General features: G+C 47.7%; 2 protein-coding genes across 2 annotated transcripts; both read left to right on the top strand.

The window, feature by feature from the left end:
- The first annotated feature begins 18,293 nt into the window (after positions 1-18,293).
- LOC136581701 (solute carrier family 12 member 3-like) lies at positions 18,294-39,667 on the top strand. Its single transcript, XM_066582325.1, has 8 exons — positions 18,294-18,356; positions 18,433-18,516; positions 21,425-21,526; positions 23,579-23,690; positions 26,378-26,464; positions 28,560-28,695; positions 37,434-37,568; positions 39,593-39,667. Exons 1-8 carry the CDS (start codon positions 18,314-18,316, stop codon positions 39,665-39,667), a joined length of 774 nt encoding a protein of 257 aa, XP_066438422.1. The 5' UTR covers positions 18,294-18,313.
- A 25,040-nt stretch (positions 39,668-64,707) lies between these two features.
- On the top strand, positions 64,708-70,108 carry LOC136582629 (solute carrier family 12 member 3-like). Its single transcript, XM_066583799.1, has 4 exons — positions 64,708-64,770; positions 64,847-64,930; positions 67,836-67,937; positions 69,993-70,108. The coding sequence occupies exons 1-4, from the start codon at positions 64,728-64,730 to the stop codon at positions 70,106-70,108; spliced, it is 345 nt and encodes a 114-aa protein (XP_066439896.1). The 5' UTR covers positions 64,708-64,727.
- Positions 70,109-72,089: the final 1,981 nt, after the last annotated feature.

The following is a 72,089-nucleotide window of genomic DNA, read 5'->3' as shown; positions in this document are numbered from 1 at the left end:
TGCAGGGTGAGGGCGCTGTATAGCGGGGTGCAGGGTGGCGACGCTGTGTGATTGCGCCCCCCTTATCGTCAGAGGGAAGAATCATTTGCTGCTCCAGTGGATGAATGAGCGATCCTGGTTGTCAGGTCATGGTCACATGATCAGTACTTCCAGGATTACAGCCTTCATTCATTCAGAATTTTTGTTGCAGCAAATGGATAATGCTTGCATCATTGCAGCATCTCTCTGGAGAGCTGGGGGGCGCTGTGTGGCTGTGCGCAAGAGTGGGGATGTAGTGTGGCGAGGTGCAGGGTGAGGGCGCTGTGTGGCTGCGTGCAGGGTAAGGGCGGGTCATGGCGGGGTGCAGGGTGGCGACGCTGTGTGATTGCGCCCCCCTTATCGTCAGAGGGAAGAATTATTTGCTGCTCCAGTGGATGAATGAGCGATCCTGGTTGTCAGGTCATGGTCACATGATCAGTACTTCCAGGATTACAGCCTTCATTCATTCAGAATTTTTGTTGCAGCAAATGGATAATGCTTGCATCATTGCAGCATCTCTCTGGAGAGCTGGGGGGCGCTGTGTGCAAGAGTGGGGATGTAGTGTGGCGAGGTGCAGGGTGAGGGCGCTGTGTGGCTGCGTGCAGGGTAAGGGCGGTTCATGGCGGGGTGCAGGGTGGCGACGCTGTGTGATTGCGCCCCCCTTATCGTCAGAGGGAAGAATCATTTGCTGCTCCAGTGGATGAATGAGCGATCCTGGTTGTCAGGTCATGGTCACATGATCAGTACTTCCAGGATTACAGCCTTCATTCATTCAGAATTTTTGTTGCAGCAAATGGATAATGCTTGCTTCATTGCAGCATCTCTCTTTAGAGCTGGGGGGCGCTGTGTGGCTGGGCGCAGAGTGGGGGTGTTGTGTGGCGAGGTGCAGGGTGAGGGCGCTGTGTGGCTGCGTTCAGGGTGAGGGTGCTGTATGTCTGCGTGCAGGGTGAGGGCGCTGTATGTCTGCGTGCAGGGTGAGGGCGCTGTATGTCTGCGTGCAGGGTGAGGGCGCTGTATGTCTGCGTGCAGGGTGAGGGCGCTGTATAGCGGGGTGCAGGGTGGCGACGCTGTGTGATTGCGCCCCCCTTATCGTCAGAGGGAAGAATCATTTGCTGCTCCAGTGGATGAATGAGCGATCCTGGTTGTCAGGTCATGGTCACATGATCAGTACTTCCAGGATTACAGCCTTCATTCATTCAGAATTTTTGTTGCAGCAAATGGATAATGCTTGCATCATTGCAGCATCTCTCTGGAGAGCTGGGGGGCGCTGTGTGGCTGTGCGCAAGAGTGGGGATGTAGTGTGGCGAGGTGCAGGGTGAGGGCGCTGTGTGGCTGCGTGCAGGGTAAGGGCGGGTCATGGCGGGGTGCAGGGTGGCGACGCTGTGTGATTGCGCCCCCCTTATCGTCAGATGGAAGAATTATTTGCTGCTCCAGTGGATGAATGAGCGATCCTGGTTGTCAGGTCATGGTCACATGATCTGTACTTCCAGGATTACAGCCTTCATTCATTCAGAATTTTTGTTGCAGCAAATGGATAATGCTTGCATCATTGCAGCATCTCTCTGGAGAGCTGGGGGGCGCTGTGTGCAAGAGTGGGGATGTAGTGTGGCGAGGTGCAGGGTGAGGGCGCTGTGTGGCTGCGTGCAGGGTAAGGGCGGTTCATGGCGGGGTGCAGGGTGGCGACGCTGTGTGATTGTGCCCCCCTTATCGTCAGAGGGAAGAATCATTTGCTGCTCCAGTGGATGAATGAGCGATCCTGGTTGTCAGGTCATGGTCACATGATCAGTACTTCCAGGATTACAGCCTTCATTCATTCAGAATTTTTGTTGCAGCAAATGGATAATGCTTGCTTCATTGCAGCATCTCTCTTTAGAGCTGGGGGGCGCTGTGTGGCTGGGCGCAGAGTGGGGATTTTGTGTGGCGAGGTACAGGGTGAGGGCGCTGTGTGGCGAGGTGCAGGGTGAGGGCGCTGTGTGGCTGCGTGCAGGGTGAGGGCGCTGTGTGGCTGCGTGCAAGGTGAGGGCGCTGTGTGGCTGCGTGCAGGGTGAGGGCGCTGTATAGCGGGGTGCAGGGTGGCGACGCTGTGTGATTGCGCCCCCCTTATCGTCAGAGGGAAGAATCATTTGCTGCTCCAGTGGATGAATGAGCGATCCTGGTTGTCAGGTCATGGTCACATGATCAGTACTTCCAGGATTACAGCCTTCATTCATTCAGAATTTTTGTTGCAGCAAATGGATAATGCTTGCATCATTGCAGCATCTCTCTGGAGAGCTGGGGGGCGCTGTGTGGCTGTGCGCAAGAGTGGGGATGTAGTGTGGCGAGGTGCAGGGTGAGGGCGCTGTGTGGCTGCGTGCAGGGTAAGGGCGGTTCATGGCGGGGTGCAGGGTGGCGACGCTGTGTGATTGCGCCCCCCTTATCGTCAGAGGGAAGAATCATTTGCTGCTCCAGAGGATGAATGAGCGATCCTGGTTGTCAGGTCATGGTCACATGATCAGTACTTCCAGGATTACAGCCTTCATTCATTCAGAATTTTTGTTGCAGCAAATGGATAATGCTTGCTTCATTGCAGCATCTCTCTTTAGAGCTGGGGGGCGCTGTGTGGCTGGGTGCAGAGTGGGGGTGTTGTGTGGCGAGGTGCAGGGTGAGGGTGCTGTGTGGCTGCGTGCAGGGTGAGGGCGCTGTATGTCTGCGTGCAGGGTGAGGGCGCTGTATGTCTGCGTGCAGGGTGAGGGCGCTGTATGTCTGCGTGCAGGGTGAGGGCGCTGTATGTTTGCGTGCAGGGTGAGGGCGCTGTATGTCTTCGTGCAGGGTGAGGGCGCTGTATAGCGGGGTGCAGGGTGGCGACGCTGTGTGATTGCGCCCCCCTTATCGTCAGAGGAAAGAATCATTTGCTGCTCCAGTGGATGAATGAGCGATCCTGGTTGTCAGGTCATGGTCACATGATCAGTACTTCCAGGATTACAGCCTTCATTCATTCAGAATTTTTGTTGCAGCAAATGGATAATGCTTGCATCATTGCAGCATCTCTCTGGAGAGCTGGGGGGCTCTGTGTGGCTGTGCGCAAGAGTGGGGATGTAGTGTGGTGAGGTGCAGGGTGAGGGCGCTGTGTGGCTGCGTGCAGGGTAAGGGCGGTTCATGGCGGGGTGCAGGGTGGCGACGCTGTGTGATTGCGCCCCCCTTATCGTCAGAGGGAAGAATCATTTGCTGCTCCAGTGGATGAATGAGCGATCCTGGTTGTCAGGTCATGGTCACATGATCAGTACTTCCAGGATTACAGCCTTCATTCATTCAGAATTTTTGTTGCAGCAAATGGATAATGCTTGCTTCATTGCAGCATCTCTCTTTAGAGCTGGGGGGCGCTGTGTGGCTGGGCGCAGAGTGGGGGTGTTGTGTGGCGAGGTGCAGGGTGAGGGCGCTGTGTGGCTGCGTGCAGGGTGAGGGTGCTGTATGTCTGCGTGCAGGGTGAGGGCGCTGTATGTCTGCATGCAGGGTGAGGGCACTGTATGTCTGCGTGCAGGGTGAAGGCGCTGTATAGCGGGGTGCAGGGTGGCGACGCTGTGTGATTGCGCCCCCCTTATCGTCAGAGGGAAGAATCATTTGCTGCTCCAGTGGATGAATGAGCGATCCTGGTTGTCAGGTCATGGTCACATGATCAGTACTTCCAGGATTACAGCCTTCATTCATTCAGAATTTTTGTTGCAGCAAATGGATAATGCTTGCTTCATTGCAGCATCTCTCTTTAGAGCTGGGGGGCGCTGTGTGGCTGGGCGCAGAGTGGGGGTGTTGTGTGGCGAGGTGCAGGGTGAGGGCGCTGTGTGGCTGCGTGCAGGGTGAGGGTGCTGTATGTCTGCGTGCAGGGTGAGGGCGCTGTATGTCTGCGTGCAGGGTGAGGGCGCTGTATGTCTGCGTGCAGGGTGAGGGCGCTGTATAGCGGGGTGCAGGGTGGCGACGCTGTGTGATTGCGCCCCCCTTATCATCAGAGGGAAGAATCATTTGCTGCTCCAGTGGATGAATGAGCGATCCTGGTTGTCAGGTCATGGTCACATGATCAGTACTTTCAGAATTACAGCCTTCATTCATTCAGAATTTTTGTTGCAGCAAATGGATAATGCTTGCATCATTGCAGCATCTCTCTGTAGAGCTGGGGGGTGCTGTGTGGCTGGGCGCAGAGTGGGGATTTTGTGTGGCGAGGTACAGGGTGAGGGCGCTGTATGGCGAGGTGCAGGGTGAGGGCGCTGTGTGGCGAGGTGCAGGGTGAGGGCGCTGTGTGGCTGCGTGCAGGGTGAGGGCGCTGTGTGGCTGCGTGCAGAGTGAGGGCGCTTTATGGCGGGGTGCAGGGTGGCGACGCTGTGTGATTGCGCCCCCCTTATCGTCAGAGGGAAGAATCATTTGCTGCTCCAGTGGATGAATGAGCGATCCTGGTTGTCAGGTCATGGTCACATGATCAGTACTTCCAGGATTACAGCCTTCATTCATTCAGAATTTTTGTTGCAGCAAATGGATAATGCTTGCTTCATTGCAGCATCTCTCTGTAGAGCTGGGGGGCGCTGTGTGGCTGGTTGCAAAGTGGGGGTGCTGGGCATAGGGTGGGGGCAGGGTGGAGGCGCTTTTTGGCGGGGCGCTTTGACTGGATGCCATGAAGTCGGGTCTTGCTTACCGTCCGTCCAGGTTGGCCCGTTCCTTACGTGTATTGCCTGGTAGAGCGTCGTGTGTCCCGAGTGGATGTTCTTCACGTTGTCCTGAGCGGCTCCTGACTTGTGTCCCGAGTGGATGTCCTTCATGTTGTCCTTTGCGGCTCCTGACTTCATATCCTGTGACAAGTTAAGAAAATAGCAGTAGGTTATGTGTTACTAGTGTTCTAATATCACCATGGTTACCAATCCACGTGTTCTGTTGATGGATCCTCCTGTGTGCGGCTCTTGTTCTTCCTGGACTGATAAGTGACTACACTACAGCACATCCCATAATGATGCCCACAGTATTGTGATGTCACCGTGTGTCCGGGACACTAGATTACGTCACTACTTGATACAATGTATATATATTACTGCTAGATAATTGTGAACATCGCACGTCCAAATGTAGCTTAATATGTTCCTTCACAATATAGGGGGCGCAGGTCATTGTACAGCAGACTTAGCGAATACCTTGATGTATAACAGTATATCCCAGCAGAATGTACAATGCAGAGCGATAGCGGATATACAGACCAGACCCGATATACGGAAGGGATGTAGGAGAGTAGAAAAACCGTTTGCTTTTCTTTCCAGAAGCAGCGACACTTTGGCCCGGTTGCTGTGCCTGATATTCACTAATTTGGTGCTGAGCTGCAATACCACACACAACCTACAGACAAAAGTAGCGCTATTTCAGGGAGAAAAAAGCAGATCCGTTTTTCTCTCTGGTTTAAACCAAAGCAATTAAAATGGTTACATTAATACATTACAGAAAACGGGTATTTCAGGAACAATGGTACAACATCCAAGCATTTTAAGCACATTGCAGGATCCGCTGTATGTCAGCAGCTCTGCAACTCCCGGAAAGTGGTGGTGTTACCTGTGCTGCATCCTCTCTCTTCGTTCTCGCCTCGTGATCTGAGCTCCAGGCTTTGCGTGCTGCAGGGTTATGTTGGAATGCGGTGATGTCACAATGCGGTGATGTCACAATGCGGTGATGTCACAATGCGGTGATGTCACAATGTTAGAATTCTCTCATCCGATGATGTCACAATAAGTGCTCCACAGGCCGCCATCTTGTTATATCGCAAATGATGATCATGAAAGGGGTCGCATCACCACATGGAAAGTGGATGGGACCATAAAGGTTGCGTATAAATCACACACAGCATTAACCCCTTAATGCTCCATGACGTACTGGTAAGTCATGGAGGTTTGGGGTTTGTATGGAATAGGTTCGGGGTCCGATTCTACTCCATACAATGCTGTCTGGTATAGCTGACACCCGCCTGCAACATGTTAACCCTTTAAATGCTCCGATCGAAGTTTGCAGATCCCTAAGTACTCTTTTGCACGAGCGTATATCGACCCGCCGTTTTCACGGTCGGCAGATATATGCTGTCATCTGATGTGTTGGATTCCAATGCATCAGATAACATGGCCATATTTCCGCAATGTAAACGCGTTTGGCCAGCCAATATAGCGCCGGATGCTTTTATGTTGGGCCCAAAAGACAGTCCTGGAACTATCTTTTGGGCAAGAATATGTCGGCCGCTGCATGGGCTCATAGGGGAGCCAATAACAGCGGCTGGGGAAGGGAGGTGGGAGGGAGTGTAGCAGCGTGACTGCTAAACACCCTCCCTTTTTTCTCCTCCCCTCTGGTTGATTGTAATGGGAGGGGGCGGGGCAGAGCTAAGCGCCGCCCCTGTTGGCTTTCTCCCATTGCTGGCTGTCGACAAGGGGCGGGATGGGGCAGAGCTAAGCTACCACCCTCTCCCGCCCCCTTCCGTTGCAATCAGAGGTGATCCAGTGAGGGGGAGGGAAGAGGAAGGGGCGACGGCATGGCCGCCTCGGCGTATATGCGTCAGGGCCCATGCCGTCTGATCGGTCGCACAAACATTAAATTTGTGCGCCTATTCACGAGCTTTTACGCCCCAGATGGCAGCGTATATTGGCTGGCCGTGAAAACTGCGTCCGATATACGCTCGTGTGAATGAAGCCTCATGGTTACAATGGCAGCTGTAGGCCTTCTGCAGACTCTATTGCAGATTGCCTATGAAGCCATGCCTGTGATTTGTTCTCTGCCTGATCTTAAAAGGGGTTGTCCTTTCAAGTTTGCATTCATTATAATGTGTCCCCGTACCAGCGTCCGATATACGCTCGTGTGAATGAAGCCTCACGGTTACAATGGCAGCTGTAGGCCTTCTGCAGACTCCATTGCAGATTGCCTATGAAGCCATGCCTGTGATTTGTTCTCTGCCTGATCTTAAAAGGGGTTGTCCTTTCAAGTTTGCATTCATTATAATGTGTCCCCGTACCTACAGCATTGGTTTCCAATGTATTCATTACGTAAAAACGTTGCTCTGCAATTAATAGGTCATCGGTGACTGAAAACGGTGACGATTTTATACACAGCTGGAAAAGATAGGTCTTGCTGCTATGGGAGCTGCAAAAAAGGGAGGGGGAGAGAGTTTAGCAGCGTCCAGCACTGGGAAAAGCTTACAGCTGCCACTATTTAACTATTACAAGTCATTCCGAAGATTTATGCCGACCGAGGGATTTCCAGGCTGCAGCATATTTTTCCACTAATACATCGCACCCGGCCGTGTGAATGGATGAGAAAACAGTAATTTTGGCCGTGACTCGATCACAGTTTTTCTTTATTCACGCGATTTTACGGCGAATGTGGGCTACCTTGAAAAGTATACGCCCAAGGCGTCATTTTCACGGGCGTTTTCACGCCCGTCCGAAAAACACGACCATCTGAGGCATTGTAATAGTGACCCCGTCAGTAGTAATAATGACCCCCACAGTAGTTTGAGTAGTAATAGTGACCCCCACAGTGGTTTGAAAAGTAATAGTGATAACCACAGTGATCTCAATACTAATAGTGACCCCAATAGTACTCCAGCAGTTACAGTAACACACGCAGCAGCCCCAGTAGTAATAGTGACCCCCACAGCGGCCTCAGTAGTAATAGTGACCCCCACAGCAGCCCCAGCAGTAATAATGACCCCCACAGCAGCCACGGCAGTAATAGTGACTCTCACAGCAGCCCCAGCAGTAAAAGTGTCACTCATAGCAGACTCAGCACTAATTGTGTGCCTCACAGCAGACCCACCAGTAATAGTGACCCCCACAGTGGTTTGAGTAGTAATAGTGACACTCACAGTGGTCTCAGTACTAATAGTGACCCCCATAGTACTTCATCATTTATAGCGACCCCCCACCACATCTCCAGTAGTAATAGTGACTCCCACAGCAGCCCCAGCAGTAATAATGACCCCCACAGCAGCCACAACAGTAATAGTGACCCTCACAGTGGCCCCAGCAGTAATAGTTTCCCTGACAGCAGACCCAGCACTACCCTACAGTGGTTTGAGTAGTAATTGTGACACCCACAGTGATCTCAGTACTAATAGTGACCCCCATAGTACTCCAGCAGTTATAGTAACCCACACAGCAGCCTCAGTAGTAATAGTGACCCCCACAGCAGCCCCAGTAGTAAGTGACCCCCCACAGCAGCCCCAGCAGTAATAGGGACCCCCACAGCGGCCCCAGCAGTAATAGGGACCCCCACAGGAGCCCCAGCAGTAATAGGGACCCCCACAGGAGCCCCAGCAGTAATAGGGACCCCCACAGGAGCCCCAGTAATAATAGTGACCCCCACAGCAGCCACAGCAGTAATGGTGACCCTCACAGCGGTCCCAGCAGTAATAGTGTCCCTCACAGCAGAGCCTGCACTACCCCACAGTGGTTTGAGTAGTAATAGTGACACCCACAGTGGTCTCAGTGTTAATAGTGACCCCCATAGTACTTCATCAGTTATAGTGACCCCCACAGCAGCCACAACAGTAATAGTGACCCTCACAGTGGCCCCAGCAGTAATAGTGTCCCTCACAGCAGACCCAGCACTACCCTACAGTGGTTTGAGTAATAATTGTGACACCCACAGTGATTCCAGTACTAATAGTGACCCCCATAGTACTCCAGCAGTTATAGTAACCCACACAGCAGCCTCAGTAGTAATAGTGACCCCCACAGCGGCCCCAGTAGTAATAGTGACCCCCACAGTGGCACCAGTACTAATAGTGGCCCCCACAGTGGCCCCATTAGTAATAGTGACCCCCCACAGCGGCCCCAGTAGTAATAGTGACCCCCCACAGCAGCCCCAGCAGTAATATTGTCCCTCACAGCAGACCCAGCACTAATTGTGTGCCTCACCGCAGACCCACCAGTAATAGTGTCCCTTACAGCGACCCCAGTAATAATAGTGAACCCCACAGCGGTCCTAGCAGTAATCATATCCCTCAAAGCAGACCCAGCAGTAATAGTGTCCCTCACAGTGACCCCAGTAATAATAGTGAACCCAATAGCGCCCCCAGTAGTAATAGTGACCCACACAGCAGCCCAAGTAGTAATAGTAACCCCACTGTGGTCCCAGTAGTAATAATGCCCCCCACAGCAGCCCCAGCAGTAATCGTATCCCTCAAAGCAGACCCAGCAGTAATAGTGTCCCTCACAGCGACCCCAGTAATAATAGTGAACCCAATAGCGCCCCCAGTAGTAATAGTGACCCACACAGCAGCCCCAGTAGTAATAGTAACCCTACAGTGGTCCCAGTAGTAATAGTGTCCCCCACAGTGGCCCCAGCAGTAATAGTGTCCCCCCCAGTAGTACTAGTGACCTCCACAATAGCCCCAGTATAAATAGTGTCCCCCACAGCAGCCCTAGTAGTAATAGTCACATCCACAGTGCCAAGCAGTAATACTGTTACTACTGGGGCCGATATAGGGGACACTATTACTAATAGTATCCCCTATTTTAGCCCCCAATAATAATAGCACCCCCTGAGACCTATATACATACTTTCTTCTCCTCATAGAAGCGCTGCTGCTCCTCTTCCTGTTGCTGTTGTGGACGTCAGGGTGTGCGTCTCGACATCAACTCCCTCTGCTCTTGCAGAACCAAGGAGGAGATGTCAGGGGAGAAGGATCCCGGGAGCACACTGACGTCACAGTGTGCGCCAGGATCAGTGCCACTGAGTGAATACCGGCCGAGAAGTTGCGGCACCCCGGGTAGTATTCGCTACCGAGGTGAGCAGCAGCTGACAGCGTGCGTGCCAGCAGGGAGGGCTCTGTGTGCCACCTCTGGCACACGTGTCATAGGTTCGCCACCACTGCTATAGGACACTTTATTATGTTTGCACATAAGGATCGCAAATTTTTAAAAAATTACTCAGACGACACCTTTTAATGGACGCACGGAATTTCCTCTTCACTCTTGGTAATGAGGTTTTGCAGAATATTATAAAGAATATTCACCCCCTCCAGTAACAATATGAAGAATATTAGAAGTCCCCCCCCCCCTGAGTTGTGTGACTTGTTGATGGATCCTCCTGTGTGCCGCTCTTGTTCTTCCTGGACTGATAAGTGACTACACTACAGCACATCCCATAATGATGCCCACAGTATTGTGATGTCACCGTGTGTCCGGGACACTAGATTACGTCACTACTTGATACAATGTATATATATTACTGCTAGATAATTGTGAACATCGCACGTCCAAATGTAGCTTAATATGTTCCTTCACAATATAGGGGGCGCGGGTCATTGTACAGCAGACTTAGCGAATACCTTGATGTATAACAGTATATCCCAGCAGAATGTACAATGCAGAGCGATAGCGGATATACAGACCAGACCCGATATACGGAAGGGATGTAGGAGAGTAGAAAAAACGTTTGCTTTTCTTTCCAGAAGCAGCGACACTTTGGCCCGGTTGCTGTGCCTGATATTGACTCATTTGGTGCTGAGCTGCAATACCACACACAACCTACAGACAAAAGTAGCGCTATTTCAGGGGGAAAAAAGCAGATCCGTTTTTCTCTCTGGTTTAAACCAAAGCAATTAAAATGGTTACATTAATACATTACAGAAAACGGGTATTTCAGGAACAATGGTACAACATCCAAGCATTTTAAGCACATTGCAGGATCCGCTGTATGTCAGCAGCTCTGCAACTCCCGGAAAGTGGTGGTGTTACCTGTGCTGCATCCTCTCTCTTCGTTCTCGCCTCGTGATCTGTGCTCCAGGCTTTGCGTGCTGCAGGGTTATGTTGGAATGCGGTGATGTCACAATGCGGTGATGTCACAATGCGGTGATGTCACAATGTTAGAATTCTCTCATCCGATGATGTCACAATAAGTGCTCCACAGGCCGCCATCTTGTTATATCGCAAATGATGATCATGAAAGGGGTCGCATCACCACATGGAAAGTGCATGGGACCATAAAGGTTGCGTATAAATCACACACAGCATTAACCCCTTAATGCTCCATGACGTACTGGTAAGTCATGGAGGTTTGGTGTTTGTATGGAATAGGTTCGGGGTCCGATTCTACTCCATACAATGCTGTCTGGTATAGCTGACACCCGCCTGCAACATGTTAACCCTTTAAATGCTCCGATCGAAGTTTGCAGATCCCTAAGTACTCTTTTGCACGAGCGTATATCGACCCACCGTTTTCACGGTCGGCAGATATACGCTGTCATCTGATGTGTTGGATTCCAATGCATCAGATAACATGGCCGTATTTCCGCAATGTAAACGCGTTTGGCCAGCCAATATAGCGCCGGATGCTTTTATGTTGGGCCCAAAAGACAGTCCTGGAACTATCTTTTGGGCAAGAATATGTCGGCCGCTGCATGGGCTCATAGGGGAGCCAATAACAGCGGCTGGGGAAGGGAGGTGGGAGGGAGTGTAGCAGCGTGACTGCTAAACACCCTCCCTTTTTTCTCCTCCCCTCTAGTTGATTGTAATGGGAGGGGGCGGGGCAGAGCTAAGCGCCGCCCCTGTTGGCTTTCTCCCATTGCTGGCTGTGGACAAGGGGCGGGATGGGGCAGAGCTAAGCTACCACCCTCTCCCGCCCCCTTCCGTTGCAATCAGAGGTGATCCAGTGAGGAGGAGGGAAGAGGAAGGGGCGACGGCATGGCCGCCTCGGCGTATATGCGTCAGGGCCCATGCCGTCTGATCGGTCGCACAAACATTAAATTTGTGCGCCTATTCACAAGCTTTTACGCCCCAGATGGCAGCGTATATTGGCTGGCCGTGAAAACTGCGTCCGATATACGCTCGTGTGAATGAAGCCTCATGGTTACAATGGCAGCTGTAGGCCTTCTGCAGACTCTATTGCAGATTGCCTATGAAGCCATGCCTGTGATTTGTTCTCTGCCTGATCTTAAAAGGGGTTGTCCTTTCAAGTTTGCATTCATTATAATGTGTCCCCGTACCTACAGCATTGGTTTCCAATGTATTCATTACGTAAAAACGTTGCACTGGGATTAATAGGTCATCAGTGACTGAAAACTGTGACGATTTTATACACAGCTGGAAAAGATAGGTCTTGCTGCTATGGGAGCTGCAAAAAAGGGAGGGGGAGGGAGTTTAGCAGCGTCCAGCACTGGGAAAAGCTTACAGCTGCCACTATTTAACTATTACAAGTCATTCCGAAGATTTATGCCGACCGAGGGATTTCCAGGCTGCAGCATATTTTTCCACTAATACATCGCACCCGGCCGTGTGAATGGATGAGAAAACAGTAATTTTGTCCGTGACTCGATCACAGTTTTTCTTTATTCACGCGATTTTACGGCGAATGTGGGCTACCTTGAAAAGTATACGCCCAAGGCGTCATTTTCACGGGCGTTTTCACGCCCGTCCGAAAAACACGACCATCTGAGGCATTGTAATAGTGACCCCGTCAGTAGTAATAATGATCCCCACAGTAGTTTGAGTAGTAATAGTGACCCCCACAGTGGTTTGAATAGTAATAGTGATATCCACAGTGATCTCAATACTAATAGTGACCCCAATAGTACTCCAGCAGTTACAGTAACACACGCAGCAGCCCCAGTAGTAATAGTGACCCCCACAGCAGCCTCAGTAGTAATAGTGACCCCCACAGCAGCCCCAGCAGTAATAATGACCCCCACAGCAGCTACAGCAGTAATAGTGACTCTCACAGCAGCCCCAGCAGTAAAAGTGTCACTCATAGCAGACTCAGCACTAATTGTGTGCCTCACAGCAGACCCACCAGTAATAGTGACCCCCACAGTGGTTTGAGTAGTAATAGTGACACTCACAGTGGTCTCAGTACTAATAGTGACCCCCATAGTACTTCATCATTTATAGCGACCCCCCACCACGTCTCCAGTAGTAATAGTGACTCCCACAGCAGCCCCAGCAGTAATAATGACCCCCACAGCAGCCACAACAGTAATAGTGACCCTCACAGCGGCCCCAGCAGTAATAGTTTCCCTGACAGCAGACCCAGCACTACCCTACAGTGGTTTGAGTAGTAATTGTGACACCCACAGTGATCTCAGTACTAATAGTGACCCCCATAGTACTCCAGCAGTTATAGTAACCCACACAGCAGCCTCAGTAGTAATAGTGACCCCCACAGCAGCCCCAGTAGTAATAGTGACCCCCCACAGCGGCCCCAGCAGTAATAGGGACCCCCACAGCGGCCCCAGCAGTAATAGGAACCCCCCACAGGAGCCCCAGCAGTAATAGGGACCCCCACAGGAGCCCCAGCAGTAATAGGGACCCCCACAGGAGCCCCAGTAATAATAGTGACCCCCACAGCAGCCACAGCAGTAATGGTGACCCTCACAGCGGTCCCAGCAGTAACAGTGTCCCTCACAGCAGAGCCTGCACTACCCCACAGTGGTTTGAGTAGTAATAGTGACACCCACAGTGGTCTCAGTGTTAATAGTGACCCCCATAGTACTTCATCAGTTATAGTGACCCCCACAGCAGCCACAACAGTAATAGTGACCCTCACAGTGGCCCCAGCAGTAATAGTGTCCCTCACAGCAGACCCAGCACTACCCTACAGTGGTTTGAGTAATAATTGTGACACCCACAGTGATTCCAGTACTAATAGTGACCCCCATAGTACTCCAGCAGTTATAGTAACCCACACAGCAGCCTCAGTAGTAATAGTGACCCCCACAGCGGCCCCAGTAGTAATAGTGACCCCCACAGCGGCACCAGTACTAATAGTGGCCCCCACAGTGGCCCCATTAGTAATAGTGACCCCCCACAGCGGCCCCAGTAGTAATAGTGACCCCCCACAGCAGCCCCAGCAGTAATATTGTCCCTCACAGCAGACCCAGCACTAATTGTGTGCCTCACCGCAGACCCATCAGTAATAGTGTCCCTTACAGCGACCCCAGTAATAATAGTGAACCCCACAGCGGTCCTAGCAGTAATCATATCCCTCAAAGCAGACCCAGCAGTAATAGTGTCCCTCACAGCGACCCCAGTAATAATAGTGAACCCAATAGCGCCCCCAGTAGTAATAGTGACCCACACAGCAGCCCAAGTAGTAATAGTAACCCCACTGTGGTCCCAGTAGTAATAATGCCCCCCACAGCAGCCCCAGCAGTAATCGTATCCCTCAAAGCAGACCCAGCAGTAATAGTGTCCCTCACAGCGACCCCAGTAATAATAGTGAACCCAATAGCGCCCCCAGTAGTAATAGTGACCCACACAGCAGCCCCAGTAGTAATAGTAACCCTACAGTGGTCCCAGTAGTAATAGTGTCCCCCACAGTGGCCCCAGCAGTAATAGTGTCCCCCCCAGTAGTACTAGTGACCTCCACAATAGCCCCAGTATAAATAGTGTCCCCCACAGCAGCCCTAGTAGTAATAGTCACATCCACAGTGCCAAGCAGTAATACTGTTACTACTGGGGCCGATATAGGGGACACTATTACTAATAGTATCCCCTATTTTAGCCCCCAATAATAATAGCACCCCCTGAGACCTATATACATACTTTCTTCTCCTCATAGAAGCGCTGCTGCTCCTCTTCCTGTTGCTGTTGTGGACGTCAGGGTGTGCGTCTCGACATCAACTCCCTCTGCTCTTGCAGAACCAAGGAGGAGATGTCAGGGGAGAAGGATCCCGGGAGCACACTGACGTCACAGTGTGCGCCAGGATCAGTGCCACTGAGTGAATACCGGCCGAGAAGTTGCGGCACCCCGGGTAGTATTCGCTACCGAGGTGAGCAGCAGCTGACAGCATGCGTGCCAGCAGGGAGGGCTCTGTGTGCCACCTCTGGCACACGTGTCATAGGTTCGCCACCACTGCTATAGGACACTTTATTATGTTTGCACATAAGGATCGCAAATTTTTAAAAAATTACTCAGACGACACCTTTTAATGGACGCCCGGAATTTCCTCTTCACTCTTGGTAATGAGGTTTTGCAGAATATTATAAAGAATATTCACCCCCTCCAGTAACAATATGAAGAATATTAGAAGTCCCCCCCCCCCTGAGTTGTGTGACTTGTATAAAGATACAGTGTACAAGCCTCATGATTTTATAGACCCCTGTCACAGAAGCCTTGGTGACGTCTGATGTCCCCATACAGTGTTTGTGGGTGTGTGTGGGGGGGATGGGGGGGCACTATCCATATATTATGTACTCTTCACCTAAAACTATTCTGTCTCCTCTCTAACTTGTAGGCTTCTGGACTCGGTTCCATGAAACCCAATGTTCTGTTTTTAGGATATAAGAAGAACTGACAATCATCTCACCCAAGAAATATTGAAAGTTATGTGGCCATCCTGCAGTACGTATGAAGATCTGCCTTCTTCTATCGCGATTTGTTTTATTTTTCTGATGAAGATTTAAGCAAACAGATCTGGGGTTGTAATGGCTGCATTAAAAGGATTCATCAAAAATAGATAACTTAGGTTCTATTTGCATCAGTTTCTTATCTGTTTTTTAGGGCTCGTTCACATCGCTATTTTTTAGTTCAGGTTTGCATTTTTGTCAGAGGAGCTACAAAACAGAAAAACAGCGATTCTTTTTTAAGTCCCGTTGATTTCAGTGGGAGCTCTTGGACTTCAGTTATGCTCATTTCAATTCCAATCCATTTAATTTTCCTTCTTTTTTTTTGCGGAAGCAATAGCGCAAAAACGAAAATCAGACAGACCCATTTTTTAATGTTATAGGCAATGGGTGATGGAACTGAACGGAAAGGCTTTAGTTTGATTCCGTTTTCTGTCCATTTCATTGTACTATTTAATTGATTTGTCTACTGGATGCATTTAAGTTTTGTTTAAATTCTGTTTTGCTATCTGTTCTATTAAAAAATAATAATAATAATTTGCGCACCCGCCATTGGGGACGGCGGCAGCATTACAAGCTCTCCCATTGAAAGCAATGGGAGAAACTCTGTGATTTTCCTGCCGCGGCTGATAGCCGCAGCAGAGGATTGCTACTTCTCTGAAGTGATGTGAGGCTGTTTTGCCATGAAAACGCTTCGCATTCTCTGGGAATTCCCATGGTTCAGAGGATGTCATGGAGGCGGGATTCAGGGCGCTGTATCGCACTTGCCCGTGTGAAGTTTGCCTTAGGTCGGCATCACGCGGGCTTATTTGCATACTCCATACGCAAAGAACAGAGCCCATTGATTTCAATGGGTCCGTTCACATGTGCGTATTTTCCTGTGCTTTTTGGTTGCGCAAAAAAAAGCCCAGCATGCTCTATTTTCCAAAAATCTTCATTGAGGTCAATGAAGGTGCGCAAATGTTTGCAAAGTACGCCAGGAGATGCGTGAAACACTACGTAATTGTAAAAAAGAACACATCTGGAGCTTATTAGGCTAATAAACTATTTTGATCACTGAACACAAATGCACATCACCTGCGCATTGAAGAAGTACAGTACAATAAGCCGATGAATGTAAAAAAGTTCCACAAAAACGCTGCGCCCATGCACGCACAAATGCACATAAACCCGTGTGATGCCCGCCTTAGTTTAAGTCATGATTGAAAAAAAAAAATAATAAAATAAACGTAGTTTAGCATAACTCCAGTTGCAGGTATATGTGTCAATTCTTTCTAATCTGTTTAGAATATACTTGCAGCATTTCTTAATTACTATTTTATGCTAATGTTATGGTTTTCAATCCTTACAATAATATATTTATCCTATTGGACTCTTTGTTTTATAAACCTTATTTGCAATGTTTTTATACTCAAGCATAAACTTTAACAATAAAATGTACAGTACCAGCTCTGACCACTAGGTGGCAGATACTTCTCACTACAATGTACTCGACTTGCACTGAATGGCCACTCTAGTAGAGATCCCCATCTAGTACTGTGTTGAACTTCCTTTGGCCTTGAGATGTGCAGTCATTCTAGGTGTTCTGCAGTGATATTGGGCAGGAAGCTTCTTGTAGCTGCTGCAAATTAGATGAAGATGCAGAAATGCTCCCAACACTTGACAGGAAGGGTTTAGCGATTCATGCTGCTTCCTGACCCTCCATCAGCTCGGTGCAACAGAAATCTGGATCTAGTTGACCAGGTGATATTTTTCCATTGCTCAATTATCCAGGTTTTGCGCTCTTTTGCCCCCCTGGAGTCTCGCTTTTCTGTCACTCTTAGACAGCAATGGCGCTGGAACCCTTCTGTTAATAGCGCATCTGTGCTAAGGAACACTGGGGCACATGTTCGTCTTTATAGGCATTCACGGCAGCTCTGGGCGCTTTCAGAAGGCTGCCATGACATCCGGACAACGCATTGTGATCTCACGGTTAACAGCCACATTCGGAGTTATCTCCACCTGCGGCCGTTGTGGGCAGGTTTTAGCCCACTCCATATACAGTCATCCAATGTACATGTATGGTGCACGCCAGGAAGGGGTTAAGCAGCACTACATAAGAAAACTATATCAATGTGGTATTCCCATAATTGTATTGACCCGCAAAAAGATAACCTGTCAATTTTACTGCATTGTAAATGCTATAAAAGCAAAATATCCCTAAAAATTGCGCAGTTGCATTTTTTTTGTTTCACCCCACAAAAATTCTTCAAAGCTTTGTAATGTATTAAATGGTACAATAAAAAAGCACCCCCCCCCCCCCCCCCCCCCCCACACACACACACAAAAAGCAAACTCACATGTAGATATAAAAAAGTTATGACTTTTTTTTTAGGAGTAGGAAGGAAAAAATGAAGATGAAAAAAAATCAAAAAGAGCTGTAGTGGGAAGGGGTTAATAGTAATGATGATCATTAATAATGGCATTCATACTAAGTAGTTATATGTATTATGGGGACAGTTATCAATGTCTCCAGCATCTGCAGTCGATGGAGAACACCATAATAGCCTTTTCCAGTTGTCTCAACTACTCCTTAGTGATCTTGGTTCTGAAAGGGAACTGGTCACCAACTACGTTATGGGGCTCTAAGATGAGGTAATGGGGAGAGCGGGGAGCTGTGTCTGATACTTAGTGGGTGCTCCGTTCCTGCACAGTGTCCCCGTGAAGTTGGCACACGGCTGTCTGAAAAGTCATGCTTTTCTATAGAGATGAATGGGAGAGCACCTGCACAGAGACGGCTGAAAAGAGCCCTCCTGCATACGCATGCCAACTTCATGGGGACACAGCGCATTAATGGAGCACCGGTAAGTATTAAACACAGCTTCCTGGAGTCTCCATTCCCTTCCCTTTGGGGGGCTCAAAGGTGATGACTCGTTCCCTTTAAAACAATCTCTGAATAAGCAATCCACTGTGGATTGTGCCTGCTGAGGATGAAGGATGGTCTGAACATGTCCCGTGTCATGCAAGCTCATAGTAAGTGCAATCTCATATGTCTGCCTCTCTATAACATTAACCCGATGTAGTAACAAGCTCATATTGCTCCATGTAGTAAATCCCGTGTACCAACAAATGGAGGAACCACATCTGAAAACCAGCGCTGAAAACAGTGCAGACTGCTTGCCTCAAGGAACATGTAAGTGCCCAGTGTGCTTTAGAAGTACTGTTGTAGCAATGGGATGCCCATCAGTTGTAACAGACTGTGAATGTTATATGAAGGTTACAGTAAATACTATATGGACCATAGGCAAAGACAATAGAGTGTCATTAAACCACTCCTTCACAGTTACATATTAAACTAGTTATGACTGATCACATGATAGTGACATCCATCACAGGTCCTGTCAGCACACGAGGTGTCATTTATTGGAGTCTCCACACAGGTGTGCAGCTCTCTCACAACCAGCTACAAACTTCTAGACTGACTACTGCTGTATCCATAGCAACTGAGGCAGCAGGGGTTTGTGGGGGATGTAGGCCACCCATCATCCCTCATTCAGTGCAGAAGGATAAAGGACCTGTGATCACATCATGCGATCACAGGTGCTGTCAGCACAGGGCTGCTGTCAGGCTCTGCATGTAACTCACGCAGCATGCATGGACTCACAAACAAGTGGTCGTTAGCACTTTGATTAAAAGGGTTGTTCAGTTGTAAACTGTTGATTGCCTATCTTCAGAATAGGTCATCACCCAGGACCCTCACCAATCAGCAGTTCTTTGGACGAGTGTGTTTGTACACAGGGCGGATTTGTACAGGAAGTAGACAGCTCTGTTCCTAATACAGTGGCCAGCCTTGGTATTACAGGCAAAGTTTTCATTGAAGTGAATAGGAACTTGGCCTGCAATACCAATCACGGCCACTACAGTGGGAACTGAGCTGTCTAGTTCCTGAACAAATAAGCTCCATGCATGAGTGCAGTAGCCCAAAGAGCAACTGATTGGTGGGGGTCCTAGATGACGCATCCCTGCTTATCTACTATTGATAACCTATCCTGAGGAAAGTCAATCAAGAGTTTACAACTGAACCGCTTTAAGACCAGAGTGTTTCGTTCCTAAAGGACCAGACACTTTTTAAGCAATTTTTTATGCATGTGGTGGTTTCATGGCCCCACTTTTTTTTTCTTGGGCTGCCAAAATTCTCCGTACTTTGTTTTTTGGGACATACGAGGTTTTTTTAACATCTTTTTTTTTACTGATTTTTCTTTTGTTTTATTAGGGGTAATGTATACAAGAAGTAAAAAAAAAGAGGTTCTTTAAAATGCATAGTTTTTACTTATGCATATTTATGACAAAGTGAAAACACAACGTTAGAAATCTTTAAATTTTTTTTCCTGAAAAAATTACATATTGCATTGACATAAGTATTCAGACCCATTAAATTTAGTTCTGGGGGCTTCCCATTTCTCTTGATCATCTTTAAGAGGTTTCTACACCATGATTTGAGTCACCTGTGGTAAATTTAGTTGTTTGGACATCATTTTAAAAGACACACCCGTTTCTATATAAGGTCTCACCGCTCACAATGCATATCAGAGCCAAAATCAAGCCATGAGGAGGAAAGAACTGCCTGTAGAGCTCAGAAGCAGGATTGTGTGGAGGTAAAGATTTGGAGAAGCTACAACAAATTTCTGCTGCACTGAAAGTTCCCAAGAGCTCAGCGGTCTCCATAATTGGAAGAAGTTTGGAACAACCAGGACTCTTCCTACAGCTGCCGACCCACCAAACTAAGTAATTAGGGAAGAAGAGCCTTAGTAAGAGAGGAGATCCAAGAACCCAATGGTCACTCTGGCTGACCGTCAAAGATCCTGTGTGCAGATTGGAGAAACTTCCAGAAAGCCAACCATCACCGCAGCCTCCGCCAATCTGGGTATAATGGCAGAGTGACCAGAAAGAAGCCTCTCCTCAGTAAAAGAGACATGAAAGCCTGTCTGCAGTTTACCAGAAAGCACCTAAAGGACTCTCAGACTGTGAGAAACAAGATTCTCTGGTCTGATGAAACCAAGATTAAACTTTTTGGTCTCAATTCTAAGCATTATGTCTGGTGGAAACCAGGCGCCGCTCATAACCTGCCCAATACCATCCCTACAGTTAGGCCTGGTGGTGGAGCATCATGCTGGAGGAAAGGGAGACCGGTCAGGGTGGATGGAAAGCTGAATGGAGCAAAGTGCAGAGATATTCTTTATGAAAACCTGATGCAGAGTGCAGATGGAGCAGAAGGATCACCTTCCAACAAAAAAAAACACAGGAGCGGGGACAACTCTGTGAATGTCCTTGAGTGGCCCAACCAGGGTTCTGACTTGTACCCAATCCACCATCTCTAGAGAAACCTGAAAATGGCTCAACAGATGACAACCTGACAGAGCTTGAGAGGATCTGTAGGGAAGATTGGCATGGTAGCATCATACCCAAGAAGATTGGAGGCTGTAATCGCTGCCAAAGGTGCTTTAACTAAATACCGAGCGCATGATCTAAATACTTAAGTCAATGCAAAATATTAGTATTTCGTTTTTAAAAAGCGCATAAAATTTTTTAACATTCTGTTGTCACTTTGTCATTATGGGGTACCGACTGCAGAATGAGGGGGAAAACTGGATTTCTCTTTACATTTGCACAAGGCCACAACATAACAAAATGTAAAAAAATGAAAGGGTCGGAAGACGTTCTGAATGCATTGCAAGGTATTGTGGGGTCATAAGAGGGTTTCGGTTGGGTAATTTGTGGCATCACAACTTTCCTGTGACATGACAACTAGTGTCAGGTGAGCTAAGGGGCAGACATACCATTGTTATCGTATGCTGTACTTTCACAGGGGGCGCTGTTGTCGGCGCCCACCTCTGCACTCAGCCAAGCCTGCAATGTTTATAGGGTGGTCCGGACGATAGTTACTACTTGGGAACATCCCCATACTCCCTCGGTACACATCTCTGCAGCACTTTCTAGGCTGCCAGCCATCATAAGTGACACTAATCTTGGCAGATGACATCATTATCTTGTGGCAATAAGTAAGCACTATTATAATAACTTGTACGCTTTGTGACTTGCAGTGGATCCAGAAGCTGTTACCGTCGAGCAGCAGGCCAGCACTGTTTTCCAGATTAACCAAGGAAAGAAAACAATAGATATTTACTGGCTCTTTGATGATGGAGGTATATAGAGTATATAGGGCCAGTAAAAAGGCCTGTGATTATTACCTTATTAACCCCTTCCAGTACAAGAAAGTATACATATGTCCTGGGTTGGAAGGGATTCTCACAAAATGAATGACATACCATCCACAGCAGGAGCTTGCCTCTCGCTGAATCAATGAGAACACTGATCCCCACCATTAACCCCTTACATGCCATGATCAATGTTGATTGCAGCATGTATGGCCTTAATATAGCAAGGCAGCTCCCTTTGTGATGTCATTGGCTCTCTGCCATAAAATAGCGGAGGGTCAATGGGTTGCATGCGACTAACACAGTTCTCCAGGTTTGCCATTTCTTTTAATGTAGAAGAATAGCGATAATACACAGCAGTGCAGAAGTGCTGCAGTGTATCATCTGAGTGATCATAAGATCACAAGTTCAAGTTGAGTAAAGGGTCATAAAAAAGTGAAACAACATAAAAAGATTTACTCATACAATAAATTGAAAACACTTTTTATCCCACACAGCAAACACTTAAAAAAAAAAAGTTGGAAAAATCGAGACAAAAAACTGAAAATTGATCAAAAAATAATATGTACCCCAAAATGGTACCAATAAAAACAGCTTGTCACACAAAAAACAAACAAGCCCTCACACCTCTTCATCCATAGAAAAATTATGCGTCTTTGAATGCAGCAATGTAAAAATAAAATTTTTAAAAAATAAGGGTTCTATTGTAAAACAAAAGTGAAAAAAAAATCTCTATATATAATTTTGGTATCGTTGTAAGGGCTCAAACACACAATCATATGCGTAAAATGCTGCGTGAGTCTCTTCCTTTGGGTGCATTCAGACGACCGTATATCGGACCCCCTCTCCGCCCCTCTGCGCTACTTGCAATGAGAGCAGGTGGGACGGGGCGGGGCTAAGTTTCATGAATTTGCTCCGCCCCCGCCCCGCCTCTCCTCATTGAAAATAGTGCGGGGGGGGGGGTGGAGAGGAGGCAGAGAGGGGGCGGGAGCTCAGAGCACTGCTCCTGGCTCTTCCATCCTCCTCCCCCTGCAGAGAGAGACGCCGTATATCGGCCGGCGTGAATACCCGGCCGATATACGGTTGTCTGAATGCACCCTTAATCTGAGGATAAAGCAGTGCTTTAGCAGTTTGTGCTAGGGCCCATAAGCCAGCAGAGAGCCGGCTACCGCCGCGCCTGGCAGTGAGTATCTCACATTCATGGTCATGTGCAGCATATCTTGTTTCTTTCTTTTTTTACCAAAAAATCCCTGCTGTGTTTCATAGCGGGGTTGCGTATGTATTGTCACCCATAAGCGATGTATTGCGTATGGACAGCATTGCATACGCTGCCCATTCAAAAGTATCAGGCTCTCACTTCATAATGCGCAGTGAAATAGTGCACGCTGCTATCTTTTTCACATGGGTATCTCCAAGCAGTGTTTATACGCTAATGTGAATCGATCAATGAAAATCCACTTACTTTCATTGACTCCATTCACCGTGTATCACGCGACCATGCATCGTGCGCGTAATACGTGATGAAAACACAATCATGTAAATGAGCCCTTATTGTACTGACCCACAGAAAATGTTATCCTGTCAGTTATACCGTATAGTGAATGTTATTTTACAAATTGGCAGAATTGATGTTTTTTCACCCTGCCCTCCAAAATATCAAATATCAAAAGTTGTACAATGCATTATATATACCCCAAACTGGTACCAATAAAAACTACAGCTCGCTACATAGTGAGCTGTATGGTTATGTTGATGGGAAATGTGGCGATGAAAATCCTAAAATATTGTCACATCCTGGGGTCCACAGTAGGCCGCACCACTATGGGGTTAAAGGAAAAATTAAATATTCAAAATTAGTCTAAGTCCCGTTACTCTCCGTTATGGCTCTCCTCACCAACCCCTTTTCTATGGCTGGTGTGAACCCAGGGGGTCGCACAAGGCTGAGAGGACTGACCTAGAGGTTAGGCTGCCGCCCCTCCTACAAGGTATAGAGAATGGATAAGTGTAATACGTGGTTTAATAGCCTTCTCTTCCTGGCAGGACTGACTCTACTGATCCCTTACCTGCTGACTCGTAAAAAGAGATGGGAGAAAGTTAAAATCCGAGTTTTTGTGGGAGGACAGATCAACAGGATGGACGAAGAGCGCAAAGCGTGAGAATGTCATATACTGTTTGAGATACATAGCTTTCATATAATAAACTGGAATGGATCACATTCTGAGAAAATCTGCTTTTCAAGAAACTCTATATGCCTGTTGATAAATTGATATTGGAGTTGGAGACGCTGTCATCTGTCCTGACATCTCTGCTTTAGTCTAAGTAGCACCTTTATACTGCACTCTCTGAGGGCAGCATTATGTAGTCGCCGGCTCGCTGACTGCAGTGATCCGTCGTCTTTTGTATGGGTTAATTAGTTTGTCAGAAACTTGTATTTTATCAGTAGCAGCCACACATAGGGGAATACAGGAAGTAGTCCTCTATATTCATGAGCTGCAGGCTAGTCCCACCAACCTCACCCTCCAACCACAGGTTGACAGCTATCTGCATATTACTGTGCACAGGAAAGACAAATAGGAAAAACGAGGCGCTCAGACTGTGGAAATGGCATCAGGTGTATAATAAAGACATAGTGACAAGTCAGACTTACTTACACCAAAAGGGTGAAGACGCTACTTGCGCTAATCACCCTATAAAAATCCTAGCAGGCTCTCACCAAGACCACCAGAAGCTCCAAGGATCAATAAAAACAATTTATTATGCTAGCGCATTTAGGGGGTACATTAAAACATCCCCCTTTTTCAGAAGCAATAATGACATATAATTGAATAAACATAATAAACAGTATGACGCAGCTATAGATAAATCACTAATAGAAACCCACTCTTCCTTCCTTCTCATGTCCGAATCAGCATCGGAAGTGATGTAGTCAAGACCTCCTGGCCAAGTCCAATCAGCATGTCTTCCAACCTGGAACGCAATGCAATCAAACTCACAGGCGGGGCATGTGCCCTGCAACAACCATGAAAGCTGCTGGGAAGGAAGAGAATGCGGCTTGTGTTTCAGCTTCAGATGCATCGCCGCAATGTACAAATGTGGGAGCATGTGGACTATGGCTCATAAATAGGCCCAGTGGAGAAGGGGCACAATCTGCGTTGCCGAATTACATTACTGTGTATAGAGACAGCTATCAATCAGTGGCTGGAGTAGGGGTGGGCGGGGCTAGCCTGCAGCTCATGAATATTGAGGACTACTTCCTATAATCCTCTGTGTGTGTGCTTCTAATGATAAAATGTGAGCCTCACATATACATAAGTCAGACCATTTATTCAAATGAGTCAGTATGTGAACTTACTAGTAAGTTTGGAATCATCATATGTGTTACAGGCAATATGTGAAATGAGGCATTGTAGAGAATGCCTAAAATGGGACAACAAGTTATGAAATTATGAATTCTTCACATTTTCTAGACATTCTATACAATGCCAAAAGGCGGCGTATGAAATACTCCCACCAGCAGTGGACTGGGGGCCCACCTACTCCCAGGCACCCTATTTTTTCCCCTACACCAAAACATATGATTACACTTATTCACACTATCAACCCTCATCATCTTCTTCCAGTGGCCTCCACAATCCAACCCCCATCATCTTCCATTGTCCCCCACAGTACGACCACCATCATCTTCTGCCAATCTCCCACAATCCAACCCTCATCATCTTCTTCCAGTGTCCTCCACAATCCAACCCCCATCATCTTCCAGTGTCCGCCACAGTGCAACCACCATCATCTTCTTCCAATCTCCCACAATCCAACCCCCATCATCTTCTTCTAGTGTCCTCCACAATCCAACCCCCATCATCTTCCAGTGTCCTCCACAGTGCGACCAACATCATCTTCTGCCAATCTCCCACAATCCAACCCCCATCATCTTCTTCTAGTGTCCTCCACAATCCAACCCCAATCTTCTTCCAGTGTCCCCCACAATCCAACCCCATCATCCTCATCCAGTATCTCCCACAGTGCAACCACCATCATCTTCCTCCAATCTCCCACAATCCAACCCCCATCATCATTTTCTAATGTTTCGCAATTCAACCCCCATCATCTACTTCCAGTGTCTCCCACAATCCAACCTTCATCATAGTCTTCCGATTTCCCACAATCCAACCTTCATCATCTTGTTCTAGTGTCCAGCAATCCAACCCTGGGACTTATGTCTCCAGAGGTGTTGTATCTGCTCCCAGGGCATGTTATGACTAGAGTCATAACCCATCCAGCTCCTCAGCTGCCCCTGATGCCACCACTTAGAAAATCTGACTTAGTAAAAAAAAAGAGAGACGGAGAAGGACTCACTGACCGACGCCATGGGGCACCAAGGGACTTGTAGACGCAGGCGCTGCGTGCTGCCACTGGGTCAAAACTGAGGAGGGGGGGGGGGGGGGGGGAGGGGAGTAGTTTGTTGCTGTTTTTCAGTAAGAAGTCCGGTACTTTAGTTTTGTATTTCTTGCTACATTTTGTATACATCGTTTTTCAGTAAAGGCCTTTTCATGACTCTTTAGTACTTGTCATGCTATATAATGCCCAGCGAAAGCATAGATAGCTTCTGTAAATAAAACACACATTTCATACTTTACCGAAAAACCTCATTTATTCTATTGATTATCTAGGCATCCTAGACATTGCTTGCTTATTGCCTGTAACACATTTCATGCTTAACTGGCATTCACAGTACAGTGTATATGCATTAATACCATTAACTACGCTTTACTGACAGTTTTTAGCCAAGTGCTACTTTGTTATTTCTGTTGTTTCAGCCTGTTTCTCTTTAATGTCTTACAGGATGATCTCTTTGTTAAGTAAATTCAGAATTGGTTTCCATGAGGTGCATGTTCTACCAGACATCAACCAGAAACCAAGACCTGAACAGTAAGGACACTGCCAACCTGCACAATATTTGTGCCCAAAATGTACAAATAAGTCCGTCACCACAGATTCCACTAGGTGTTGGAATCATTCTGCAGTGACATTGGCTCATCCAGACAGGAAGCGTCTTGAAGCTAGCGTAAATTAGATGGTGATACTCCACCTCTGAAATCCATATCAAAATTGACATCTTTTTGACACGGGTTTTCGCGTGGCTCTGCATGCAGAATCTGCCCAATATCCATAGGTGGAATTCAAAGTGGAAAATCGCATTTCCACATCAAGAAGTGAGATGTCAGATGCGCGCAAAAATGTGCCAAAAAGATGCAGATTTGATATGGATTTCAAAGGCGTAATTCATGTGGAAATGTTCCATGGTGAATTCTGCTGTGTGATCATACCCTAACTCTAACCTGCGGGTCAACTGCAGAAATTCCGCAGCAAATCCGCAGCATTTCTGCAACGTGTGAACACTACCTAAGGCCGGCAGCACACGGCCGGATTTAAATTGCGGAATCCGCGATCGTCAGCCACGCGGACGATCCATGGCATTCCACGTCAATTAACAAAAATAGAAAATTTGCATGTCTGCTTACACAAGCGGACAGTGATTGCCATTTGCAGTCACGGAAAAAAATTAGCAGTATGTTCTATTTTTGCCTAGATTCTGCGAGGACGGTTTCCATTGAAGTCAGTGGAAGCCGTCCGACCCGCAGCCTTTCCAGAATGTCAATTCCAGAATTGCTGCGGGTACCCGCGTCATTGCCTAGCGACTGCATGGGAAAAGCAGTGATTCGAAAAAAATCTGTATTGCACATGTTCGATGGCGAGCTGTCTTGATCATCCGCAATACAGATAATTACAGGTACACAACGGCCGAGCACAAGGTCGGATTCCGCTGCGAGCTCCCGCATGCGGAATCCGACCCGTTCCTGTCCAGCCGGCCTCAGTCAGGCACTATGGAATGGTAGTGGTAATAGTGTGACAGTATTATTTTGGCCTCATATGGTAGTATTATTGGCAACCGCAGATGTTTATTGCCTTTTGTTCAGTTAAGGTCCTTTTACACGCAAATATATTCTTTCAAACGAATGAAAGATTGAAAGATTTAGGCTCAATGTCCACGGGCGTATTTGATTTGCAGAATCCGCGAGGGTGCAGATCTGCAGTTCCAGCCTCCATAGGGAAGTATGGGGCGTTTGCAGCTCAATTAACACATGCAGATTGGATTTGTGGATGCCATGTGTGGAATAGAAATCGCAGCATGCTCCATTTTACCATGGATGGGCTCCAATAATCTCTATGGAAGTGAGCGATCCACAATGCATCTGCAATTCAATTGTTGATGCATTGCAGATTTGTAGGCAAATACCTCTCTGGTTACTTGGAGACCAAGCTGGGAGGTGGGAAAAAGAGGGAAGACAATCACTTTGGCCTTGTGATTTTTAATTTTTTTTCTGCACGGACGATCCGCACTACATCTGCATACATCCGCACGGAAAAAAAACACATATGCCTTGGTGCTCGTCCCTGTGCTCACTTAAGACTCCAGCAACACCTTCTAAAACTTCTAAGCCCCATTTACACTTAACGATTATTGCTCAAAATTCCCTCAAACAATGTCTTTTTAGCGATAATCGTTGCGTGTAAATGCTACCTTCGTTTGCTTTTTGGCTGAACGATGACTTTTAGTTGAGTTTAAAATCCATCTTTGGATGGAAAGCTGATAGCAGGGACCACACGCTGTGGAGTGATTCTCCACGGAAGCGCTGATAACATTGTATTCAGCTGCAATCCAGCACCAGAACAAAGGGCTGTATAGCGATAACAGACCACCTGCTGTTATCTGCATACAGTGAAGGGAGCCTCATTTACATGCAAATGAAGCTAATAAGCTACTAATAGGCATTAGGCCCATTAGCAGCTTATGCAAAATGATCGCTCAAACTGTCATTCTCCCTACCTTTTGAACGAATTTTGAGCAATCATCTTTGCATGTAAATGGGCTTTAGTTTGCAGTATTTTCTCCACGCCTGTCTAAAACTTTTTCGCAGTCCTGTACGTAACACACAAGTGAACTATGACTATTTGCTGACAGTGTGAAGCGGTTTGAAGATCTCATTGCTCCGTATATGTTGAACGATGGCTTCAAGGATGAGCTCCTGGTAAATGAGATGAGACGCGACTGTCCGTGGAAGATATCGGATGAGGAACTCAAGAGAAACAGGGCCAAGGTATGAATCCACAGTGTGTGCGGGCAGCGCCATACAAAATGCCTCCTGCAGGATGTTCTTGTGGACATTTTAGGGAAAGGATTAAAGGTCGTGTCACACAAAGTATAAACACTGCTGGGGGCCGCAGCGGACCTGTGTGCAGAATACAGTAGTAGCAATATGAATAAGTCTTTGTCCACAAGCTGCAGAAAAGAATTTGTGCAAAATCTGCAAAAGTCGCCTGGTACAAAGTCCCAGTTGCATTTAAATGACTTGCAAACTAATTTGTACGGCGATCCCCTCTGTGAATGAGATCTCAGCAAACAACTAATGAACAATCATCGTAAAAGCAAACAAACGCCTGTCATTCGGGAGTTTCAGTATCTTTTTTTGAGCAATGATAGTTTCTTTGTGTTTAGGCTCCGTTTTGTTTGGAGGGGGGGGGGGGAGATTGGGGGGCAGGGGTTTTACCACATAGTATAAAACTGCCATCTGACAAACGTTTTTCTGCTCTTATTAGAACAATGCCCGTTGCCAGAAAAGGTAAATGTCCCAGCGCTCTACACATGGCCTGGCTGGACACCCTGTCACAGGACCTGAGACCACCAGTTCTACTAGTCAGAGGAAACCAGAAGAATGTCCTAACAATGTACTGCCAGTAAGAAGTGCTCCATTACCAAACACTATCAAAGCAGATCAAGGCTGCTGGAAGATGCGAGCTAACAGCAAACTTCTCACTGGCTACATCATCTAACGGCTTGTATAGTATTTGTCCCTGTGCCGGCACACTGCATTATTGGCATTCCCACAAGTTAATATTGTCTTTAGAAGGTTACATTGTGCATCCATGATGAGAAAATAAAAAGATATAAAATATACACTACCGTTCAAAAGTTTGGGGTCACCCAAACAATTTTGTGTTTTCCATGAAAAGTCACACTTATTCACCACCATGCGTTGTGAAATGAATAGAAAATAGAGTCAAGACATTGACAAGGTTAGAAATAATGATTTGTATTTGAAATGACATTGTTTTTACATCAAACTTTGCTTTCGTCAAAGAATCCTCCTTTTGCAGCAATTACAGCATTGCACACCTTTGACATTCTAGCTGTTAATTTGTTGAGGTAAGCTTGAGAAATTGCACCCCACGCTTCTAGAAGCATCTCCCACAAGTTGGATTGGTTGGATGGGCACTTCTGGCGTACCATACGGTCAAGCTGCTCCCACAACAGCTCAATGGGGTTCAGATCTGATGATTGCGCTGGCCACTCCATTACCGATAGAATACCAGCTGCCTGCTTCTGCTGTAAATAGTTCTTGCACAATTTGGAGGTGTGTTTAGGGTCATTGTCCTGTTGTAGGATGAAATTGGTTCCAATCAAGCGCTGTCCACTGGGTATGGCATGGCGTTGCAAAATGGAGTGATAGCCTTCCTTATTCAGAATCCCTTTTACCCTGTACAAATCTCCCACCTTACCAGCACCAAAGCAACCCCAGACCATCACATTACCTCCACCATGCTTAACAGATGGCGTCAGGCATTCTTCCAGCATCTTTTCATTTGTTCTGCGTCTCACAAACGTTCTTCTTTGTGATCCAAACACCTCAAACTTGGATTCATCCGTCCACAACACTTTTTTCCAGTCTTCCTCTGTCCAATGTCTGTGTTCTTTTGCCCATCTTAATCTTTTTCTTTTATTGGCCAGTCTCAGATATGGCTTTTTCTTTGCCACTCTGCCCTGAAGCCCAAAATCCCGCAGCCGCCTCTTCACTGTAGATGTTGACACTGGTGTTTTGCGGGTACTATTTAATGAAGATGCCAGTTGGGTACCTGTGAGGCGTCTGTTTCTCAAACTAGAGACTCTAATGTGCTTATCTTTTTGCTTAGTTGTGCAACGCGGCCTCCCACTTCTTTTTCTACTCTGGTTAGAGCCTGTTTGTGCTGTCCTCTGAAGGGAGTAGTACACACCGTTGTAGGAAATCTTCAATTTCTTAGCAATTTCTCGCATGGAATAGCCTTCATTTCTAAGAACAAGAATAGACTGTCGAGTTTCAGATGAAAGTTCTCTTTTTCTGGCCATTTTGAGCGTTTAATTGACCCCACAAATGTGATGCTCCAGAAACTCACTCTGCTCACAGGAAGGTCAGTTTTGTAGCTTCTGTAACGAGCTAGACTGTTTTCAGATGTGTGAACATGATTGCACAAGGGTTTTCTAATCATCAATTAGCCTTCTGAGCCAATGAGCAAACACATTGTACCATTAGAACACTGGAGTGATAGTTGCTGGAAATGGGCCTCTATACACCTTTGTAGATATTGCACAAAAAAACAGACATTTGCAGCTAGAATAGTCATTTACCACATTAGCAATGTATAGAGTGCATTTGTTTAAAGTTTGGACTAGTTTAAAGTTATCTTCATTGAAAAGTACAGTGCTTTTCCTTCAAAAATAAGGACATTTCAATGTGACCCCAAACTTTTGAACGGTAGTGTATACAGAATATAAAAAAGTATAAAGAAAACTAAATGATATATAGTAATATGTATATTACAAAATAAGTAATATATAACATAGTAATGATATGTATATTAAAAGAACACTAACCATAAAAAACTAATAAAACATGCAATAATAAATCCTCTTTTATCAAATCAATCTTCTTATACTAATGTCTATTAGTATTTACTAGTACATTCAGTATATTATACATGTATAGCATACTATTCTTAAAATGTTTCTCATTTTGCTGAACAAGCTGTCATGTGTGCACATGAGCAGTAACACTCTTTCTGGACAATTACATGACTTGAATATGACAATTTTGACCAGTTTTCACCTCTGCAGGCTTTATATTTAATGGGCAGATTTTCCTGAGGGTTCAGACTTGGCTGCTATGGAGTTTTCCCATACACCGCACACACAGAAATGATTAGATCCTGCTCACCTATCCCCTTTTCTGACACACACAGAAGCAGCAGAACATAGAGGACATTATACAGCAGTACCGAGCAGTGTAGATGTGAATTCAGTACTGGGGTAAGATAAAACACTGAAGGAATGTTCACATAGATTTTTTTTACATTAATTCCACCACTAAAACCAAGGCGTAAATCCACACACAGATTTAGATCTGTCAATGGGCAGAATTGAATCTGTGTAAAATTGAAGATTTTGTCTATTGATGGAACGAAATGGAACAGATGCAATTGCTGCATTTTTTTAACATCATTCACAGTGCAGCAAAAATTATGTTATCGTCATTCTGGGGCCAGTATGATTACGCTGATACCAAATTTATTTCTTTTTTCTATGTCATACTACTTAAAAAAAATAGCTTTCACTCGCCATCTTTTGACTCCCATAACTTTTTTATAATTTTTCTATTTATGCAGTTGTGTAAGGGGTTGTTTTTTCAAGGTGACCTGTAGTCTTTATTGGTACTATTTTGGGGTACATATGACTTTTTGATCGCTTTTCATTCAATTTTTTCCTGGAGATGGTGTGACCAAGCCAATCTGGTGTGCAAAACCACCTCCACAGGAATCGGCACATGCGCTGTGCACGGATGAAGCCAGTTCACTTAGCTTCACTGCATATGCGCCAAAACCACTTAAGGGTTCTATGATACTGTGAGTTCAGGTCAACATATTCTCACTTGGGCCAGGACACTTGTCTGTAACACAGGTGTAGGAACATATAATACACTCGTGTGAAAGCGGCCTTTCTCCAGACAATTCACTCAGTCCAAAAGCATTTTTTTAAAAGTTCAATGTCAGTGAGTTTAAATCAAACCTCATATCAGTGACTCGTCCTCCCAAAATCTGGATGATTATTATCAGGTGTGCTTTAAAGTGTGGTCTAATACTGAGCAGTGATGATCCCTGTTGTCTGTGGATATACCAAAAATAGTGTGCAAAAAGACTTGAGACACCTGGCCTTTAAAGATTCCCAGATCTTGCACAATTTGACCACCCAACTACCTACTGTACACGTTAGTCATTATTCCTTTTATATGCCTTTCAGGACTGTACTATGTACAAGCCACATCTAAGGCCAGGCTCACACAAGCTGGTCGGATTCCGCGTGCTGATATCTGCAGCGGGAGACCTGCAAATGATCACAGAAGCGAATTGCGTATGGTAACATAAGCGTGCAGTTTTCCGCGTGGGTATACTGCGTATGACAGCAGATTGTCTACTCAGAAGAATGAATGCACGCACGGAATAAAATCAGAAAACTTCCTAACCTCCTGGAAACGCCCTTTAATCACTCAGGCGACCACTTATACGACATTCTCTTGTGCTGTCATGGTAAGAGCTGCTCTGAGAGCCTTCAGAATGGGATACTGCCCTTTTGGCTTGGCTGGCTTATACTACTTTTTTTGGAAGTAGAATAAAACACTTTAAGAAAACAAGACCCTTATTCTTGTGGAGGAAGAGCCCAGAAGAATAAGCGGAGGTTGCAGACAGTCTGGATGCTGTGTTGCTCTCCAGATTCTGTCCTGCATTGTCTGCCCACAAATTCCTGCTTTCTTTATACGATTTGTTATCTGGTCTCCTATCAACATGCGTACGAATCCTCATACATATGCAATGGTAATTGCTTGTGTACTGCCGATCGACTGCATCCATAGAGATCTATGGAGCCTATAAGCACAGAATCCGCGGTAAACTACAGTTTGCTGGGATTTTTCTAATCCTCGTGGAATCCGCAATTCCTACCCGCAAGTGTGAAAAAAACTTCGACAGTCAATGCCTTTAAACGCCCATGTGTTACCACATATCATACGCATGAACGGCGATCGCGGAATCCGCAATTCAAATCCGCTTGTGTAAGACCGGCCTTACCTAGAGCGACCCTTCCCAATTTGTAATTTTCCCCATCTAACATATATTATTTCAGATTCTAGACATGAGATTTATAAGCTGTTACAATAAATATCCAGATTCGTATGTATGTTCAACTCTGATCAAATGTAATAGATATATGGATTAATAAAAAATATTAATGACGCATTATTTGGCGTTTTCTACTATGCAATACCCTGCATACAACTCAAAGGTATCTGGTAGTGTTTAACGGGAGCCTGTCATCTGCCTAGAACACCATAAACTAACTTATGGTGCTGGTAGGACAGGTGACAGGAAGCTAGGGGATGTATTTTTCATACACACCCACTTCCTGGTTCCCATGCTGTCTGTCCATAAAGTCTGCTCACTGGATGAAAATCTGACTCTTCAGAGTCCAGTGCGCTCTACCATAGACTTGTATAGGAGAGCGTGCACACGGGACTCTGAAAAGAGTCAGATCCAAGGCTTGTGGTATGATAACCAATGGTCCTAGGTTATGCCAGGAAAACACTACAATTCCACGACACTGCCATCACTGGCCTGTTGATGCCCAATGGTGTACCAATGGGACTCAGCTTTGTGCTGTTTACTCCTGATGTGGACTCCGCCATCCATGGGAAAACTGGATTCGTCACTACTTGCAACCTTCTGCCAAGGTCCATTGATGTATTTAATGGACCCATGTGAGACGTTGTTTAGGGTCATCAGAGGTGCCCCCTGTCAATCTACCTCAATTAAACCCTAGTTGATGCAAGGTATGCCCCATGGTCATTGTGAAAATTTGTCTATCTTCCCTACTGTTGTACTGCTGGGTCAGTTGGTCCACCAGATGTACGCCCAACGCTCAACTCTAGGACCAACCACACGTGGCCTGCCACTAGGTGACCATCGGTCGGATGTCTGTCCATGGTTCAACTAGTCTTGGACTATTCTTTATACCGTGGTTTGGAAATGGCCACCAAGTGAAACTGTTTCAGAAATACTGAACCCACACCTCCGGGCACTAGCAATCTGGCCATAGGCAAAGCCACTCAGATTACCACGTTTACCTATGACTGCCCAACGTTGCCTTCAGCTACGCAGAGAGGTCAGCACATTATCTGTGATGCGGCCATCACGTAGTACTGCATTACTGATCACAAGATGTCACACGCCAGCTGTTCCTTTGGCTGCCTGTCCACTGGCGCTTGTTTATTGTGTTACCCGCCATGATAACCTGGTGGCGGCTAACGCAGTGAACTCTTTCCATAATATTGCTATGGAATGCGCAGCCGTGGCGTCCACAAGCGGACAATCATAGCGATTCTCCGCTCGCGGGATCTAAATCGCGTCATGCCAAGATTCACTGCGATTCTCCGCGGTGAGCCTATCTGTCAGATAGGCTCACTGCAGGGAACTGACAGCGGCTCCCCCGTGGCGGAATATCGCTGGCAATATTCCGCAACGGCCGTAGACAGGGGGCCTAATGCACTTTATTCCAGCTCTGGTGGATTTTGTAGGAACATTTACAAAAAAGCAAAGCCTGATGATCTGTGGGAACATAATCATTGTAAGTATAAAGGATGCCCCTGCATATACTTATAAGGAGGAGCTGCAATAAGTACGTGCATGCTTTAACCTGCGTCCATGTGGACTGCAGTAAGAATGTAGTGTGTGCATAGTTTTATAATTCTGCTACATCTCTGTTCCCTGTCCCTGTGAAGAGGAGAAGCCGTCCTTTGGTGCACTCAGCTTCTCCTCTTCACATCACATCCGCTCTGATCTCCCCCAGACTTGATGTACTGTGTCAGTGTCTCAGTGCATCTGACTGTGAGCATTACATCTGATGTGCTAATAAGGAAGACGGAACAATATCTCTGCAGCGCCACCTTTTTTTTTCCTATCGATATTCCATTATTATTAATGAGATAAGTAGGTTAAATGTTTAACTAAAAATCATATATGGTGAAGAGTATTATCAGTATTGTAATAGTTTGAAAAGTTATGCATATATGTGGTAGCTTCTATAGGAGTGGGGAGCCCATAATTTATGCTAACGTTCATATACGATTAAGGGTTAACTAACAGGTGTAAATCTAATGAGATCTCTTCTTAAGGAAGGAAGTAGTGTGATGTAAATGAGGTGATCAAGATCTGGAAAGATCAAAACGCGTCCTCGGGACGTATTTAGTTTCTTTGTTACTATGAGAACAAATTGAACAAAAGCAGAAGAAATTTTATCTCTAATCTATTGAAAAACAGCAGCATTAGTGCAAGCCAATGTTAGACTCTTTATACAAGCCTTATAACAATGACTGGGAATTGTGTTGTTATAAGCCTTGTATAAAGAGTCTAATATTGGCTTTCAGGAATGTTGTCTTCCAATAGGTGGCGCTGCAGATGTATTGTTCCATCATCCTTATTTGCATATTTCCCAGAGGAGCATGCATGGCCTTCTGAGTCTCCTCACTCCCCTTATAGGAAACTATACCTCCTGATCCGATGTGCTGAGACACTGTCACAGTGACATGGTTAGAGTACCAAAGGCCACAGAAAGGCATGCAGTGTTTGAACATGGTGGGGATGTACTGAAATGTTCTCTACACCCAGAGAAAGGTATTTTAAAATATCCTCACATATGACTCACCTAAGGGATCCTTCACAGGAACTTAATGACACAGAGTATTCGATGCGGAATACGCTGTGCCAATCTCCCATGGACTCCCATGTTAGCATAATTGCACAAAATACGTGTGCAATAAAGCTCGCAGCATATTTTATCTTGGCGCATTTTATGCACACATACATGCCAAAGCAGTGCATGGCGACCGGCGTCCAGCAGCAAGTACACAATGTCGTTGTGTGTGACTGTAACATGCGGGCGGCATGCAGCAAACTGCGCTAGTGTAAAGCCGCCCTCACCCTGAGATAACTGGAAGGCACATGACCATAACCAAGGATAGCTAGACCTGCAGTTTTGGATATACCCCATTCATAGGGGTTAACTTTCAGATTTTAGTTTAGCCCCTTAATATTTAGGTATAAGGGTGGACACCCACTGGTGTTATGTTCTCTCTTGCGCTGCGAGAGCAAGTAAAAACAGTTTACCTATATTGGAAAAGTTGTGTGTATGTTTTTGGGATGTGGGGTCTGTAGTCATGCCTCATGTAGAGTAGTAGGTACTATCTACAGGGGAGAAGTAGTGTTGTACCAAGCTGCTCCTTAGGAAATAGAAGATTGGAGAATACGGAGTAGAGGCTGTGTGAACCAAGTACAGACATAAAAGGCAAATTATTGTACATGAAGCTTCAATAATATGTTAAAAGGCAAAATCAACTAAAAAAAGGAAAAAGGAACTGTGTAATTAATCATGGATTTGATTCCATGACCAGAACGCCTTAGTTGCAAACTATTGATGGGCTTATTTTTAGGAAGGTCCATCAATAGTGTGACGCCCAGAATCCCTTCTGATCAGCTGTTTTTAAAACCAGTGTGCTACTACACTGAGCTGATTTCTACAGGAAGCAGACAGCTCCATTCTCACTGCAGTGGCCAGGTTTGATATTACAAGCCAAGTTGACATTGACATGAATAGGAACTTTGCTTGTAATATCAAGCGTGGCCACTGCAGTGGGAACAGAGCTATCTGCTTCCTGCAGAAATCAGCTCAGTGCACAAGCACACTGGTCCAGAAAACAGCTGATTGGCCGTGGACTTCCACTAATCTGCTATGGATGGCCTATCTTCCAGATTTGCTCATCAATAGTTTGCAACTGGGCAACCTCTTTAAATGGAATGTGGGGGAGAGAAATCTGAACCACACTCAGAAAGTGTAAAGTGTGTGTATGAGTTCTTTTTGGGGGGAAGTTCAAAGGGTTAGGACCGGGTTGTGGGTGTGTGGTAACACCTTATTTTTCTTGCACAGGGCCCACATAAACAAAAACTCCAAGAACTGAACTCAAGCGGCCACATTAAGTGGTTAAATAAGAGAAAAATCCGAGCCTTTTACACGGGACTAATTGCTGACGACCTCCGCAGCGGCGCTAATATGCTCATTCAGGTACTGGCTAGCTCCTTCATCTGCAGCTTGGGTAGAAGTGTTGTATTTGTCCACAGCAGCCAATCACAATTTGTCTACTATTTCTCCAGTGCAATTTAAAAAATGAAAACTGACCTTACCGTAGATAAGGGAGCCTTCACACCTGCGCTGGGGATTCCTGCTCCGCTCGGGGAGCAGGAAAGGGGAATCCCCACACCCGGACAGTTCCGTCCCTGGATGCAACCGCACAGCTCCAGTCAGACCCCACTGACTATAATGGGGTCCGCCCGCTTTACGCCCAGCTGCCTGGTTTTGGGATGGAAGAAAAAATCCTGCATGCAGCTTTCGACACAGTTGTGAATCCACCCTTAGGGCTCATGCTCACAGACGGGGTTTTGCTGCAAATCCATAACAGCTTTCTGCCCGCGGGTTCCGTAGCAATGTCCATCCATAGCGTGCAATGCAAAAGTGATTGTTCCACGCACACGAGCGGAAATCAACTGCGATTTTGGAGCGTTTCCGTACGGATGGCTTCCATTGAAGTCAGTGCAAGCCGTCTGATCCGCAGCCTATCAGGAATGCTGCAGACTGTCTTTTGTGAGAGGGACGGGGACAATAAATCACTTAGGCCTCCTGTCCATGGGTGATTTTTTTCACTGCGTTTCCCGCGGCCGTAATCCAGCCGCGGGGAACACTTTCCATAGACTTAGTATGGAAAGCGCAGCCCCGCTGTCCACAAGCGGAGAATCATAGCCATTCTCCGCTCGCGAGATTTAAATCTCAGCATGCTGCGATTTGCCGCAATTTTCCGCGCTGAGCTTATCTGTCAGATAGGCTCAGCGCGAAGAGCCGTCAGCTCTTCGCTGCTCTCTGGCGGCGGCTCCCGCGGCAGACATCTGCCGCGGGATATCGCTATGCCCATGGACAGGTGGCCTTAAAGTAGTTATCTGAGTAATTTTTTAAATGAGTGCCCTCATACGTAAAAATAAGAGTTCCTATATTCGCCTCACCCAGCTCCCCGCAGCTCCGATCCCCGCTGTGACACTTTCTCTACAGGCAGCGTGTGCCCAGGAAGTCACACGCTGCAACCAATCATAGACCTTGGGTGCTTGAAGGCTGAGGTCTGTATCTACCTGCAGCATGCTGTGGCATCCCGTAAGAAGGTGACTGGAGCCTGTCAGCACAGACTTGGCCTAGAGAATAAAGCTACAGGGGGTCGGGGGAGGTTAGTATAGGGCAGTGATGGTGAACCTTTTAGAGACTGAGTGCCCAAATTGCATCCCAAAATCCATTTATTGATCACAAAGTGCCAACACATCTGGGGCGGGGCTTATCACAACATCTGATTTTACCTCAATCATTATAAAAAGGACAGGGCTGTTTCAAAATATACAAGGTGCAGATTTTGACTGCTTTTTGGATGCAGAAATGCAGCTTTCTTACAGCATCTTCTCCTGGTTCCTCCAGTCCCCCGGGTCAAGTCACCTCCAGCCGGACGGATTCTCTTCTTCTGCCACTACTGTTCTTGCTCTTTTTCGTCCATTTGCTACAGTTCACTTTCTGCAGGTCAGTGTACCCAGTCACTAGTGATGTAGGGTTCACTGCGTAGCAGGAAATGCGGAATCCTCGGCAGCCTGCTTTAGCACGCAGGTGCGGGGTCCCTGCCGTTAGTGCTCATATGCACATGTGCAGTCGTGGCAATAGCCTGGGCGAACAAGCAGGCTGCCAAGGATTTGGCATTCCCTGCTAGGCAGTGTACACTACGTCACTAGTGACCTGGTGAACTGACCTGCAGGAAGCAGAATGCTGAGAATGGACACTACATCACAGGACATAGAAGAATCCACTGGCTGGAGGTGAGGTGACCCGAGGGCCTGGAGGAGCCAGGAAAAGATCAGTGGGCTGAAGATGCGGTAAGAAGACTGATGGGGGAGGAATACGGAAGTCTAGAATATTTTTTTTCTAATGACAGAACCCCTTTAAGAAAGAATCTATCTAAAACAAAGGGTCATAATGTTTGCTTGACTGGCTTGTGACTTCTTCAGGTATCTGGCCAATATTTGAAGATGAGCCAACACAGACTGACAAATATTAAGATGAGTCAGCACGATGAACAATAGAATGTCTATGAGCACATGAGCGTGTAGACCATTTTTGTAAATAGTATATAAGATGGGCTGAGAGTATATGGGCAGGAGGCTCGCCTATGGATCTGATGAGATGCCTGGGACCTTTACCCTGATTTGATGTGACTCCTGCCTCGATAGAAATCAAGGGCTTTATTTACAATGGGCTCTGGGTCTCTAGAGCGATGGCAGTATTTTAGGGCCGCTATAGACCAGACATGGAAGGGACCATTTTATTTGTAATACTTCTGTCTGCTTTATTGTCCTGTGTCTTGTGTCATTGGGTCCCAAAATCAATACTTCCACTATAAGGGGGTATTCCAGGCTAATGCTATGGATGAGATGTCCTCGGGATGGGTTATCATTGGTTGACCAGCTGAGGTCCACCTCTTCAATTTGCCGCTGATCAGCTGATTGCATTTCTAGCCTTGACTACCAATGACTATATCCAGCCCCGCTGTACTGACAGTGAGCCAGAGGATAAACTAATGTAGCGGGGATTCTGAGCGGTGGATCCCCGCTGGTCGACTGTTGATGGCCTATCCTGAGAAAAGGTCATCAATTATAAAAGCAAGGAATAACCCTTTAATTGCCAACATATTCCTTACATATACTTTTGATGTATATATTCTATATATATTGATATTTTATCAATGGCAGCTTGAACAAGGTAGTAAATGGTTGGCTATCAGTTCCATGGAAATAGAGCCGTGCTCACACATTAGCAGTATAACTCAATTCACAAGGGAGCTAGGGGACTGCCATTCTCGTGATCACTGGAGGTCGCGGTGGTCGGTCTCCCAGCCTCGTACATTTATCTCCTAGTTTTCCTGGTGGTTTAAAGTAGAAGAAAGGGTTCAAATGTATTTCCCTTCACACTGTGAGGTGCCCCTAAGTGGTTTAGGGAGTTTTGACCAAAGGGATTATATGTTGCACAGGGCTTCTGTGGGTTCAGCTATTTCCAGTTCAGCAACAGAACTACCCTGCACTTCTTTTAATGTTTTTATGGGATCAGTTGAGAAATGTTAAGATAAAGTAACTTTTAAAAAGATTGAAATGCTTTAGTATGGAAAACTAATTTGAACTAAACGTCTTATATATAATGTTTATGGCCATCGCTACCACCCCAGCTGAGGCCATGCGGACACACAACTGGGTACATAGAAGTGTCGGACAAAGCCTTAGAGCTCTCCTTACTGCTACATATCAAGTTCAGTTCTGGTTCCAGGGCCCTTAAAGGGGTTCTACCAAGATTATAACGTATCCCCTATACACAGGATGAGGGAATAAGTGTTTAATCAGTGAAGATCCAGTTGCTAGTACACCTACCAATGAGGAGAATTGGGGTCCTTTGTTTCTCATGGATGAATGGAGTGGCGGTCAAGCATACACATTGCTTCTTCTATCATCCCTATGGAACTGCCAGAGATAGCGAGCATGCGTGCTGGGGAAGAGCTGTATCATGGGATTGATTGCCTAGTGGTGGCCTAATTTAGGGGTGTGGCCACTATTGGGGATTGTAGGACAATCAGGCACCTATAAAACAACATAGTCTACAGGGGCTCCTGTGAAGTAAGCAGGAACAGAGTAGAGGAGAACAAACAGTCTTTCCTGTATTATAAGCTTGCAACGTGTGGCAAATATTCAGTTTGTTGCACTTACCCTGCATTTACATACTTTACAAAGGCCCTACCTGGCACCTGGAGCACATTTCCCCTCTTATCCCTCATTTACATAACTCACCAAGGCTTCCCCTGGCACCTCGGGTACATGCCCTCTCTCATCCCTCCTTTACATACCTCACCAAGGCCCCCTGGCACCTGGGGTACATGCCCTCTCTCATTCCTTATTTACATACCTCCCCAAGCCCCCGTGGCACCTGGGGCACATGCCCTTTCTCATCCCTCATTTACATATCTCACCAAGGCCCCCCCTAGCACCTGGGGCACATGCCCCCTCTGATCCCTCCCTGACCTCCGTCTAGCTACAACTTTGCTGCAAACAACCATTTTCTCACCCATATGTATTTGGATTCAATTCCATAAATTTAAGAAATGGTTTATTTAGAAAGTATTGTCTAAAATCAGCCTTCACCAGAAATTAAACACCAGAAAATAAATTCTCGCATGCTTCAAATTAAACTTAAGAGAAGTGTCAATTATAAAAGACTTTATTTATTTAAGGTTTTCAACATTTTAGTGTTATGGCTTCCCTAAGGCTGCAGATCCAGAAGAAGGCGAAAAATCCCTCGACACTTTTAGCCAATTTATGTCACAGGGAAAAAATTCCTTCATGACCCCGGGAAAAGGCGATCAGTCCTAGAACCCTGGATCAGAGCCGCTGATGATAGTGTGATGGTGGTGCGCATTGTACTTGTAGAGCTGGGGGGCGCGCTGTGTGGGTGTCCGAATGAAGTTGCTGGGTGGGTGTGCAGCTAGTAGACGCTGTGTGGCTGCATGCAGGGTGAGTGCGCTGTGTGGCGGGGTGCAGGGTGAGTGCGCTGTGTGGCGGGGTGCAGGGTGAGTGCGCTGTGTGGCGGGGTGCAGGGTGAGTGCGCTGTGTGGCGGGGTGTCGGTGAGTGCGCTGTGTGGCTGAGTGCAGGGTGAGTGCAGAAATTGAAGTTGCGCGGCTGGGTGCAGGGTGGGGACGTTCTGTGGCGGGGTGCAGGGTGGGGGCACTGTATGGCGGGGTGCTGAGTGGGGGCGCTGTGTGACTGGGAACAGGGTAATAGTGCTGTGTGACGGGGTGCAGGGTGGGGATGCTTCACAGCGGGGCGCAGGGTGACGGTGCTGTGTGACTGCGCCCCTTATCGTCAGAGGAAATAATCATTTGCTGTTCCAGTGGATGAATGAGCGATCCTGGTTGTCAGGTCATGGTCACATGATCAGTACTTCCAGAATTACAGCCTTCATTCATTCAGAATTTTTGTTGCAGCAAATGGATAATGCTTGCTTCATTGCAGCATCTCTCTGTAGAGCTGTGGGGCGCTGTGTGGCTGGGCGCAGAGTGGGGATGTTGTGTCGGTGAGGTGCAGGGTGAGGGCGCTGTGTGGCTGCGTGCAGGGTGATAGTGCTGTATGTCTGCGTGCAGGGTGAGGGTGCTGTATGTCTGCGTGCAGGGTGAGGGCGCTGTATGGCAGAGTGCAGGGTGGCGACACTGTGTGATTGGGCCCCCCTTATCGTCAGAGGGAAGAATCCTTTGCTGCCCCAGTGGATGAATGAGCGATCCTGGTTGTCAGGTCATGGTCACATGATCAGTACTTCCAGAATTACAGCCTTCATTCATTCAGAATTTTTGTTGCAGCAAATGGATAATGCTTGCATCATTGCAGCATCTCTCTGTAGAGCTGGGGGGCGCTGTGTGGCTGGGCGCAGAGTGGGGGTGTTGTGTGGCGAGGTGCAGGGTGAGGGCGCTGTGTGGCTGCGTGCAGGGTGAGGGTGCTTTATGTCTGCGTGCAGGGTGAGGGCGCTGTATGTCTGCATGCAGGGTGAGGGCGCTGTATGTCTGCGTGCAGGGTGAGGGCGCTGTATGTCTGCGTGCAGGGTGAAAGCGCTGAAGGAAAGGGTGCAGGGTGGCGACGCTGTGTGATTGCGCCCCCCCTTATCGTCAGAGGGAAGAATCATTTGCTGCTCCAGTGGATGAATGAGCGATCCTGGTTGTCAGGTCATGGTCACATGATCAGTACTTCCAGGATTACAGCCTTCATTCATTCAGAATTTTTGTTGCAGCAAATGGATAATGCTTGCATCATTGCAGCATTTCTCTGGAGAGCTGGGGGGCGCTGTGTGCAAGAGTGGGGATGTAGTGTGGCGAGGTGCAGGGTGAGGGCGCTGTGTGGCTGCGTGCAGGGTAAGGGCGGTTCATGGCGGGGTGCAGGGTGGCGACGCTGTGTGATTGCGCCCCCCTTATCGTCAGAGGGAAGAATCATTTGCTGCTCCAGTGGATGAATGAGCGATCCTGGTTGTCAGGTCATGGTCACATGATCAGTACTTCAAGGATTACAGCCTTCATTCATTCAGAATTTTTGTTGCAGCAAATGGATAATGCTTGCTTAATTGCAGCATCTCCCTTTAGAGCTGGGGGGCGCTGTGTGGCTGGGCGCAGAGTGGGGGTGTTGTGTGGCGAGGTGCAGGGTGAGGGCGCTGTGTGGCTGCGTGCAGGGTGAGGGTGCTGTATGTCTGCGTGCAGGGTGAGGGCGCTGTATGTCTGCGTGCAGGGTGAGGGCGCTGTATGTCTGCGTGCAGGGTGAGGGCGCTGTATGTCTGCGTGCAGGGTGAGGGCGCTGTATGTCTGCGTGCAGGGTGAGGGCGCTGTATAGCGGGGTGCAGGGTGGCGACGCTGTGTGATTGCGCCCCCCTTATCGTCAGAGGGAAGAATCATTTGCTGCTCCAGTGGATGAATGAGCGATCCTGGTTGTCAGGTCATGGTCACATGATCAGTACTTCCAGGATTACAGCCTTCATTCATTCAGAATTTTTGTTGCAGCAAATGGATAATGCTTGCTTCATTGCAGCATCTCTCTTTAGAGCTGGGGGGCGCTGTGTGGCTGGGCGCAGAGTGGGGGTGTTGTGTGGCGAGGTGCAGGGTGAGGGCGCTGTGTGGCTGCGTGCAGGGTGAGGGTGCTGTATGTCTGCGTGCAGGGTGAGGGCGCTGTATGTCTGCGTGCAGGGTGAGGGCGCTGTATGTCTGCGTGCAGGGTGAGGGCGCTGTATGTCTGCGTGCAGGGTGAGGGCGCTGTATAGCGGGGTGCAGGGTGGCGACGCTGTGTGATTGCGCCCCCCCCTTATCGTCAGAGGGAAGAATCATTTGCTGCTCCAGTGGATGAATGAGCGATCCTGGTTGTCAGGTCATGGTCACATGATCAGTACTTCCAGGATTACAGCCTTCATTCATTCAGAATTTTTGTTGCAGCAAATGGATAATGCTTGCTTCATTGCAGCATCTCTCTTTAGAGCTGGGGGGCGCTGTGTGGCTGGGCGCAGAGTGGGGGTGTTGTGTGGCGAGGTGCAGGGTGAGGGCGCTGTGTGGCTGCGTGCAGGGTGAGGGTGCTGTATGTCTGCGTGCAGGGTGAGGGCGCTGTATGTCTGCGTGCAGGGTGAGGGCGCTGTATGTCTGCGTGCAGGGTGAGGGCGCTGTATGTCTGCGTGCAGGGTGAGGGCGCTGTATAGCGGGGTGCAGGGTGGCGACGCTGTGTGATTGCGCCCCCCTTATCGTCAGAGAGAAGAATCATTTGCTGCTCCAGTGGATGAATGAGCGATCCTGGTTGTCAGGTCATGGTCACATGATCAGTACTTCCAGGATTACAGCCTTCATTCATTCAGAATTTTTGTTGCAGCAAATGGATAATGCTTGCATCATTGCAGCATCTCTCTGGAGAGCTGGGGGGCGCTGTGTGGCTGTGCGCAAGAGTGGGGATGTAGTGTGGCGAGGTGCAGGGTGAGGGCGCTGTGTGGCTGCGTGCAGGGTAAGGGCGGTTCATGGCGGGGTGCAGGGTGGCGACGCTGTGTGATTGCGCCCCCCTTATCGTCAGAGGGAAGAATCATTTGCTGCTCCAGTGGATGAATGAGCGATCCTGGTTGTCAGGTCATGGTCACATGATCAGTACTTCCAGGATTACAGCCTTCATTCATTCAGAATTTTTGTTGCAGCAAATGGATAATGCTTGCTTCATTGCAGCATTTCTCTTTAGAGCTGGGGGGCGCTGTGTGGCTGGGCGCAGAGTGGGGGTGTTGTGTGGCGAGGTGCAGGGTGAGGGCGCTGTGTGGCTGCGTGCAGGGTGAGGGTGCTGTATGTCTGCGTGCAGGGTGAGGGCGCTGTATGTCTGCATGCAGGGTGAGGGCGCTGTATGTCTGCATGCAGGGTGAGGGCGCTGTATGTCTGCGTGCCGGGTGAGGGCGCTGTATGTCTGCGTGCAGGGTGAGGGCGCTGTATAGCGGGGTGCAGGGTGGCGACGCTGTGTGATTGCTCCCCCCTTATCGTCAGAGGGAAGAATCATTTGCTGCTCCAGTGGATGAATGAGCGATCCTGGTTGTCAGGTCATGGTCACATGATCAGTACTTCCAGGATTACAGCCTTCATTCATTCAGAATTTTTGTTGCAGCAAATGGATAATGCTTGCTTCATTGCAGCATCTCTCTTTAGAGCTGGGGGGCGCTGTGTGGCTGGGCGCAGAGTGGGGGTGTTGTGTGGCGAGGTGCAGGGTGAGGGCGCTGTGTGGCTGCGTGCAGGGTGAGGGTGCTGTATGTCTGCGTGCAGAATGAGGGCGCTGTATGTCTGCGTGCAGGGTGAGGGCGCTGTATGTCTGCGTGCAGGGTGAGGGCGCTGTATGTCTGCGTACAAGGTGAGGGCGCTGTATGTCTGCGTGCAGGGTGAGGGCGCTGTATAGCGGGGTGCAGGGTGGCGACGCTGTGTGATTGCGCCCCCCTTATCGTCAGAGGGAAGAATCTTTTGCTGCTCCAGTGGATGAATGAGCGATCCTGGTTGTCAGGTCATGGTCACATGATCAGTACTTCCAGGATTACAGCCTTCATTCATTCAGAATTTTTGTTGCAGCAAATGGATAATGCTTGCATCATTGCAGCATCTCTCTGGAGAGCTGGGGGGCTCTGTGTGGCTGTGCGCAAGAGTGGGGATGTAGTGTGGCGAGGTGCAGGGTGAGGGCGCTGTGTGGCTGCGTGCAGGGTAAGGGCGGTTCATGGCGGGGTGCAGGGTGGCGACGCTGTGTGATTGCGCCCCCCTTATCGTCAGAGGGAAGAATCTTTTGCTGCTCCAGTGGATGAATGAGCGATCCTGGTTGTCAGGTCATGGTCACATGATCAGTACTTCCAGGATTACAGCCTTCATTCATTCAGAATTTTTGTTGCAGCAAATGGATAATGCTTGCTTCATTGCAGCATCTCTCTTTAGAGCTGCGGGGCGCTGTGTGGCTGGGCGCAGAGTGGGGGTGTTGTGTGGCGAGGTGCAGGGTGAGGGCGCTGTGTGGCTGCGTGCAGGGTGAGGGTGCTGTATGTCTGCGTGCAGGGTGAGGGCGCTGTATGTCTGCGTGCAGGGTGAGGGCGCTGTATGTCTGCGTGCAGGGTGAGGGCGCTGTATGTCTGCGTGCAGGGTGAGGGCGCTGTATAGCGGGGTGCAGGGTGGCGACGCTGTGTGATTGCGCCCCCCTTATCGTCAGAGAGAAGAATCATTTGCTGCTCCAGTGGATGAATGAGCGATCCTGGTTGTCAGGTCATCGTCACATGATCAGTACTTCCAGGATTACAGCCTTCATTCATTCAGAATTTTTGTTGCAGCAAATGGATAATGCTTGCATCATTGCAGCATCTCTCTGGAGAGCTGGGGGGCGCTGTGTGGCTGTGCGCAAGAGTGGGGATGTAGTGTGGCGAGGTGCAGGGTGAGGGCGCTGTGTGGCTGCGTGCAGGGTAAGGGCGGTTCATGGCGGGGTGCAGGGTGGCGACGCTGTGTGATTGCGCCCCGCTTATCGTCAGAGGGAAGAATCATTTGCTGCTCCAGTGGATGAATGAGCGATCCTGGTTGTCAGGTCATGGTCACATGATCAGTACTTCCAGGATTACAGCCTTCATTCATTCAGAATTTTTGTTGCAGCAAATGGATAATGCTTGCTTCATTGCAGCATTTCTCTTTAGAGCTGGGGGGCGCTGTGTGGCTGGGCGCAGAGTGGGGGTGTTGTGTGGCGAGGTGCAGGGTGAGGGCGCTGTGTGGCTGCGTGCAGGGTGAGGGTGCTGTGTGGCTGCGTGCAGGGTGAGGGCGCTGTATGTCTGCATGCAGGGTGAGGGCGCTGTATGTCTGCGTGCAGGGTGAGGGCGCTGTATGTCTGCGTGCAGGGTGAGGGCGCTGTATGTCTGCGTGCAGGGTGTGGGCGCTGTATAGCGGGGTGCAGGGTGGCGACGCTGTGTGATTGCGCCCCCCTTATCGTCAGAGGGAAGAATCATTTGCTGCTCCAGTGGATGAATGAGCGATCCTGGTTGTCAGGTCATGGTCACATGATCAGTACTTCCAGGATTACAGCCTTCATTCATTCAGAATTTTTGTTGCAGCAAATGGATAATGCTTGCTTCATTGCAGCATCTCTCTTTAGAGCTGGGGGGCGCTGTGTGGCTGGGCGCAGAGTGGGGGTGTTGTGTGGCGAGGTGCAGGGTGAGGGCGCTGTGTGGCTGCGTGCAGGGTGAGGGTGCTGTATGTCTGCGTGCAGGGTGAGGGCGCTGTATGTCTGCGTGCAGGGTGAGGGCGCTGTATGTCTGCGTGCAGGGTGAGGGCGCTGTATAGCGGGGTGCAGGGTGGCGACGCTGTGTGATTGCGCCCCCCTTATCGTCAGAGGGAAGAATCATTTGCTGCTCCAGTGGATGAATGAGCGATCCTGGTTGTCAGGTCATGGTCACATGATCAGTACTTCCAGGATTACAGCCTTCATTCATTCAGAATTTTTGTTGCAGCAAATGGATAATGCTTGCATCATGGCAGCATCTCTCTGGAGAGCTGGGGGGCTCTGTGTGGCTGTGCGCAAGAGTGGGGATGTAGTGTGGCGAGGTGCAGGGTGAGGGCGCTGTGTGGCTGCGTGCAGGGTAAGGGCGGTTCATGGCGGGGTGCAGGGTGGCGACGCTGTGTGATTGCGCCCCCCTTATCGTCAGAGGGAAGAATCATTTGCTGCTCCAGTGGATGAATGAGCGATCCTGGTTGTCAGGTCATGGTCACATGATCAGTACTTCCAGGATTACAGCCTTCATTCATTCAGAATTTTTGTTGCAGCAAATGGATAATGCTTGCTTCATTGCAGCATCTCTCTTTAGAGCTGGGGGGCGCTGTGTGGCTGGGCGCAGAGTGGGGGTGTTGTGTGGCGAGGTGCAGGGTGAGGGCGCTGTGTGGCTGCGTGCAGGGTGAGGGTGCTGTATGTCTGCGTGCAGGGTGAGGGCGCTGTATGTCTGCGTGCAGGGTGAGGGCGCTGTATGTCTGCGTGCAGGGTGAGGGCGCTGTATGTCTGCATGCAGGGTGAGGGCGCTGTATAGCGGGGTGCAGGGGGGTGGTGACGCTGTGTGATTGCGCCCCCCTTATCGTCAGAGGAAAGAATCATTTGCTGCTCCAGTGGATGAATGAGCGATCCTGGTTGTCAGGTCATGGTCACATGATCAGTACTTTCAGAATTACAGCCTTCATTCATTCAGAATTTTTGTTGCAGCAAATGGATAATGCTTGCTTCATTGCAGCATCTCTCTGTAGAGCTGGGGGGTGCTGTGTGGCTGGGGGCAGAGTGGGGATTTTGTGTGGCGAGGTACAGGGTGAGGGCGCTGTGTGGCGAGGTGCAGGGTGAGGGCGCTGTGTGGCTGCGTGCAGGGTGAGGGCGCTGTGTGGCTGCGTGCAGGGTGAGGGCGCTGTGTGGCTGCGTGCAAGGTGAGGGCGCTGTGTGGCTGCGTGCAGGGTGAGGGCGCTGTATAGCGGGGTGCAGGGTGGCGACGCTGTGTGATTGCGCCCCCCTTATCGTCAGAGGGAAGAATCATTTGCTGCTCCAGTGGATGAATGAGCGATCCTGGTTGTCAGGTCATGGTCACATGATCAGTACTTCCAGGATTACAGCCTTCATTCATTCAGAATTTTTGTTGCAGCAAATGGATAATGCTTGCATCATTGCAGCATCTCTCTGGAGAGCTGGGGGGCGCTGTGTGGCTGTGCGCAAGAGTGGGGATGTAGTGTGGCGAGGTGCAGGGTGAGGGCGCTGTGTGGCTGCGTGCAGGGTAAGGGCGGTTCATGGCGGGGTGCAGGGTGGCGACGCTGTGTGATTGCGCCCCCCTTATCGTCAGAGGGAAGAATCATTTGCTGCTCCAGTGGATGAATGAGCGATCCTGGTTGTCAGGTCATGGTCACATGATCAGTACTTCCAGGATTACAGCCTTCATTCATTCAGAATTTTTGTTGCAGCAAATGGATAATGCTTGCTTCATTGCAGCATCTCTCTTTAGAGCTGGGGGGCGCTGTGTGGCTGGGCGTAGAGTGGGGGTATTGTTTGGCGAGGTGCAGGGTGAGGGCGCTGTGTGGCTGCGTGCAGGGTGAGGGCGCTGTATGTCTGCGTGCAGGGTGAGGGCGCTGTATGTCTGCGTGCAGGGTGAGGGTGCTGTATGTCTGCGTGCAGGGTGAGGGCGCTGTATGTCTTCGTGCAGGGTGAGGGCGCTGTATGTCTTCGTGCAGGGTGAGGGCGCTGTATAGCGGGGTGCAGGGTGGCGACGCTGTGTGATTGCGCCCCCCTTATCGTCAGAGGGAAGAATCATTTGCTGCTCCAGTGGATGAATGAGCGATCCTGGTTGTCAGGTCATGGTCACATGATCAGTACTTCCAGGATTACAGCCTTCATTCATTCAGAATTTTTGTTGCAGCAAATGGATAATGCTTGCTTCATTGCAGCATCTCTCTTTAGAGCTGGGGGGCGCTGTGTGGCTGGGCGCAGAGTGGGGGTGTTGTGTGGCGAGGTGCAGGGTGAGGGCGCTGTGTGGCTACGTGCAGGGTGAGGGTGCTGTATGTCTGCGTGCAGGGTGAGGGTGCTGTATGTCTGCATGCAGGGTGAGGGCGCTGTATGTCTGCGTGCAGGGTGAGGGCGCTGTATAGCGGGGTGCAGGGTGGCGACGCTGTGTGATTGCGCCCCCCCTATCGTCAGAGGGAAGAATCATTTGCTGCTCCAGTGGATGAATGAGCGATCCTGGTTGTCAGGTCATGGTCACATGATCAGTACTTCCAGAATTACAGCGCTCATTCATTCAGAATTTTTGTTGCAGCAAATGGATAATGCTTGCTTCATTGCAGCATCTCTCTGTAGAGCTGGGGGGTGCTGTGTGGCTGGGCGTAGAGTGGGGATTTTGTGTGGCGAGGTACAGCGTGAGGGCGTTGTGTGGCGAGGTGCAGGGTAAGGGCGCTGTGTGGCTGCGTGCAGGGTGAGGGCGCTGTGTGGCTGCGTGCAGGGTGAGGGCGCTGTATAGCGGGGTGCAGGGTGGCGACGCTGTGTGATTGCGCCCCCCTTATCGTCAGAGGGAAGAATCATTTGCTGCTCCAGTGGATGAATGAGCGATCCTGGTTGTCAGGTCATGGTCACATGATCAGTACTTCCAGGATTACAGCCTTCATTCATTCAGAATTTTTGTTGCAGCAAATGGATAATGCTTGCATCATTGCAGCATCTCTCTGGAGAGCTGGGGGGCGCTGTGTGCAAGAGTGGGGATGTAGTGTGGCGAGGTGCAGGGTGAGGGCGCTGTGTGGCTGCGTGCAGGGTAAGGGCGGTTCATGGCGGGGTGCAGGGTGGCGACGCTGTGTGATTGCGCCCCCCTTATCGTCAGAGGGAAGAATCATTTGCTGCTCCAGTGGATGAATGAGCGATCCTGGTTGTCAGGTCATGGTCACATGATCAGTACTTCCAGGATTACAGCCTTCATTCATTCAGAATTTTTGTTGCAGCAAATGGATAATGCTTGCTTCATTGCAGCATCTCTCTGTAGAGCTGGGGGGCGCTGTGTGGCTGGTTGCAAAGTGGGGGTGCTGGGCATAGGGTGGGGGCAGGGTGGAGGCGCTTTTTGGCGGGGCGCTTTGACTGGATGCCATGAAGTCGGGTCTTGCTTACTGTCCGTCCAGGTTGGCCCGTTCCTTACGTGTATTGCCTGGTAGAGCGTCGTGTGACCCGAGTGGATGTTCTTCACGTTGTCCTGAGCGGCTCCTGACTTGTGTCCCGAGTGGATGTCCTTCATGTTGTCCTTTGCGGCTCCTGACTTCATATCCTGTGACAAGTTAAGAAAATAGCAGTAGGTTATGTGTTACTAGTGTTCTAATATCACCATGGTTACCAATCCACGTGTTCTGTTGATGGATCCTCCTGTGTGCGGCTCTTGTTCTTCCTGGACTGATAAGTGACTACACTACAGCACATCCCATAATGATGCCCACAGTATTGTGATGTCACCGTGTGTCCGGGACACTAGATTACGTCACTACTTGATACAATGTATATATATTACTGCTAGATAATTGTGAACATCGCACGTCCAAATGTAGCTTAATATGTTCCTTCACAATATAGGGGGCGCGGGTCATTGTACAGCAGACTTAGCGAATACCTTGATGTATAACAGTATATCCCAGCAGAATGTACAATGCAGAGCGATAGCGGATATACAGACCAGACCCGATATACGGAAGGGATGTAGGAGAGTAGAAAAAACGTTTGCTTTTCTTTCCAGAAGCAGCGACACTTTGGCCCGGTTGCTGTGCCTGATATTCACTCATTTGGTGCTGAGCTGCAATACCACACACAACCTACAGACAAAAGTAGCGCTATTTCAGGGGGAAAAAAGCAGATCCGTTTTTCTCTCTGGTTTAAACCAAAGCAATTAAAATGGTTACATTAATACATTACAGAAAACGGGTATTTCAGGAACAATGGTACAACATCCAAGCATTTTAAGCACATTGCAGGATCCGCTGTATGTCAGCAGCTCTGCAACTCCCGGAAAGTGGTGGTGTTACCTGTGCTGCATCCTCTCTCTTCGTTCTCGCCTCGTGATCTGAGCTCCAGGCTTTGCGTGCTGCAGGGTTATGTTGGAATGCGGTGATGTCACAATGCGGTGATGTCACAATGCGGTGATGTCACAATGCGGTGATGTCACAATGTTAGAATTCTCTCATCCGATGATGTCACAATAAGTGCTCCACAGGCCGCCATCTTGTTATATCGCAAATGATGATCATGAAAGGGGTCGCATCACCACATGGAAAGTGGATGGGACCATAAAGGTTGCGTATAAATCACACACAGCATTAACCCCTTAATGCTCCATGACGTACTGGTAAGTCATGGAGGTTTGGGGTTTGTATGGAATAGGTTCGGGGGCCGATCCTACTCCATACAATGCTGTCTGGTATAGCTGACACCCGCCTGCAACATGTTAACCCTTTAAATGCTCCGATCGAAGTTTGCAGATCCCTAAGTACTCTTTTGCACGAGCGTATATCGACCCGCCGTTTTCACGGTCGGCAGATATATGCTGTCATCTGATGTGTTGGATTCCAATGCATCAGATAACATGGCCGTATTTCCGCAATGTAAACGCGTTTGGCCAGCCAATATAGCGCCGGATGCTTTTATGTTGGGCCCAAAAGACAGTCCTGGAACTATCTTTTGGGCAAGAATATGTCGGCCGCTGCATGGGCTCATAGGGGAGCCAATAACAGCGGCTGGGGAAGGGAGGTGGGAGGGAGTGTAGCAGCGTGACTGCTAAACACCCTCCCTTTTTTCTCCTCCCCTCTGGTTGATTGTAATGGGAGGGGGCGGGGCAGAGCTAAGCGCTGCCCCTGTTGGCTTTCTCCCATTGCTGGCTGTGGACAAGGGGCGGGATGGGGCAGAGCTAAGCTACCACCCTCTCCCGCCCCCTTCCGTTGCAATCAGAGGTGATCCAGTGAGGGGGAGGGAAGAGGAAGGGGCGACGGCATGGCCGCCTCGGCGTATATGCGTCAGGGCCCATGCCGTCTGATCGGTCGCACAAACATTAAATTTGTGCGCCTATTCACGAGCTTTTACGCCCCAGATGGCAGCGTATATTGGCTGGCCGTGAAAACTGCGTCCGATATACGCTCGTGTGAATGAAGCCTCACGGTTACAATGGCAGCTGTAGGCCTTCTGCAGACTCTATTGCAGATTGCCTATGAAGCCATGCCTGTGATTTGTTCTCTGCCTGATCTTAAAAGGGGTTGTCCTTTCAAGTTTGCATTCATTATAATGTGTCCCCGTACCTACAGCATTGGTTTCCAATGTATTCATTACGTAAAAACGTTGCACTGGGATTAATAGGTCATCAGTGACTGAAAACGGTGACGATTTTATACACAGCTGGAAAAGATAGGTCTTGCTGCTATGGGAGCTGCAAAAAAGGGAGGGGGAGGGAGTTTAGCAGCGTCCAGCACTGGGAAAAGCTTACAGCTGCCACTATTTAACTATTACAAGTCATTCCGAAGATTTATGCCGACCGAGGGATTTCCAGGCTGCAGCATATTTTTCCACTAATACATCGCACCCGGCCGTGTGAATGGATGAGAAAACAGTAATTTTGGCCGTGACTCGATCACAGTTTTTCTTTATTCACGCGATTTTACGGCGAATGTGGGCGACCTTGAAAAGTATACGCCCAAGGCGTCATTTTCACGGGCGTTTTCACGCCCGTCCGAAAAACACGACCATCTGAGGCATTGTAATAGTGACCCCGTCAGTAGTAATAATGACCCCCACAGTAGTTTGAGTAGTAATAGTGACCCCCACAGTGGTTTGAATAGTAATAGTGATATCCACAGTGATCTCAATACTAATAGTGACCCCAATAGTACTCCAGCAGTTACAGTAACACACGCAGCAGCCCCAGTAGTAATAGTGACCCCCACAGCGGCCTCAGTAGTAATAGTGACCCCCACAGCAGCCCCAGCAGTAATAATGACCCCCACAGCAGCCACAGCAGTAATAGTGACTCTCACAGCAGCCCCAGCAGTAAAAGTGTCACTCATAGCAGACTCAGCACTAATTGTGTGCCTCACAGCAGACCCACCAGTAATAGTGACCCCCACAGTGGTTTGAGTAGTAATAGTGACACTCACAGTGGTCTCAGTACTAATAGTGACCCCCATAGTACTTCATCATTTATAGCGACCCCCCACCACGTCTCCAGTAGTAATAGTGACTCCCACAGCAGCCCCAGCAGTAATAATGACCCACACAGCAGCCACAACAGTAATAGTGACCCTCACAGCGGCCCCAGCAGTAATAGTTTCCCTGACAGCAGACCCAGCACTACCCTACAGTGGTTTGAGTAGTAATTGTGACACCCACAGTGATCTCAGTACTAATAGTCACCCCCATAGTACTCCAGCAGTTATAGTAACCCACACAGCAGCCTCAGTAGTAATAGTGACCCCCACAGCAGCCCCAGTAGAAATAGTGACCCCCACAGCGGCCCCAGCAGTAATAGGGACCCCCACAGCGGCCCCAGCAGTAATAGGGACCCCCACAGGAGCCCCAGCAGTAATAGGGACCCCCACAGGAGCCCCAGCAGTAATAGGGACCCCCACAGGAGCCCCAGTAATAATAGTGACCCCCACAGCAGCCACAGCAGTAACGGTGACCCTCACAGCGGTCCCAGCAGTAATAGTGTCCCTCACAGCAGAGCCTGCACTACCCCACAGTGGTTTGAGTAGTAATAGTGACACCCACAGTGGTCTCAGTGTTAATAGTGACCCCCATAGTACTTCATCAGTTATAGTGACCCCCACAGCAGCCACAACAGTAATAGTGACCCTCACAGTGGCCCCAGCAGTAATAGTGTCCCTCACAGCAGACCCAGCACTACCCTACAGTGGTTTGAGTAATAATTGTGACACCCACAGTGATTCCAGTACTAATAGTGACCCCCATAGTACTCCAGCAGTTATAGTAACCCACACAGCAGCCTCAGTAGTAATAGTGACCCCCACAGCGGCCCCAGTAGTAATAGTGACCCCCACAGCGGCACCAGTACTAATAGTGGCCCCCACAGTGGCCCCATTAGTAATAGTGACCCCCCACAGCGGCCCCAGTAGTAATAGTGACCCCCCACAGCAGCCCCAGCAGTAATATTGTCCCTCACAGCAGACCCAGCACTAATTGTGTGCCTCACCGCAGACCCACCAGTAATAGTGTCCCTTACAGCGACCCCAGTAATAATAGTGAACCCCACAGCGGTCCTAGCAGTAATCATATCCCTCAAAGCAGACCCAGCAGTAATAGTGTCCCTCACAGCGACCCCAGTAATAATAGTGAACCCAATAGCGCCCCCAGTAGTAATAGTGACCCACACAGCAGCCCAAGTAGTAATAGTAACCCCACTGTGGTCCCAGTAGTAATAATGCCCCCCACAGCAGCCCCAGCAGTAATCGTATCCCTCAAAGCAGACCCAGCAGTAATAGTGTCCCTCACAGCGACCCCAGTAATAATAGTGAACCCAATAGCGCCCCCAGTAGTAATAGTGACCCACACAGCAGCCCCAGTAGTAATAGTAACCCTACAGTGGTCCCAGTAGTAATAGTGTCCCCCACAGTGGCCCCAGCAGTAATACTGTCCCCCCCAGTAGTACTAGTGACCTCCACAATAGCCCCAGTATAAATAGTGTCCCCCACAGCAGCCCTAGTAGTAATAGTCACATCCACAGTGCCAAGCAGTAATACTGTTACTACTGGGGCCGATATATGGGACACTATTACTAATAGTATCCCCTATTTTAGCCCCCAATAATAATAGCACCCCCTGAGACCTATATACATACTTTCTTCTCCTCATAGAAGCGCTGCTGCTCCTCTTCCTGTTGCTGTTGTGGACGTCAGGGTGTGCGTCTCGACATCAACTCCCTCTGCTCTTGCAGAACCAAGGAGGAGATGTCAGGGGAGAAGGATCCCGGGAGCACACTGACGTCACAGTGTGCGCCAGGATCAGTGCCACTGAGTGAATACCGGCCGAGAAGTTGCGGCACCCCGGGTAGTATTCGCTACCGAGGTGAGCAGCAGCTGACAGCGTGCGTGCCAGCAGGGAGGGCTCTGTGTGCCGCCTCTGGCACACGTGTCATAGGTTCGCCACCACTGCTATAGGACACTTTATTATGTTTGCACATAAGGATCGCAAATTTTTAAAAAATTACTCAGACGACACCTTTTAATGGACGCCCGGAATTTCCTCTTCACTCTTGGTAATGAGGTTTTGCAGAATATTATAAAGAATATTCACCCCCTCCAGTAACAATATGAAGAATATTAGAAGTCCCCCCCCCCCCTGAGTTGTGTGACTTGTTGATGGATCCTCCTGTGTGCGGCTCTTGTTCTTCCTGGACTGATAAGTGACTACACTACAGCACATCCCATAATGATGCCCACAGTATTGTGATGTCACCGTGTGTCCGGGACACTAGATTACGTCACTACTTGATACAATGTATATATATTACTGCTAGATAATTGTGAACATCGCACGTCCAAATGTAGCTTAATATGTTCCTTCACAATATAGGGGGCGCGGGTCATTGTACAGCAGACTTAGCGAATACCTTGATGTATAACAGTATATCCCAGCAGAATGTACAATGCAGAGCGATAGCGGATATACAGACCAGACCCGATATACGGAAGGGATGTAGGAGAGTAGAAAAAACGTTTGCTTTTCTTTCCAGAAGCAGCGACACTTTGGCCCGGTTGCTGTGCCTGATATTCACTCATTTGGTGCTGAGCTGCAATACCACACACAACCTACAGACAAAAGTAGCGCTATTTCAGGGGGAAAAAAGCAGATCCGTTTTTCTCTCTGGTTTAAACCAAAGCAATTAAAATGGTTACATTAATACATTACAGAAAACGGGTATTTCAGGAACATATGTACAACATCCAAGCATTTAAAGCACATTGCAGGATCCGCTGTATGTCAGCAGCTCTGCAACTCCCGGAAAGTGGTGGTGTTACCTGTGCTGCATCCTCTCTCTTCGTTCTCGCCTCGTGATCTGTGCTCCAGGCTTTGCGTGCTGCAGGGTTATGTTGGAATGCGGTGATGTCACAATGCGGTGATGTCACAATGCGGTGATGTCACAATGTTAGAATTCTCTCATCCGATGATGTCACAATAAGTGCTCCACAGGCCGCCATCTTGTTATATCGCAAATGATGATCATGAAAGGGGTCGCATCACCACATGGAAAGTGCATGGGACCATAAAGGTTGCGTATAAATCACACACAGCATTAACCCCTTAATGCTCCATGACGTACTGGTAAGTCATGGAGGTTTGGGGTTTGTATGGAATAGGTTCGGGGTCCGATTCTACTCCATACAATGCTGTCTGGTATAGCTGACACCCGCCTGCAACATGTTAACCCTTTAAATGCTCCGATCGAAGTTTGCAGATCCCTAAGTACTCTTTTGCACGAGCGTATATCGACCCGCCGTTTTCACGGTCGGCAGATATACGCTGTCATCTGATGTGTTGGATTCCAATGCATCAGATAACATGGCCGTATTTCCGCAATGTAAACGCGTTTGGCCAGCCAATATAGCGCCGGATGCTTTTATGTTGGGCCCAAAAGACAGTCCTGGAACTATCTTTTGGGCAAGAATATGTCGGCCGCTGCATGGGCTCATAGGGGAGCCAATAACAGCGGCTGGGGAAGGGAGGTGGGAGGGAGTGTAGCAGCGTGACTGCTAAACACCCTCCCTTTTTTCTCCTCCCCTCTGGTTGATTGTAATGGGAGGGGGCGGGGCAGAGCTAAGCGCCGCCTCTGTTGGCTTTCTCCCATTGCTGGCTGTGGACAAGGGACGGGATGGGGCAGAGCTAAACTACCACCCTCTCCCGCCCCCTTCCGTTGCAATCAGAGGTGATCCAGTGAGGGGGAGGGAAGAGGAAGGGGCGACGGCATGGCCGCCTCGGCGTATATGCGTCAGGGCCCATGCCGTCTGATCGGTCGCACAAACATTAAATTTGTGCGCCTATTCACGAGCTTTTACGCCCCAGATGGCAGCGTATATTGGCTGGCCGTGAAAACTGCGTCCGATATACACTCGTGTGAATGAAGCCTCATGGTTACAATGGCAGCTGTAGGCCTTCTGCAGACTCTATTGCAGATTGCCTATGAAGCCATGCCTGTGATTTGTTCTCTGCCTGATCTTAAAAGGGGTTGTCCTTTCAAGTTTGCATTCATTATAATGTGTCCCCGTACCTACAGCATTGGTTTCCAATGTATTCATTACGTAAAAACGTTGCACTGGGATTAATAGGTCATCAGTGACTGAAAACGGTGACGATTTTATACACAGCTGGAAAAGATAGGTCTTGCTGCTATGGGAGCTGCAAAAAAGGGAGGGGGAGGGAGTTTAGCAGCGTCCAGCACTGGGAAAAGCTTACAGCTGCCACTATTTAACTATTACAAGTCATTCCGAAGATTTATGCCGACCGAGGGATTTCCAGGCTGCAGCATATTTTTCCACTAATACATCGCACCCGGCCGTGTGAATGGATGAGAAAACAGTAATTTTGGCCGTGACTCGATCACAGTTTTTCTTTATTCACGCGATTTTACGGCGAATGTGGGCTACCTTGAAAAGTATACGCCCAAGGCGTCATTTTCACGGGCGTTTTCACGCCCGTCCGAAAAACACGACCATCTGAGGCATTGTAATAGTGACCCCGTCAGTAGTAATAATGACCCCCACAGTAGTTTGAGTAGTAATAGTGACCCCCACAGTGGTTTGAATAGTAATAGTGATATCCACAGTGATCTCAATACTAATAGTGACCCCAATAGTACTCCAGCAGTTACAGTAACACACGCAGCAGCCCCAGTAGTAATAGTGACCCCCACAGCGGCCTCAGTAGTAATAGTGACCCCCACAGCAGCCCCAGCAGTAATAATGACCCCCACAGCAGCTACAGCATTAATAGTGACTCTCACAGCAGCCCCAGCAGTAAAAGTGTCACTAATAGCAGACTCAGCACTAATTGTGTGCCTCACAGCAGACCCACCAGTAATAGTGACCCCCACAGTGGTTTGAGTAGTAATAGTGACACTCACAGTGGTCTCAGTACTAATAGTGACCCCCATAGTACTTCATCATTTATAGCGACCCCCCACCACGTCTCCAGTAGTAATAGTGACTCCCACAGCAGCCCCAGCAGTAATAATGACCCCCACAGCAGTCACAACAGTAATAGTGACCCTCACAGCGGCCCCAGCAGTAATAGTTTCCCTGACAGCAGACCCAGCACTACCCTACAGTGGTTTGAGTAGTAATTGTGACACCCACAGTGATCTCAGTACTAATAGTGACCCCCATAGTACTCCAGCAGTTATAGTAACCCACACAGCAGCCTCAGTAGTAATAGTGACCCCCACAGCAGCCCCAGTAGTAATAGTGACCCCCCACAGCGGCCCCAGCAGTAATAGGGACCCCCACAGCGGCCCCAGCAGTAATAGGGACCCCCACAGGAGCCCCAGCAGTAATAGGGACCCCCACAGGAGCCCCAGCAGTAATAGGGACCCCCACAGGAGCCCCAGTAATAATAGTGACCCCCACAGCAGCCACAGCAGTAATGGTGACCCTCACAGCGGTCCCAGCAGTAATAGTGTCCCTCACAGCAGAGCCTGCACTACCCCACAGTGGTTTGAGTAGTAATAGTGACACCCACAGTGGTCTCAGTGTTAATAGTGACCCCCATAGTACTTCATCAGTTATAGTGACCCCCACAGCAGCCACAACAGTAATAGTGACCCTCACAGTGGCCCCAGCAGTAATAGTGTCCCTCACAGCAGACCCAGCACTACCCTACAGTGGTTTGAGTAATAATTGTGACACCCACAGTGATTCCAGTACTAATAGTGACCCCCATAGTACTCCAGCAGTTATAGTAACCCACACAGCAGCCTCAGTAGTAATAGTGACCCCCACAGCGGCCCCAGTAGTAATAGTGACCCCCACAGCGGCACCAGTACTAATAGTGGCCCCCACAGTGGCCCCATTAGTAATAGTGACCCCCCACAGCGGCCCCAGTAGTAATAGTGACCCCCCACAGCAGCCCCAGCAGTAATATTGTCCCTCACAGCAGACCCAGCACTAATTGTGTGCCTCACCGCAGACCCACCAGTAATAGTGTCCCTTACAGCGACCCCAGTAATAATAGTGAACCCCACAGCGGTCCTAGCAGTAATCATATCCCTCAAAGCAGACCCAGCAGTAATAGTGTCCCTCACAGCGACCCCAGTAATAATAGTGAACCCAATAGCGCCCCCAGTAGTAATAGTGACCCACACAGCAGCCCAAGTAGTAATAGTAACCCCACTGTGGTCCCAGTAGTAATAATGCCCCCCACAGCAGCCCCAGCAGTAATCGTATCCCTCAAAGCAGACCCAGCAGTAATAGTGTCCCTCACAGCGACCCCAGTAATAATAGTGAACCCAATAGCGCCCCCAGTAGTAATAGTGACCCACACAGCAGCCCCAGTAGTAATAGTAACCCTACAGTGGTCCCAGTAGTAATAGTGTCCCCCACAGTGGCCCCAGCAGTAATACTGTCCCCCCCAGTAGTACTAGTGACCTCCACAATAGCCCCAGTATAAATAGTGTCCCCCACAGCAGCCCTAGTAGTAATAGTCACATCCACAGTGCCAAGCAGTAATACTGTTACTACTGGGGCCGATATAGGGGACACTATTACTAATAGTATCCCCTATTTTAGCCCCCAATAATAATAGCACCCCCTGAGACCTATATACATACTTTCTTCTCCTCATAGAAGCGCTGCTGCTCCTCTTCCTGTTGCTGTTGTGGACGTCAGGGTGTGCGTCTCGACATCAACTCCCTCTGCTCTTGCAGAACCAAGGAGGAGATGTCAGGGGAGAAGGATCCCGGGAGCACACTGACGTCACAGTGTGCGCCAGGATCAGTGCCACTGAGTGAATACCGGCCGAGAAGTTGCGGCACCCCGGGTAGTATTCGCTACCGAGGTGAGCAGCAGCTGACAGCATGCGTGCCAGCAGGGAGGGCTCTGTGTGCCGCCTCTGGCACACGTGTCATAGGTTCGCCACCACTGCTATAGGACACTTTATTATGTTTGCACATAAGGATCGCAAATTTTTAAAAAATTACTCAGACGACACCTTTTAATGGACGCCCGGAATTTCCTCTTCACTCTTGGTAATGAGGTTTTGCAGAATATTATAAAGAATATTCACCCCCTCCAGTAACAATATGAAGAATATTAGAAGTCCCCCCCCCCCCCCCTGAGTTGTGTGACTTGTATAAGGATACAGTGTACAAGCCTCATGATTTTATAGACCACTGTCACAGAAGCCTTGGTGACGTCTGATGTCCCCATACAGTGTTTGTGTGTGTGTGGGTGTGTTTGTGGGGGGCACTATCCATATATTATGTACTGTTCACCTAAAACTATTCTGTCTCCTCTCTAACTTATAGGCTTCTGGACTCGGTTCCATGAAACCCAATGTTCTGTTTTTAGGATATAAGAAGAACTGACAATCATCTCACCCAAGAAATATTGAAAGTTATGTGGCCATCCTGCAGTACGTATGAAGATCTGCCTTCTTCTATCGCGATTTGTTTTATTTTTCTGATGAAGATTTAAGCAAACAGATCTGGGGTTGTAATGGCTGCATTAAAAGGATTCATCAAAAATAGATAACTTAGGTTCTATTTGCATCAGTTTCTTATCTGTTTTTTAGGGCTCGTTCACATCGCTATTTTTTAGTTCAGGTTTGCATTTTTGTCAGAGGAGCTACAAAACAGAAAAACAGCGATTCTTTTTTAAGTCCCGTTGATTTCAGTGGGAGCTCTTGGACTTCAGTTATGCTCATTTCAATTCCAATCCATTTAATTTTCCTTCTTTTTTTTTGCGGAAGCAATAGCGCAAAAACGAAAATCAGACAGACCCATTTTTTAATGTTATAGGCAATGGGTGATAGAACTGAACGGAAACGGCTTTAGTTTGATTCCGTTTTCTGTCCATTTCATTGTACTATTTAATTGATTTGTCTACTGGATGCATTTAAGTTTTGTTTAAATTCTGTTTTGCTATCTGTTCCATTAAAAAATAATAATAATAATTTGCGCACCCGCCATTCGGGACAACGGCAGCATTACAAGCTCTCCCATTGAAAGCAATGGGAGAAACTCTGTGATTCCCCTGCCGCAGCTGATAGCCGCAGCAGAGGATTGCTTCTTCTCTGAAGTGATGTGAGGCTGTTTTGCCATGAAAACGCCTCGCATTCTCTAGGAATTCCCATGGTTCAGAGGGTGACATGGAGGCGGGATTCAGGGCGCTGTATTGCACTTGCCCGTGTGAAGTTTGCCTTAGGTCGGCATCACGCGGGCTTATTTGCATACTCCATACGCAAAGAACAGAGCCCATTGATTTCAATGGGTCCGTTCACATGTGCGTATTTTCCTGTGCTTTTTGGTTGCGCAAAAAAAAGCCCAGCATGCTCTATTTTCCAAAAATCTTCATTGAGGTCAATGAAGGTGCGCAAATGTTTGCAAAGTACGCCAGGAGATGCGTGAAACACTACGTAATTGTAAAAAAGAACACATCTGGAGCTTATTAGGCTAATAAACTATTTTGATCACTGAACACAAATGCACATCACCTGCGCATTGAAGAAGTACAGTACAATAAGCCGATGAATGTAAAAAAGTTCCACAAAAACGCTGCGCCCATGCACGCACAAATGCACATAAACCCGTGTGACGCCCGCCTTAGTTTAAGTCATGATTGAAAAAAAAATAATAAAATAAACGTAGTTTAGCATAACTCCAGTTGCAGGTATATGTGTCAATTCTTTCTAATCTGTTTAGAATATACTTGCAGCATTTCTTAATTACTATTTTATGCTAATGTTATGGTTTTCAATCCTTACAATAATATATTTATCCTATTGGACTCTTTGTTTTATAAACCTTATTTGCAATGTTTTTATACTCAAGCATAAACTTTAACAATAAAATGTACAGTACCAGCTCTGACCATTAGGTGGCAGATACTTTTCACTACAATGTACTCGACTTGCACTGAATGGCCACTCTAGTAGACATCCCCATCTAGTACTATGTTGAACTTCCTTTGGCCTTGAGATGTGCAGTCATTCTAGGTGTTCTGCAGTGATATTGGGCAGGAAGCTTCTTGTAGCTGCTGCAAATTAGATGGAGATGCAGAAATGCTCCCAACACTTGACAGGAAGGGTTTATCGATTCATGCTGCTTCCTGACCCTCCATCAGCTCGGTGCAACAGAAATCTGGATCTAGTTGACCAGGTGATATTTTTCCATTGCTCAATTATCCAGGTTTTGCGCTCTTTTGCCCCCCTGGAGTCTCGCTTTTCTGTCACTCTTAGACAGCAATGGCGCTGGAACCCTTCTGTTACTAGCGCATCTGTGTTAAGGAACACTGGGGCACATGTTCGTCTTTATAGGCATTCACGGCAGCTCTGGGCGCTTTCAGAAGGCTGCCATGACATCCGGACAACGCATTGTGATCTCACGGTTAACAGCCACATTCGGAGTTATCTCCACCTGCGGCCGTTGTGGGCAGGTTTTAGCCCGCTCCATATACAGTCATCCAATGTACATGTATGGTGCACGCCAGGAAGGGGTTAAGCAGCACTACATAAGAAAACTATATCAATGTGGTATTCCCATAATTGTATTGACCCGCAAAAAGATAACCTGTCAATTTTACTGCATTGTAAATGCTATAAAAGCAAAATATCCCTAAAAATTGCGCAGTTGCATTTTTTTTGTTTCACCCCACAAAAATTCTTCAAAGCTTTGTAATGTATTAAATGGTACAATAAAAAAGCATCCCCCCCACAAAAAGCAAACTCACATGTAGATATAAAAAAGTTATGACTTTTTTTTTTAGGAGTAGGAAGGAAAAAATGAAGATGAAAAAAAATCAAAAAGAGCTGTAGTGGGAAGGGGTTAATAGTAATGATGATCATTAATAATGGCATTCATACTAAGTAGTTATATGTATTATGGGGACAGTTATCAATGTCTCCAGCATCTGCAGTCGATGGAGAACACCATAATAGCCTTTTCCAGTTGTCTCAACTACTCCTTAGTGATCTTGGTTCTGAAAGGGAACTGGTCACCAACTACGTTATGGGGCTCTAAGATGAGGTAATGGGGAGAGCGGGGAGCTGTGTCTGATACTTAGTGGGTGCTCCGTTCCTGCACAGTGTCCCCGTGAAGTTGGCACACGGCTGTCTGAAAAGTCATGCTTTTCTATAGAGATGAATGGGAGAGCACCTGCACAGAGACGGCTGAAAAGAGCCCTCCTGCATACGCATGCCAACTTCATGGGGACACAGCGCAGTAATGGAGCACCGGTATGTATTAAACACAGCTTCCTGGAGTCTCCATTCCCTACCCTTTGGGGGGCTCAAAGGTGATGACTGGTTCCCTTTAAAACAATCTCTGAATAAGCAATCCACTGTGGATTGTGCCTGCTGAGGATGAAGGATGGTCTGAACATGTCCCGTGTCATGCAAGCTCATAGTAAGTGCAATCTCATATGTCTGCCTCTCTATAACATTAACCCGATGTAGTAACAAGCTCATATTGCTCCATGTAGTAAATCCCGTGTACCAACAAATGGAGGAACCACATCTGAAAACCAGCGCTGAAAACAGTGCAGACTGCTTGCCTCAAGGAACATGTAAGTGCCCAGTGTGCTTTAGAAGTACTGTTGTAGCAATGGGATGCCCATCAGTTGTAACAGACTGTGAATGTTATATGAAGGTTACAGTAAATACTATATGGACCATAGGCAAAGACAATAGAGTGTCATTAAACCACTCCTTCACAGTTACATATTAAACTAGTTATGACTGATCACATGATAGTGACATCCATCACAGGTCCTGTCAGCACACGAGGTGTCATTTATTGGAGTCTCCACACAGGTGTGCAGCTCTCTCACAACCAGCTACAAACTTCTAGACTGACTACTGCTGTATCCATAGCAACTGAGGCAGCAGGGGTTTGTGGGGGATGTAGGCCACCCATAATCCCTCATTCAGTGCAGAAGGATAAAGGACCTGTGATGACATCATGCGATCACAGGTGCTGTCAGCACACAGCTGCTGTCAGGCTCTGCATGTAACTCACACAGCATGCATGGACTCACAAACAAGTGGTCATTAGCACTTTGATTAAAAGGGTTGTTCAGTTGTAAACTGTTGATTGCCTATCTTCAGAATAGGTCATCACCCAGGACCCTCACCAATCAGCAGTTCTTTGGACGAGTGTGTTTGTACACAGGGCGGATTTGTACAGGAAGTAGACAGCTCTGTTCCTAATACAGTGGCCAGCCTTGGTATTACAGGCAAAGTTTTCATTGAAGTGAATAGGAACTTGGCCTGCAATACCAATCACGGCCACTACAGTGGGAACTGAGCTGTCTAGTTCCTGAACAAATAAGCTCCATGCATGAGTGCAGTAGCCCAAAGAGCAACTGATTGGTGGGGGTCCTAGATGACGCATCCCTGCTTATCTACTATTGATAACCTATCCTGAGGAAAGTCAATCAAGAGTTTACAACTGAACCGCTTTAAGACCAGAGTGTTTCGTTCCTAAAGGACCAGACACTTTTTAAGCAATTTTTTATGCATGTGGTGGTTTCATGGCCCCACTTTTTTTTTCTTGGGCTGCCAAAATTCTCCGTACTTTGTTTTTTGGGACATACGAGGTTTTTTTAACATCTTTTTTTTTACTGATTTTTCTTTTGTTTTATTAGGGGTAATGTATACAAGAAGTAAAAAAAAGAGGTTCTTTAAAATGCATAGTTTTTACTTATGCATATTTATGACAAAGTGAAAACACAACGTTAGAAATCTTTATATTTTTTTCTGAAAAAATTACATATTGCATTGACATAAGTATTCAGACCCTTTAAATTTAGTTCTGGGGGCTTCCCATTTCTCTTGATCATCTTTAAGAGGTTTCTACACCATGATTTGAGTCACCTGTGGTAAATTTAGTTGTTTGGACATCATTTTAAAAGACACACCCGTTTCTATATAAGGTCTCACCGCTCACAATGCATATCAGAGCCAAAATCAAGCCATGAGGAGGAAAGAACTGCCTGTAGAGCTCAGAAGCAGGATTGTGTGGAGGTAAAGATTTGGAGAAGCTACAACAAATTTCTGCTGCACTGAAAGTTCCCAAGAGCTCAGCGGTCTCCATAATTGGAAGAAGTTTGGAACAACCAGGACTCTTCCTACAGCTGCCGACCCACCAAACTAAGTAATTAGGGAAGAAGAGCCTTAGTAAGAGAGGAGATCCAAGAACCCAATGGTCACTCTGGCTGACCGTCAAAGATCCTGTGTGCAGATTGGAGAAACTTCCAGAAAGCCAACCATTACCGCAGCCTCCGCCAATCTGGGTATAATGGCAGAGTGACCAGAAAGAAGCCTCTCCTCAGTAAAAGAGACATGAAAGCCTGTCTGCAGTTTACCAGAAAGCACCTAAAGGACTCTCAGACTGTGAGAAACAAGATTCTCTGGTCTGATGAAACCAAGATTAAACTTTTTGGTCTCAATTCTAAGCATTATGTCTGGAGGAAACCAGGCGCCGCTCATAACCTGCCCAATACCATCCCTACAGTGAGGCCTGGTGGTGGAGCATCATGCTGGAGGACAGGGAGACCGGTCAGGGTGGATGGAAAGCTGAATGGAGCAAAGTGCAGAGATATTCTTTATGAAAACCTGATGCAGAGTGCAGATGGAGCAGAAGGTTCACCTTCCAACAAAAAAAAACACAGGAGCGGGGACAACTCTGTGAATGTCCTTGAGTGGCCCAACCAGGGTTCTGACTTGTACCCAATCCACCATCTCTAGAGAAACCTGAAAATGGCTCAACAGATGACAACCTGACAGAGCTTGAGAGGATCTGTAGGGAAGATTGGCATGGTAGCATCATACCCAAGAAGATTGGAGGCTGTAATCGCTGCCAAAGGTGCTTTAACTAAATACCGAGCGCAGGGTCTAAATACTTAAGTCAATGCAAAATATTAGTATTTCGTTTTTAAAAAGCGCATAAAATGTTTTAACATTCTGTTGTCACTTTGTCATTATGGGGTACCGACTGCAGAATGAGGGGGAAAACTGGATTTCTCTTTACATTTGCACAAGGCCACAACATAACAAAATGTAAAAAAATGAAAGGGTCAGAAGACGTTCTGAATGCATTGCAAGGTATTGTGGGGTCATAAGAGGGTTTCGGTTGGGTAATTTGTGGCATCACAACTTTCCTGTGACATGACAACTAGTGTCAGGTGAGCTAAGGGGCAGACATCCCATTGTTATCGTATGCTGTACTTTCACAGGGGGCGCTGTTGTCGGCGCCCACCTCTGCACTCAGCCAAGCCTGCAATGTTTATAGGGTGGTCCGGACGATAGTTACTACTTGGGAACATCCCCATACTCCCTCGGTACACATCTCTGCAGCACTTTCTAGGCTGCCAGCCATCATAAGTGACACTAATCTTGGCAGATGACATCATTATCTTGTGACAATAAGTAAGCACTATTATAATAACTTGTACGCTTTGTGACTTGCAGTGGATCCAGAAGCTGTTACCGTCGAGCAGCAGGCCAGCACTGTTTTCCAGATTAACCAAGGAAAGAAAACAATAGATATTTACTGGCTCTTTGATGATGGAGGTATATAGAGTATATAGGGCCAGTAAAAAGGCCTGCGATTATTACCTTATTAACCCCTTCCAGTACAAGAAAGTATACATATGTCCTGGGTTGGAAGGGATTCTCACAAAATGAATGACATACCATCCACAGCAGGAGCTTGCCTCTCGCTGCATCAATGAGAACACTGATCCCCACCATTAACCCCTTACATGCCATGATCAATGTTGATTGCAGCATGTATGGCCTTAATATAGCAAGGCAGCTCCCTTTGTGATGTCATTGGCTCTCTGCCATAAAATAGCGGAGGGTCAATGGGTTGCATGCGACTAACACAGTTCTCCAGGTTTGCCATTTCTTTTAATGTAGAAGAATAGCGATAATACACAGCAGTGCAGAAGTGCTGCAGTGTATCATCTGAGTGATCATAAGATCACAAGTTCAAGTTGAGTAAAGGGTCATAAAAAAGTGAAACAACATAAAAAGATTTACTCATACAATAAATTGAAAACACTTTTTATCCCACACAGCAAACACTTAAAAAAAAAAAGTTGGAAAAATCGAGACAAAAAACTGAAAATTGATCAAAAAATAATATGTACCCCAAAATGGTACCAATAAAAGCAGCTTGTCACACAAAAAACAAACAAGCCCTCACATCTCTTCATCCATAGAAAAATTATGGGTCTTTGAATGCAGCAATGTAAAAATAAAATTTTTAAAAAATAAGGGTTCTATTGTAAAACAAAAGTGAAAAAAAAAATCTCTATATATAATTTTGGTATCGTTGTAAGGGCTCAAACACACAATCATATGCGTAAAATGCTGCGTGAGTCTCTTCCTTTGGGTGCATTCAGACGACCGTATATCGGACCCCCTCTCCGCCCCTCTGCGCTACTTGCAATGAGAGCAGGTGGGACGGGGCGGGGCTAAGTTTCATGAATTTGCTCCGCCCCCGCCCCGCCTCTCCTCATTGAAAATAGTGCGGGGGGGTGGGGGTGGAGAGGAGGCAGAGAGGGGGCGGGAGCTCAGAGCACTGCTCCTGGCTCTTCCATCCTCCTCCCCCTGCAGAGAGAGACGCCGTATATCGGCCGGCGTGAATACCCGGCCGATATACGGTTGTCTGAATGCACCCTTAATCTGAGGATAAAGCAGTGCTTTAGCAGTTTGTGCTAGGGCCCATAAGCCAGCAGAGAGCCGGCTACCGCCGCGCCTGGCAGTGAGTATCTCACATTCGTGGTCATGTGCAGCATATCTTGTTTCTTTCTTTTTTTACCAAAAAATCCCTGCTGTGTTTCATAGCGGGGTTGCGTATGTATTGTCACCCATAAGCGATGTATTGCGTATGGACAGCATTGCATACGCTGCCCATTCAAAAGTATCAGGCTCTCACTTCATAATGCGCAGTGAAATAGTGCACGCTGCTATCTTTTTCACATGGGTATCTCCATGCAGTGTTTATACGCTAATGTGAATCGATCAATGAAAATCCACTTACTTTCATTGACTCCATTCACCGTGTATCACACGACCATGCATCATGCGCGTAATACGTGATGAAAACACAATCATGTAAATGAGCCCTTATTGTACTGACCCACAGAAAATGTTATCCTGTCAGTTATACCGTATAGTGAATGTTATTTTACAAATTGGCAGAATTGATGTTTTTTCACCCTGCCCTCCAAAATATCAAATATCAAAAGTTGTACAATGCATTATATATACCCCAAACTGGTACCAATAAAAACTACAGCTCGCTACATAGTGAGCTGTATGGTTATGTTGATGGGAAATGTGGCGATGAAAATCCTAAAATATTGTCACATCCTGGGGTCCACAGTAGGCCGCACCACTATGGGGTTAAAGGAAAAATTAAATATTCAAAATTAGTCTAAGTCCCGTTACTCTCCGTTATGGCTCTCCTCACCAACCCCTTTCCTATGGCTGGTGTGAACCCAGGGGGTCGCACAAGGCTGAGAGGACTGGCCTAAAGGATAGGCTGCCGCCCCTCCTACAAGGTATAGAGAATGGATAAGTGTAATACGTGGTTTAATAGCCTTCTCTTCCTGGCAGGACTGACTCTACTGATCCCTTACCTGCTGACTCGTAAAAAGAGATGGGAGAAAGTTAAAATCCGAGTTTTTGTGGGAGGACAGATCAACAGGATGGACGAAGAGCGCAAAGCATGAGAATGTCATATACTGTTTGAGATACATAGCCTTCATATAATAAACTGGAATGGATCACATTCTGAGAAAATCTGCTTTTCAAGAAACTCTATATGCCTGTTGATAAATTGATATTGGAGTTGGAGACGCTGTCATCTGTCCTGACATCTCTGCTTTAGCACCTTTATACTGCACTCTCTGAGGGCAGCATTATGTAGTCGCCGGCTCGCTGACTGCAGTGATCCGTCGTCTTTTGTATGGGTTAATTAGTTTGTCAGAAACTTGTATTTTATCAGTAGCAGCCACACATAGGGGAATACAGGAAGTAGTCCTCTATATTCATGAGCTGCAGGCTAGTCCCACCAACCTCACCCTCCAACCACAGGTTGACAGCTATCTGCATATTACTGTGCACAGGAAAGACAAATAGGAAAAACGAGGCGCTCAGACTGTGGAAATGGCATCAGGTGTATAATAAAGACATAGTGACAAGTCAGACTTACTTACACCAAAAGGGTGAAGACGCTACTTGCGCTAATCACCCTATAAAAATCCTAGCAGGCTCTCACCAAGACCACCAGAAGCTCCAAGGATCAATAAAAACTATTTATTATGCTAGCGCATTTAGGGGGTACATTAAAACATCCCCCTTTTTCAGAAGCAATAATGACATATAATTGAATAAACATAATAAACAGTATGACGCAGCTATAGATAAATCACTAATAGAAACCCACTCTTCCTTCCTTCTCATGTCCGAATCAGCATCGGAAGTGATGTAGTCAAGACCTCCTGGCCAACACCAATCAGCATGTCTTCCAACCTGGAACGCAATGCAATCAAACTCACAGGCGGGGGCATGTGCCCTGCAACAACCATGAAAGCTGCTGGGAAGGAAGAGAATGTGGCTTGTGTTTCAGCTTCAGATGCATCGCCACAATGTACAAATGTGGGAGCATGTGGACTATGGCTCATAAATAGGCCCAGTGGAGAAGGGGCACAGTCTGTGTTGCCGAATTACATTACTGTGTATAGAGACAGCTATCAATCAGTGGCTGGAGTAGGGGTGGGCGGGGCTAGCCTGCAGCTCATGAATATTGAGGACTACTTCCTATAATCCTCTGTGTGTGTGCTTCTAATGATAAAATGTGAGCCTCACATATACATAAGTCAGACCATTTATTCAAATGAGTCAGTATGTGAACTTACTAGTAAGTTTGGAATCATCATATGTGTTACAGGCAATATGTGAAATGAGGCATTGTATAGAATGCCTAAAATGGGACAAGTTATGAAATTATGAATTCTTCACATTTTCTAGACATTCTATACAATGCCAAAAGGCGGCGTATGAAATACTCCCACCAGCAGTGGACTGGGGGCCCACCTACTCCCAGGCACCCTATTTTTTCCCCTACACCAAAACATATGATTACACTTATTCACACTATCAACCCTCATCATCTTCTTCCAGTGGCCTCCACAATCCAACCCCCATCATCTTCCATTGTCCCCCACAGTACGACCACCATCATCTTCTGCCAATCTCCCACAATCCAACCCTCATCATCTTCTTCCAGTGTCCTCCACAATCCAACCCCCATCATCTTCCAGTGTCCGCCACAGTGCAACCACCATCATCTTCTTCCAATCTCCCACAATCCAACCCCCATCATCTTCTTCTAGTGTCCTCCACAATCCAACCCCCATCATCTTCCAGTGTCCTCCACAGTGCGACCAACATCATCTTCTGCCAATCTCCCACAATCCAACCCCCATCATCTTCTTCTAGTGTCCTCCACAATCTAACCCCAATCTTCTTCCAGTGTCCCCCACAATCCAACCCCATCATCCTCATCCAGTATCTCCCACAGTGCAACCACCATCATCTTCCTCCAATCTCCCACAATCCAACCCCCATCATCATTTTCTAATGTTTCGCAATTCAACCCCCATCATCTACTTCCAGTGTCTCCCACAATCCAACCTCCATCATAGTCTT

The sequence above is a fragment of the Eleutherodactylus coqui genome, chromosome 11 (assembly GCF_035609145.1).
Source record: "Eleutherodactylus coqui strain aEleCoq1 chromosome 11, aEleCoq1.hap1, whole genome shotgun sequence".
NCBI classification, from domain to species: Eukaryota; Metazoa; Chordata; class Amphibia; order Anura; family Eleutherodactylidae; genus Eleutherodactylus; species Eleutherodactylus coqui.
The sequence above is the reverse complement of the archived record's forward strand: the minus strand, read 5'-3'. Positions and strand labels throughout refer to the sequence as shown.

Bases quoted from the DNA above. Each gene is read 5' to 3' on its own strand.
- LOC136581701 (XM_066582325.1), top strand. From the start codon at position 18,314: ATGAAGGATGGTCTGAACATGTCCCGTGTCATGCAAGCTCATA. The intron at 21,527-23,578 runs GTATATAGAGTA...TCTTCCTGGCAG, and splicing joins CTGGCTCTTTGATGATGGAG to GACTGACTCTACTGATCCCT. The intron at 26,465-28,559 runs GTAAGGACACTG...ATTTGCTGACAG, and splicing joins CAGAAACCAAGACCTGAACA to TGTGAAGCGGTTTGAAGATC.
- LOC136582629 (XM_066583799.1), top strand. From the start codon at position 64,728: ATGAAGGATGGTCTGAACATGTCCCGTGTCATGCAAGCTCATA. The intron at 64,931-67,835 runs GTAAGTGCCCAG...TGTGACTTGCAG, and splicing joins CTGCTTGCCTCAAGGAACAT to TGGATCCAGAAGCTGTTACC. The intron at 67,938-69,992 runs GTATATAGAGTA...TCTTCCTGGCAG, and splicing joins CTGGCTCTTTGATGATGGAG to GACTGACTCTACTGATCCCT.